The sequence below is a fragment of the Coptis chinensis genome, chromosome 3 (genome assembly GCF_015680905.1).
Source record: "Coptis chinensis isolate HL-2020 chromosome 3, ASM1568090v1, whole genome shotgun sequence".
Taxonomy (NCBI): domain Eukaryota; kingdom Viridiplantae; phylum Streptophyta; class Magnoliopsida; order Ranunculales; family Ranunculaceae; genus Coptis; species Coptis chinensis.
Genome location: NC_141458.1, coordinates 95,581,892 through 95,653,980, shown reverse-complemented (window position 1 = coordinate 95,653,980; position 72,089 = coordinate 95,581,892). Strand labels below are relative to the sequence as shown.

Genomic DNA, 72,089 nt, shown 5'->3' with positions numbered 1-72,089 from the left:
ATGCTACATCCAAGAGGGAGAGGTTGAGCTACGCAAGAGCATATATTGTTGTGAACACTGATTTCTCCTTTCCTAGTTCAACAACTATGGAGTTGGGCAAGGGTGTTAATGTTGATATAGTATTAGAGTACAACTGGATACCAGCACAATGCAAAAAATGCAATATTTTTAGCCATGATGATGCTAAATGTCCCTTTCAGCAAGGAGTCTCAACTGAAAAAGAGAAGGGAAAAGTGTAACAAAATCCACAACACAGAAAGAAGCAACCTTTAAAGCAAAGATGGACACCAAAGAAAAATACCAATGCACAAGGTGTTACCACTATAGATTTGGATCCATCCTCTTCTGTCATCCCGGTTACAGATGGACAGACCCATGTGAGTGAGGAAACCCACGTCATGGCAGTGCCGAGAGGTAGTACTGAGGTCCAAGAGAATGTAATTTAGCCAGAAGAAAATGCAGAACACGAGGAAGGTGAGATTGCTGACACTCAACTACTCCCCGAAGACAAAACTCTAATTTGTACTCGGGAAATTAATCGTGGAGATGGGGATTGTGAGGTGACTCCAATTGTGGTAGCTGATAGCCAACAACATGTTGAGGTACAAGTTGAGCAGCATGAGGATGAGCCACCTCATCAAGATGTTGCTCTTGTACACATGAATTTTGAAATTTATAGTGTAGACTTGGATGTTGTGGTTCAAGTGGATACTACTACAGTACATGTGGATGCTGCTGTAGGTACAAATGATTCTCAAAACCTCTTGATTAGTAAGCAGTCTTATGCTCCCATGGAACAGCAGACGAGATATAAAGCACAACCTATCTCTCCACCTTGTACAAGGTCGAGAGTACAGAAGGAAACTCGAGCTGATGAGGAATGGACTATGGTAAAGTCAAAGAGAACTACCAAGAAACCCTCTCCTTGTGTGGTCAGGGGGCGCTTAGCTGGTGAAATTAGTCCTATCTTAGCTATGATTAAGCAAGCTTCCAAGGTAAGATATAAAGGTAAAAATCTTGATGGATATATCAAGAAAATTTTGGATGATACTCTTGGTCTAACATACGCTTGTAGTGAATGTGGGACCTTTTTCTATGACTTCGAGCACGTACAGAAACACCTAAGGAATGATCACCCGGTCTTAAGGGATAAACTTTTGTTTGGTGACAGACATTAGATGTTGTTTTTTATGTTGTTAAGTCTTTGTGTATGTACCCGAGTGGGTTATGTTCATGAGTTTCTCATGATTGTAAGGCTTCAAGCTAGCCTATTATCATTGTAGTAAGGATTCTCCCTCTAATGATCATACTCTTAGGGAGGTATATGTAACTCTTTGAAATTTAATCAACAGGTAGGGGTCTGCCTCAACCCCGTAACCAATTCAAAACAAAAAAAAAAGCATACCACAACACAAAGATGTACCGTGGTTCGGCCAATGATGCCTACTTCCACAAGAGATAATCTTTTTATAAGTATGGGAATAAAGATTACAATCACTCCTCTCAAGTCTCTCCACCTTACTAGAATACTCATCTCTCCTTATAAGTTTTTCTCTTTGCAAGGGTTTTCTCTCAATTTTGATTGCTCTCAAAATTGGGTTTATATTCAAGACCTTTCTCCACACAAAAACCTAACTTGGTTTTATAGTGTTCTGAAATTTCAGTGCATCTGTGAAATTTCAATTCCAAACTATGCGGTGGCATCAAAATATCAGCTCCCAAACTATGTGGTAACATCGGGCTGATACCTTGCCATTCTATATGGCCACATCGTTCAAAGGCTGAAATTCCAAGAGAAAAATTTCAATCGATGTGCACAGATCGTTTGAACCCCCAAATTCCAGGAGCAAATCTTCAACTGATGTCATCAGACCGATCAAGCTTCTTCCACCCGATCTTATGAGGTCGTTCCATCACATGGTGAGGGACCCCAACAATCTCCCCCTCCTGAAACCATGAGGGGGGATACCTCCACGCATTCCCAAATCAACAGGAAGAGTGTGCTACCATTCCAGCGGTAGCACAACAAATAGCAAACTTACCTTTCGGTAAAACTTTGGTCATCATATCCGACCCGTTCTTGTCGGTATGGATCTTCTCAATGCACAATTGCTTGTCTTCAAGAACTTCTCTAATCCAATAATAACGTACATGTATGTGCTTGGATCTAGAATGAAAACTCAGATTCGTGCTCAAATGGATGGCGCTCTGACTGTCACATAGAACTACAAATTGTTTCTGATTTAGCCCTAGTTCATCGAAGAACCTCTTCATCCATAGCATCTCTTTGCAACACTCAGTGGCTGCAATATACTCGACTTCTATAGTAGAGAGGGCAACACACTTTTGCAACTTAGATTGCCAAGAAACTGCTCCCCCGGCAAAAGTAAATAGATAACTGGAGGTGGACTTCATAGAGTTAACATCACTTGCCATGTCTGTATAAGTGTAGCCTTTAAGCAAGGTCTTACTTCCACCAAAACACAAACATGCTTTGGAAGTGCCCTTGAGATATCTCAATATCCACTTAACACCTTCCCAATGCTCTTTACTCGGATTTGACAGAAAATGGCTTACAACACCAACGGCGAAAGCAATATCCAGTCTTGTACACACCATTATTGCATACATCAAGCTTTCTTCAGCTTGGATATCTTGTTGATATTCTGGCCAACTATCAACATATCATCCACATACAACAAAAGCATTATGAAATCCCCATATAGAAATTTATGAACAAACACACAATGATCGGAAGCGGACTTCATATAGCCATGCTTCACCATAAAGGAATCAAACTTTATGTACTATTGTCTCGGTGCCTGCTTCAACCCATACAAACTCTTTATCAGCTTGCATACTGGGTGTTCCTTGCCTTTGACCTCAAACCCCTCTGGCTGGTCCATGTAGACATCTTCTTCAAGGTCTCTATGAAGAAAAGTTGTCTTGACATCTAGTTGCTCAACCTCTAGGTTCATACTTGCAGTCAAACCCAATACCACCCTGATAGAAGTCATCTTAACTACAAGAGAGAAAATTTCATCAAAGTCAATACCTTTTCTTTGACCGAATCCCTTCACAACAAGGCGAGCTTTGTGCCTTGGATGTGGATTATTCTCCTTATGCTTGACTTTGTAAATCCACTTATTCTTGAGAACTTTTCTTCCTTTTGATTTCTCAACTAAGTCATAAGTGTGATTCTTATGCAAAGAATACATCTCATCATGCATGGCCTTCAACCACTTCTCTTTATCTATACCTTCAAGAGCATCTTAATAGTACATAGGTTCTTCACCATCAGATAGTAAAACATGCGTATGTGGTGGATAGCTGGTTGAAGCTTGTCTTTCTCTCTCTCAGACCTCTTTGCCCCATTTTTTTGTGCCTCAGGAGGATGCACTTCTGCTTGTTCAGGTGGTGGTTTATGCACTTCATCTGCATCTTCTATATCAATAGGTTCTATCCCATCATGAGTAATAAGTACATCATCATGGGCTTCAAACTCATGGTTCTCTGTATTCTCAATGCCTTCTGCATGTTCCACAGTAGGAAATTCTGGTTATGAATCAACAAGATCATTAGTGAAAGCTTCTAGCTTCTCACCATCTTCAAAGTCTGCTATGGTTTGCTCTTCCAAGAACACAACATCTCGACTTCGGATTACCTTCTTGTTAATCGGATCATAAAGTTTGTAGCCAAACTTCTCATCCCCATAACCTAGAAAAATGCACTGCTTAGCTTTGTCATTAAGCTTGGATCTCTCATCCTTGGGAATATGAATAAATTCCCTACACCCAAATACCCTCAAGTATCCATAATCAACATCTCTACCTAACCATACTCTCTCTAGATAATCACTATTAAGAGGCTTCGAAGGCGATAGGTTAATCACATGTACGGCTGTGCGCATTATTTCTACCCAGTAACTTCTAGGTAACTTAAAGTGAGACAACATGCATCTCATCCTCTCTACAATGGTCCGGTTCATCCTCTCGGCTATCCCATTGTGTTGCGGAGTCTTGAAAATGGTCTGCTCATGACAAATCTCATGACTCTTGCAATACTCTTCAAACGGCCCAATGTACTCACCCCCATTATCTGAGCGAATACACTTGCAAAGATAAAAGCTTGTAAGGAGAGAGGAGTGATCTAGTAAAGTGGAGAGACTTAAGAGGAGTGATTATAATCTTCTTTCCCATACTTATAAAAGGATTAGCTCTTGTGGGAGTAGGCATCATTGGCCGAACCACAGTATATCTTTGTGTTGTGGTATGTTTTACTTGCTTTATATTTCTATTGCTTGTCTGTGATAGTTATATCCATAGATTAGGATTGTGGTTGTTGGTTATAGTGAAAGATTAGATTTTTTATTGGAGTAGTAGATTGTCCAAGTACAAGCTATCTTAGTGGGGATCGATTGGTATTGTTTTCCCCAATAAGTGGTATCAGAGCCAGGTTAGATTAAGCCCAACAAAATTGTTATCCAAATCTTACCCAGAAAGTGTTTGATGAAATTTCTGAGAGGAGGTTTGAGTTTAAATAGCTTGTAGAGATGGACCATTCTGTAAACACTCGCATGACTAGTCTGAATAGAGCTACACTATTTGAAAAGCCAAGATGGAAGACTTGCTCTATTGCAAGGACTTGGCACAACCTATCGAGAATGAGTGGAGCAAGCTTGACAGAAAAGCAATTGGGTACATTTGAAAGTGGATTAATGACAGTGTCTTCCACCATGTATCCTAAGAGACTACCGCTTTTGGCTTGTGGGAAAAACTCGAAGACCTCTATGAGAGGAAGTCGGCTAGAAACAAGGTATTGCTCATTAAGAAGTTTGCTAATACGAAGTACAAAGAAGGTTCTTCAATGTCTAAGCATCTTAATGAAGTGCAGAATACCATCAATCAGTTGCACTTGACGAAGATTAATATAGGTGACGAAGTTGAGGCTTTGTTCCTATTAAACTCTCTACCTGACAATTGGGAGACGTTAGCAGTTTCTCTTAACGAAGCCGCTAATGATGGAATCATTTCCATAGAGATGGCTACCGGGGCATTGTTGGACAAGAAGAGGTTCATAAAGCAGCTCCTCTCACTCAAAGATCCTTGTCACAGAGAAACGGGGGGGGGGAGCTAAGAGCAGAAAACCATCTCATTCTAAAGGTGATGACAGAAGAACTTCTAAGGTAGAGAGACAATGTTACTATTGTGTCACCAAGGGTCACTTTAGGTATGAGTGTAAAACACTGAAGAGCGATGAGAAGAATAACTATGTACATGAAGACAGGGTAAAGAGGAACAGAAACACAAGTCGAGATATTGCCGCACTAGTAGACGATGATCTAGTGGGAATTATGTTAGGTTGTTGTCACAGCCCAAATTTCTAAACAATTAAAAAAAATGAATATTTGAAATATAAATATATCAAACATCACTCGATTCAATTGTCTAAAAACCCAGGCTATGACGGGGTGGATACAACACATGTCAAAACCTAAAACCCACATCATAAAGAATCTTAATAACAAAAATAATCTCCAAAAATTCTCTTTATTACTTTATAAAAAGTTTATCTTCCGTCCCAATAAAACATCAAACCACTCTAAGAATAACAGGTCTTCAACATCGTATTTTCATGTCATATGAAAAGAAAACTACGTTATTAAATACTTCCAAAAGATCAGACCTAATAAAATAACCTCCGGTTGCTCCGGGCAAGAATCCAAATCACGCCTTTGGTTCCATCGCCTTCCACTTATATTCCCAAGAACACACCCACGTTACCAAAACAAAGCAAACATGGGTCAGCAAAATGGAATTTGCTGGTATGAGTAGACTAACCACATAAAACCATTATCATACTTTAATTATCCAAACAATCACGTTATATTTTCCTATAACTTAATCATTCTCAGCTTGGAAGACAGGTAGTTCCGTCATTTCAACCGGCATAGTGTCTTCCCAAGCAAGACTTCCATTCTATTAACTCATTATCATAACTCGTTATTATAACTAGGTAACTGAATTAAAACTTACTGATATCCACTTTTGGATAAGGGTAGGACCGCGTCCCTGCACAAAATGTTATTAAGTCTTACCCTCCTGCAAAAGAAAGTTAGAACTTCTATATAACCTACGTAGATATTATATTAGGTATTCAAAAGTAAACCCAAATACTCGCATAATCAAATAATACAACTAACCCGCAAGGCGAATACCTTAGTTCCTCTCTAGGGCAGTCCAAAGAATCTGGTCATTCATGGCACATTCAATGAATACCCGGGTCATTCATGGCACATTCAATGAATACCCCTATATAACGCTAACAGGCCATTTATGGCACATTCAATAAATGCCCACCTAACATATGACATCAACAGTCATAAAACTAAATTCCAAAACTTTAGGCGTGGAGAGTTCAAAAAGAGTGCGGTAAATTTGTTTACGCATTATTGAACTTTATTACATATATTATTTCAGAGAACGAAGGAATATCTTGATTTATGTATTTTTGGTTACGCGTTATTAATATACCAATGTCTAAGTGTCATAACGTTGCATATCATAAAAACTGAAATATCACCTAGTAGTTAATACACATACACACGTATATATAACGGTCTTAGCCTCAAGTCAAGCATGTTAATAGCCCTAGACCTATCCTAATAACCCAAATCATAATCCGAGTTAAAAGGTCAAAATTGGGTTAACTGGTCAAAGTCAACCCTAGTCAACGGTCAAAGTCAACTCTGGTCAACAATCAAAGTCAACTCTGGTCAACGATCAAAGTCGACCTGCCAAGGGTCAACAGCAGTCACCCAGTCCCAAACCGATTTATCTAAGCTGACCAGGTTCAATAACTGAAGCCTTAACCCGGCCCATAAACTGGTTTGGCCCAACTTGAAGATCCACTTAAAATACTATGGACCAGCCCCAAAAACCAAACAAGTTAAGGCCCAAACAAAACCAACAAGTTTCGCCTAAGGCCCAATCGACCCAACAGTCGCCCCTCTTCCTCCAACATCTCTCCAGCAGCTCCTCTCCACCGTCAGCCACCACTAATCCACCACTCGACCACCTCCATCATCCTATCGGTTTTGACCCCCATGAAAACCCCCATCAACCGATACCATCATAACCCGATTCCCCTCACCTTCCAACTCAACCCCCGATCGCCATTAACAAACACTCAAGCTTCAATAGCACCTCCCCCCAACGTCAAAACACCTATCCGACACTTCCCAACAACAACCAATCCTAAACCAATCTTAACCACGGCTATACGAGTTCAACCCCCATCAATTCGGGCAGGAGACGAAAAACTGTTTGGCTGTTTCATAGCTTCGACAGCCCCCACCAGGTTTCAATCCCGACAACCCCCCGACAGTTCAACCACCAATTTCAATCAACCAATAACACCATACCCCAGTTCAAATAACAAAAACCCACACCACCTCATTATCCCAGATTGACAGTATAAACGAGAGGATGATGGTTTGGGGCTCGCACCTCATGAACCATCACTTAAGAGTTTCAACAGTTCAATAGTTCGACGATATACACTACAAATGCTAGATTGGGGCTCGCACCGCCATTGACGCTCTTTCGAGCTTCAACAGCCCAATAAGCCGAAACAGTTCAAATAAAAACTAAGAGATATTGACAGAAATAAATAATTATAAAAACTGGTCGGAAACACTCGACAGTAAATTTGTAAATACTAAACAGACGAAAATCATAGTTTATGAAATTTGTAAATTCTAAACAGACAAAACTTTTAGTTTTAGTAGTGGTGAGAGATAAACTCTACTCACCTGTAGCGCTCTCCGATTATCAGCCAACTACCAGAAAAACCTTCTTTTCTTCTTTCAGTAAAACTCTCCCTTTTTTTCTAAAACTCTCACTGGGTTTTTTTTTTTTTTTTTGACCAACCCTATTCTGTTTTCTTTCTGTTAAAAACAAAACCCCCGAAATAGGGAAGAAGGTTTATCCCATAAACCCACGTCTCCTATTTCCACTAACACTTATCATATTCTATTTTATCAATTGTCTATTATCTATTATTATTATTAATATTATGGATATTTAGACTTTAGTCATACTATTAATAGCGAAATTAGGCTTTGGTCCTACTTTTCAAATTTATTAGGCTTTGGTCCTACTTATGTTTGTTGACTGTGAGTCAATATAGTTGACCATGGTCAATCTGTTTCAATTTGTTTGTATTTTCAAAATGGCAAGAATACCCCTCCATGTGCATGTCACGAGAATAAGTAGATAACCGTTGGAATCCAACTAAAACTCACTTGATAAAATTTGCCACATGTCAAAATCCTCTCTACAATCCAATGGCCCAAAAAATATAGTCGTTAGAACTGAAATACTATAAGAGTTCAACCCTTACAGTCATCTTCTTCCTGTAAGCCACCCTTTCTTTCTTTTCTTTGGGTACCCCTCTTCTTTCTCCAATCTAATCCAATGGGTGGAGCTCCCGTAAGATATTTTGTGTCAGATGAGGTAGTTTTCAGCCTAACCAACTTTTAAACTGTAATGGCATATAAGTAGGACTAAACTCTAATTTTATGAAGTTCAGTAGGCTTAATTTCTAAAAGATGACTTTGTTTTCTGTACCAAAATCTAAGTTTATCCAACTTGTGTTTTTGTCCACAGATATGTCAGTTGTGTGACCAAGAAGGCCACACTGCTCCAAATTGTGAGTACCTTTATAAGAGATGCAACATGGACAGGGGGGTAGACATGGTCAAGTGCAGAGGCTTTATGAAATTGTATAGATGTCGTGATCAGTCGGGCAAAGTAATTGAAATGTGGCTTTCATGTGACATGATTGGGTGTCACAACCACCAGATGCTTTATGGTGCTTCCAATCAGCCTATGGTGCCTACTGAGAAGAAGACTACTCTTGTACTAGACTGTGATGTGTGTGGTAGTGAGTATTACTATCTTCTTGACTACCCTAAGTGAGGCTATAATGTTTGTATCAATGTAAGGGTGATCTAATTGTTCCATTCTAATAAAATGTAAGTTGTAACAGCATAAAATATCAAAACCATATCAACCTATCTACAGAACATAAAAAAGATGATCATAATAAAAAGGGAATCATAAACTGGTAGTACAAACAAGGGGTTCTTTCTTACATTAAATTTCAAAATTAAATGAAATCCCAGCAGACCTGAACCATAAGAAACAGACACAACACTTTGACCTAAACCATGAGAAATAGAAAACAGACACAACACTTCAGCAGACTAACACCATTAGCTTAAGTACAAACAAACACTTCCTGACTTGACATATGATATACAAAAGTAGCAAAAGATGCAATCCTCTTTCAATTGGTCCTTCTAGTGATCCTCTTCCTCTTCCTCTCCCTACTCTACCTCCTTCTGGTGATCCTCTTTCAGTTGGTCCTTGATGTCGCTTTGACTGGGGGCTTCTTGATGCCGGCTGGCTTTGCGCGACTAGTGGCTTCATTGGTCCTTAGTCCGCCGCTGCATTGGGGCTTCTTGATGCTGCTACTACTGCACTGGGGCTTCAGTTGGTTCTTCTTGTCCAGGGACACCTTTCCTTTTCTTTTTGCCATATATCCCCTTCTGTCTTTGATCACATGTACAAAAAATCAAAGCTTTATACTTACAATGCACAACAAAAGGGTTCACGGTCTGCAACAGTTAAGAAAGGGGAGAAATCTCAAGAGCAAACTCGTCTATCAGTAGAAATAGCTAGTGTAGATCACATCAACACCACCCGAACTAACCACAAAAACTTCCCTCATGTTTTGGAATTAATGAGTTGGTTTTAACAAAAACCCACGATGAGATGTTAGTTTTGAGAGTAAAAAGTTTCTGTTTTGACAAAAATTAGGAGAGCTTAGCTTGAGAGAGAAAGAGAGAGTGAGAGAGAAAAATGGTTTCAGACAACGCGATCAGGTGGAGTGAGAGAGAAAAATGGTGGGAATTTTCCCTCCTTATTCACCAACTCCTCGAGATGTGCGCAACAACAAATTAACGGTCCGATTTTTTAGTTCTCTGTTACCACACCCTGTATCGACACGTGGCGAAACGAATACGACATCATAAAAATACGTGACATGCACATGGAGGGGTATTCTTGTCATTTTCAAATAACAAGCAGCTTGACCATGGTCAACTATATTGACTCACAGTCAAGGAAAAAAGTAGGACCAAAGCCTAATAAATTTGAAAAGTAGGACCAAAGCCTAATTTCTCTATTAATAGTAGGACTAAAGTCTAAATAACCCTTAATATTATTATTATTATAGGAAAAGCAAAATAAAAGACGGGGTGTTATAGTTGTGGTTGTTGGTTGTAGTTAAAATTTAGATTTTTTATTGGAGTAGAAGATTGTCCAAGAGCAAGCTATCTTAGTGGGGATCAATTGGTATTGTTTTCCCCAACAGATTTGACTCCCACAAACGTAGGAGAAAAGTCTACAACCATATAGAGTTTGATAAACCACAAAAGATCAATTAAGATTCAATCTTTAATTGGTTTCCTTAACAAAAACGAAATAATTAGAAAATTTCTAAAGTCATAACCTAATAACACAAACAATAACTCAAAGTAAAAGACTTATCATTTGATTGCCGTATTAAAACACTCTCCTTTGTTCTACTACAGAAATCTTTCCTTAAGATTGTTAGAATAGTTGTATGTAAACAGCAACTAGAGTAGAATAGATGGAACAGTGGACGAACAGTGAATAACCAATTCAAGGCGTCGATAAGACTGTCCTTAAGGAAAGATTTCGCCCCTTCCACTAGTGCAGAAAGGCCACAATGGCGTCTTCTCCTCACAAGATTCCATAGTTATAGAAGGCTGGTTTTACACTAATCAGACTCCTCTCTAGAACGGCATAATAACTCTCTCTGGCGACTTACAATAAGAAGAGAAGGAGAAGCTTGGGTTTTGCTTGTGTGAGATCTGTTTCTTTAAGTATATATGATCTGGACGCACAGTCCAGGTTATATAGAGAGTCACAGTCGGTTTCTAAAAACAGAATAGGAAACCTCCTGGAAACAGAAATCCGAAACTTGCTCCAAAAGCAAAACAAGTTTAGGCAATAGCCAAGTCACTACCCACTAACAAGGTTAGTGGTGGCTAGGCAATGTGGGACTATCTTCCAAGCACAAAAGTGGAGAGAGCACTCAAAGTTCTCCACCTCCACTTTGCTCACTCTTAAGTAGATTGAAATTCAACAAAGAGATTCTAACCAGATCATATCATCTAATCATTTAATGACACTAGTGTCATATGCTTAAATATATAGATGATCGAAGATGATATATATCAATATTTCCTAGGCTATAATAGATATGTTGGACACTAGGATCTTCAATTTGCAAAGAGGGGTTTGGTCTCACAAATTAATATACGTATTTCTACAAGCTTTCCATGTTTCTGTTAAATGTTTGTACTGGCGTATGCTGAGGCCAGTATAGGATAGGAAATGAAGGGTGGTTAACAGAACAAGTTGATAGGAGAAGAACAGAGACAAGATAAGCAGAGTAATTTTATAAATAGCACGGGGACGTGGGGAAATGTACAATGTGGCTGTGAACCTGCAGAAATGCTTTATAAAAAGCACTTGAAGAACACCCAAAGCACAAACAAAATTAGCTAACTATCCAATGTGAAGTGGCTTAAGTTAGTGATCCCATACAACGCACAGTCGGAAAAAAAATCCATCTTCAGGCATACCATCATAGAAATCCCATCTCACAGGTCTCTGAGTAGCAATATCCTCGTAGTACCAGATGAAATCTACCTTCTCCCACACATTACACGAACCCATCAGTTTCTTGAGCCACCCCAAGGTACTCTGCACCATCAAGAAAATCCATCCTAGGGATACCGACTTCAAAGTGCATAATCTGACACTCACCATTATCATCCAAAGTATAATAGAACGAAGTGCCATTATTCCACTCCACGTTGTACAAAAGCTCCGCTAGTTGCTTCTTTATTATGTTCACATTCCTTCCCTTGGGCCAATCATACCATAGGTTGTTGAACTGTAGATGACCAGTTGGCGTACTTAAAAAGAATAATGAATGGAAGTATGGAACTGCTCAGGCCATGGTGTTGGAACTGGAGATGATGCTGAAATGTTCAGTTGAATATTGGGAAATAGTAACAAAAATGTGATAGCTAGTTCACTCCTATTCATTTCTCAATTTCCTCGTTGCCAATGCGTTGCCAAAAGAAAAACAAGATACCAGGCCTGTCCACCATATGCACACGATGTCTGCCTTATGTTCAATACAAATGTTTCTTAAAGCAGATTGTATGGAGTCGATAGCATTACTCAAACAGTCCAGTAAAGGATCTAGCTTCATCACGGAGAAGTGGTAACAGCAACTGTTAAGAACATTGTTCAATATATTTCTTCTTCCTCACTTTCTTTTTCTGACAGTAACATCTCCTAAGGATCACTTACCAATATCGAAATTTCTATATTCATAAACTTGGTTTGGCCTGAAAAATTACTTCTAAGTTCTTAAAAGATTGAAATGTTCAAAGCACTCCAGTTTTGAAAACACAGGCATCTGGAAGGCACGGCTATTCTGTGCAAATTTTTAGTGTAACACCAAAATAGAATGTTCTAGGATACGGTTAATTTCAGGTATCCTGATATCGTCGAATGAGATATGACACTTAAGTTTCCTAATTCGAATCAGATTTATATTTGTCACGCGTTTTCCATTCTCTATAAAGTTAGAGTTTCTAAATTCGTAGACCAGATACTGGTGAACTGCGGGAAAACCCTTGAAAGTTCATTTGAAAGGTTAAGTAAGAAAAACCTAACTATCAAAATTTTGCTACAGCCTACAGAGAAGAAGATGGCGATAGTGTTTGAGGAACATGAATATTGGAAGAGGGGAAAGATGCTGGGCAAGGGTAGTTATGGAACGGTGCACTTGGCATACACAAATCCAACCAAAAAAGCAAGCCGTTTCCCACCTATTATGGCCGTGAAGTCAACTGCATATTCTGAGGCAAGTTCACTTATGAAGGAGAGCGACAAACTCATTGAGCTTCAAGGTTGCCCTTACATCATTGGCCACTATGGCGACGATGATGACGTTGAGAATGGGCGCGCCTACTTCAATTGTTTCTTGAATACGCGTCCTTAGGCAGCTTAGGAGATCAAATTAAACAACGTTACTCTGATTGTGGCGTAGGGTTAAGTGAAGCGGAGGTCAGATATTTTACTCCTCTGATTCTTAAAGGTCTTAAATATATTCATCAACATGAATATGTCCACCGCGATATAAAACCCGACAACATCCTCCTGGTTTCATCTTCTTCAGACTCTTCATTGACTAATGTCATTCCCAAGATAGCCGATTTTGGGCTTGCGAAGAGATTGAAAAAAGAGGTGAAGAAGAATAAACCAGTTTGTATAACGGGTACTCCGTTCTACATGGCACCTGAATCTATTTGTTGTAATGAATACAAGCCTCACTCTGACGTATGGGCATTAGGGATTGTTGTTCTAGAGATGCTAACAGGACAAGAAGCATGGAGTTTTGATGTCGACGATGATTCTGTGGATTGTCTCTTGAGCCGAATTGGTTTCAGTGACGAACTGCCATCAATACCTAGCAAACTTTCAACTGAAGCAAAAGATTTTGTGAAGAGATGTTTGGTAAAGAACACAGCAATTAGGTGGAGTATCGATGAGCTACTTAATCATCCATTCCTTGCTGTCGACAACAAGAAAGAGCGGATTGAAGAAAAAAACGGAGGGACAGCTGAACGAGGGGTTGTTCTGTCTCCAAGGACCCCTTTGCAGCCTAAGTGGTGGATATCCGTTAGTAGTACTGACACCACATACAGTGTAGCTGCATCGATGGAGGACATACAAGATGGAAAGAAGAGGAAGATAACAGATGATATTAAGCAGGTTGATCACAAGATAGAGGTGGTTAACGAAGTAAGAAAAGTGGAAGCAGCAGTATATGTAGGGACTGTTCTGCCTCCAAGGACCACTTTAGTGCCTAATGACTGGTGGCTTTCCTTTGGTAGTAATGGTAGTATTCATGCCATAGACAGGCCTAAAGCTGCAACTAACGACATGCATTGTGAGGTTGGAAAGCGAAGGAAAATAGCAAATGACGCCAAAGAGGTTAACTTTGCCACTCCGTCATTCATCCCATGCTATTGACAATGATGAGGAGGCAAGAAGCTGAGAAAGCATACAAGACCAGAGTGTTATCTCTATTGCTAGATTGGCAATAAATAACTACTGGGAGGCTTGACTGAGGGCAGGTGAAGTATGCAGAAACTGTTGTACGTTCCACGACATAAATCACCATAAGAAGGACTTGTATCGGCTTCCATACAGAAAGCTACCTAATTAACATTGCGGCAGCAGATTGATCAGTAAGGCATGAAGGAAGACCCGGAAAATAGAGAGAGGATGCTGGTGGAAGGAAGAGCCATATGGATGCATTGGTGGGAGAATCCTTATACAGACTGTTATAGATTTACTGACATGTAAAGGAAATTCATAGCAATAATTATTTTGAATATGTATAAAGGAAGAGCTATTTTATAAAGCACTCACCTAAATTTGTTTATTTTGATTTTGTGCGTTGGGCTGTAACTCAATGCCATATACTTTCTTTTTACCTATTAATCCATCTTACTGTTTACCTAGAGAAAATGAAAAAGTTTCATAAACTCCAAGGGATGTGGAACCTTCCCAATAATTATTGCATTTTCAGGGACATTTACCTCCTGCTTTGTGTAGTTCTAATGTCGAGATTGAGTTGAGAAACAGTCTCCAAGCAATGTACATCAGGAAGTAGATGATGCAGAAGGCACTTGTACCAAATAAGTGATTAGCAGGTACTGGCAGCCACACTATTTTTCTTTGTTTTTTGTTGATGTTTTTTTTTTTTTTTTTTGGTCTTTTTGATAATTGAATTTTATTGATAGAAGAGAAGTGCTTACACAAGCCATTACTATAAGTAATGGTATGTTGTGGTGAGAGAGAGGGTCACCAGCAGCCTCCTGAAACTCCAAACCACTTTGGTCACACACTCACACTATGCTATTGTTTTTTGTTGATGTATGTAAACATCTTAGTTGGATTTCCTCGTTAAGCTTCAGGGGATGACAAAATTTTCTAACAGATAGACGACGTTAGGTAGGATGAGCTAGGATGGTGATCAAACTTGATTTTACTTGTACATGCATAGATTTTTAAACTTTCTGTTTTAGTAACCTTTGCCGACTTCTCTAGATTTAGATACATTTATCTGTGCAAACTTAGCTAATTAGTGCTCCTCACCTGCTCTTCGCTTTGATACTTTAAGTAAAGAGGAACTTGATTAGCCAGCTGAGCTAGCTATGCGGAAATCGATAACCATAGAACAGATAGAATAGTTAAAACTGCCTAGTATATATAAGTGGCTTCAAGAACTGGTTCTATAGATGTACAGAGAGTTCACACTGATGCTTTGTGCTTCTAGATGTAGATACTTAAGATTCAAACTCACTGAATGAACTTGACAAGTTCGAACTTTTTCAATATGATACAAGGCAACAGATTGATTAATGTATGCCATAAACAACTCAAGGTAATCAAACAAAATTTCCTGTCAGATATGTAAACATGCATGCACTATCCTTAGATATATATTATAAATATACCCTCTTGGCTCTATTTTTCAAAGCTTCATAGAGTCTCCAACTTTTTGTAAACACTAATACTAATTACGAAAAAATAGAAATTTTAAATCCTTAGATATATATCCCATCTAGAGTTTTCCAGAGTCTCCAATTTTTCCTAAACAATATAGCTAATTACGGGAAAAAAAATAACTAAATTGCAAAAAATAATATTTTCAACCAAAAACAATTTTCTTAAAACCCTTACGCCACAAAGAATAGCTTCCACACTAATCTTAGATGAAGTTTAATATAACAAAGTTTCTTTCTAGAAAATGATAATGAAACTATGAAAGAACAAAGGAAAAAATGAATTGAATTGCTTGAACATTTACTTTATGCATTTGTTAACCACACATATGACTGGGGAAAAAGGAAAAAAAGTAAACTAATCATAAAATAAAATAGTGTACACCAAAAACAAATAAAATTGTATTGTATACACTATATATAAAGGCCTAACAAATAAAGTTGGATCAATTTGAGGTGTCATCCACTGTGAGATTTATACATTTAGTCATAGTTAATTAAGGATTTCAAAAACCACATGTCACAATAATTACGACATATTCTAATTAAATTTATGAATTTTATAATTCCCAATTTTAGCGGAGTAACGAGATTCAGTTAAAACGGACGTTGGCTTAAATAGATTATATAACTATTGATTTAGTTAAAGTGGATGTTGGGCTTAAATAAATTATATATCAAACCAAAACAAAATTATATGTGGAAAATTAAATTATACAAAAAATAACATCACAAAATATATAATAGCAAATTAAAAAAAAACAATAATAACAAATATTTTCAAATATATATAATACTGCATGAAACTAACATCAAAGAACAATTAACGAGAAACATAAACCTAGATACAAATGCATCGAACTAATCTCATATAATATTTAACGGGAAATCAGAAATTGGATGCACATGCAAACATTAAACTAATCTTAAAAATTAATTAATAGACAATCAGAATATTGATACAACTGCATTAAACTAACCTTAAAGAATAATTAACGAGAAATCAAAACATGGATGCAAATACATTGAACTAACACCAAAAAATAATTATCGAAAAATCGGGAACTGGATGCAAATACATTGAACTAACTCTCAGAGATTAAATTAACGGGAAATTGAAAATTTGATGCAACTGTATTGAACTAACCTAAAAAAAATAAATATAAATTGGAAACAGGATGCAAATGCTTGAAACTAATATTTAAAAATAATTAACGGGAAATCGGAAACCAGATTCAACTACACTAAACTAATTTCAAAAAATAAATTGGATGCAAATGCATTGAACTAACCTCAAGGAATAATTAACGGAAAATCGGAAACTGGATACAAATTTATTGACTAACCTCAAACAATAATTAAAGGGAAATCAGAAATTAGATGCAAATGCAACCTCATCGAATAATAAACGAGAAATCGAAAACTAGATGCAAATGCATTGAACTGAGCTTGAAGAATAATTAGTAGGAAATTGGAAATTAGATGCAAATACATTAAACTAACTGCAAAGAATAATTAACAAGAAATCGGAAACTGGATGCAACTGTATTGAACTAACCTCAAAAAATAAATAACATAAAATCAGAAATTGGATGCAAATGCATTGAACTAACCTCAAAATATAGTTATGTTATATGTTGTGGGAATGTCTCGATAAGTATAGTTTTGCATTTAAAACGGCGTTTATCTTATCTTTTTTCGTATAATTGGGAATACCTTGCTATTCAAGTAACTTCAATATGAACTTCGTCTTATTAGACAATCTCACAAAACTTCAATCAAACTTCTATTATTAAACAACAAATGAAGTTGAATGGTTTTTATTAATGGCGAGTTATTTTTTTTTAATAGAGAGTACGTGGGGTTTTCATGTTATAAGAAATTTGGATGAGTGAGCATTATATAATATTTGTATATAATAGTTATGCATATATTTTTTAGAATAATTAATATGACAGGACCCGTTTGTAGATAATTTTTTAAGATCCCACATAGTGAGTCAGGTATATAATTTAAAGAATAATTAACGAGAAATCAGGAATTGAATAATCTTTGATGATCCCATATAGTAAATCAAACATAATTTATTTTTATGTCATGTTTGCAAGGACACTACAGATGGATAAGTAGAAAATTGGTATTACACACCACATTGGATAATTAAAAGAAAATCGAAAAGTGGATTCAAATACATTGAGCTGAGCTCAAAGAGTAATAAATCGGAAATCGGAAACTTTATGCAAATGCAATAAACTAAACTCAAAAAGTAATTAACTAGAAATCGGAAACTGGATGCAACTGCATTAAACTAACGCCAGAAAATAACTAAAGGGAAATTATAAATTGGATGCAAATCCTTGAAAAATATTTAACGAGAAATCGAAAACGGTATGCAAAAATGCTACAAATAAACCTCAAATAATAATTAACGATGAATCAGAAACTGGATGCAAATAATGCATTGAACTAACCTCAAAATATAATTAACAGGAAATCAAAAACCAAATGCAACTGCATTAAACTAACCTCATAGAATAATTGACGGGAAATCAGAAACTGGATGCAAATGCATTGAAATATAAATAACCTCAAAGAATAGTTAATGGGAAATCAGAAACCGGATGAAATTGCATCAAACTAACCTCAAAACATAAATAATCAAAAATCATAAATCATAAACTAGATGCAGATGTATTGAACTAACATCAAAGAGTTATTAATGAGAAATCATAAACTGGATGCAAATGCAATAAACTAATATAAAGACTAATTAACGAATATAGAAACATCAAAAAATGGATGCAAATGAACTGAACTAACCTCAATGAATAATTAACGGGAAATCATAAATTTGATACAATTGCATTAAACAAACCTCAAAAAATAATTAACGGGAAATCAAAATCTTACTGCAAATGCATTAAACTCACCTCAAAAAACAATTAACGTGAAATCGGAAATTGGATGCAACTGTATTGAACTAACCTCAAAGAATAATTAACGGAAAATCGAAAACTGGATGCAACTGCATTAAACTAAAATCATATATTAACTAACAGGCTAGGAAATCAGAAATTAGATGTAATATCCTTGATGAATATTTAACGGAAAATCATAAACTAGATGCAAATGCATTGAAATAACCTCAAAGAATAGTTAACTGGAAATCAGAAACCAGATGTAACTACATCGAACTATCCTCAAAGCATAAATAACCGGAAATTGGAAACTAGATGCGAACTAACTTCGAAAAATAATTAATGGGAAATCAGAAACTGGATGCAGATGTATTAAACTAACCTCATAGAGCAATTAACGAGAAATTGGAATATTGATGCAAATGCAATTAACTAATCTCAAAGAGTAATTAATGAAACATTGAAAACTATATGGAACTGCACTGAATTAACCTTAATGAATAACTAACGGGAAATCGTAAACTTGGTGCAACTGCATTGAACTAACCTCAAAGAATAATTAACGGAAAATCATAAACTTGATACAACTACATTGAATTAACCTCAAAGAATAATTAATGAGAAATCGGAAACTAAATCCAACTACATTGAACTAGCCTCAAAGAATAATTAACTTAAAATCGAAAACTTGATGCAAATGCATTGAACTAACCTCGAAACATAGTTATATTATATATAGGGAGAATATAATATCTGAACAAGTATAGTTTTGCATTTTAAGTAATGTTTACTATAATTATTTTATTATGATTGTGAATGACTTGCTATTTAAGTAGCTTCAATATTATCTTCGCCACATTGGACATTCTCACAAAATTTCAATCAAACTTCTATTATTAAACACAACAACAAAAATAAATCAATGGGTTTTACCAAAGTTTGGTGCTTTCTTTTGATAGAGAGTGGTGTAAGAAATTTGTACAAGTGATTAATATAATTTACATATCTTATAGCTATGAATAGTTCCTAATATTTTTTAGAATAATTTAATATAACGATACCCGTTCGTAGGACGGATTCGAAAGCTAGTATAAATATATAATGCATTATCAGAGCCTTCATAGTTCATACTTAATTAAGCCCTTATTGACTGGTTCCCCTCTCATTTTCATTCCTTGCATTTTCCTCTCTCCACTAGCTAAGACAAGAGAGATTATTAGTGCCGCTTTATAACGAAGGAAATGTAGTTCTACCAACTTACAAGATTGAGAATGGTCTTACAAACAAGCGAGAGTCACAGTTGGAGTTGGTCTTTGAAACATGAGAGCATGAGATAGTGTTACACATTTAGAAATTTGTAATTTCTTCCTTGAGTTTGTGTATTGATGGAAGGCTATGCAAGCAAGTGTGTTCCTAGCGTTTCTTTGCTGGAATATTGATCATCAGTCGAATTTCATAACCGAATGTTCAGCTATTCTAGAGGCGGTGGAGTATGTGTTGGTATACGACTCAGATTTGGATAAACCACACAGTTAAGGTTTTGGTTTCCTATTCTAAATAGGATTCTAATTTGATACCCACCTCTATAAATACGAGACTAGTTGGTGGGATTTGTAAGGTTCAATTTGTGAGAGAGAGTTTGTGAATTCTTCGGGATTCGTTTGTGAGTGATTGTACTCTATTTGTTTATCTCTTGATTAGTAAAATTCTCCTCTTTTGCTTAGTGGATTAGGCTAACGCCAAACCACGTAAATCTCGTCTCCACTTCTATTGGTTATTCGCTTTGCATTGGTAAGTGTTTTAATTGATTTGTTTTTTGTCGATTTCTATCACCACATTCAATCTTCTTTGTCCAATTGTCACGCTTCCGCTACGTAACAGTATGTTATTCAGAGAAATTGGAGGAGAGTCTGGAGGGAGTTAGACTCCACATCTGTGGTTAATGCTTTTGGAACTTCAAGTATACCTTGGTGCATGAAGCAGAGATACATAGAACACTTAGAGTACTGCAATTGACTCCAGTTTGGTGACAGATAGACGACGTTAGGTAGGATGAACTTTTGAATAACAGATGCAATTCAATCAAACCTGAAAAGAATGAGAGCAATATAAGTTTTAAGTTCACTTAAGATTAGTAGTCTCGGCTATATAAGCTACCACGGGGATACAAGGAACGTATCTTCAACGATAAAGGTCCCTTGTTTATCATCGAAATGCATTTCAGAATTTGAATTACAAAAAACCAAGTTATATATATTAGAAATTGTATAGTGTTCCTATAATCTGAGGTAAATCACACTTACTGATATCATTTACATTGTGTAAACTTGGGCTTCTGGGCTTTTGAAGAAAGTAATTTTTCCCACATACTGCCCATGGAGAATTCACTCTACCGATTTTCTAGGTCTGTAGCTTGGCCGCAAAGAAATTAAGTTGTGAGTCCGAATTGCAGAATTACGTGAAATGGATGTTTTTTTTTGAAACATTAAGCTTGGCCGTGAAATGGATGTTGCTTAGATCGAAAGCAGAATTAAGAGTTTTTGTTTTTAAAAACACTTGTAGTATGATTTTGATGGAGTTCGAACAATACTAATGTTGAGAGACTTAATCAAATGGATGCAGAGTACAGCAATATAATGATGAGAAACTAATCTGATGCATCAAAAGGACAACGATACATTTTAGAATCACAAGAAATGTGTAGTCACCAATTGGCATGGAGATCAAACGGCCATTGTTAATTGCTTGGAGAAGTGGATATTAGTGTGGATCTCAGCTGAAAATAAGAAGTTAATAAAGTTGGATTCCAAGTACAAACTCTTCTCCGATACCTGTTCTAACTAGAAACTGTAGCCTTATGCAACAACATTGCCTTGGAAAGAACGCATCTCAACTCTCAAGAGACTCCTCGGCCCACTGTTACGTCTAATAACTATGATCCATTATTAGACAGAGATTCCATAAGTTTGACTCGCATGATTCGCATCTAATTACCATCACAACTTCTACTCTGCGCTGCCAATGTCTGTTCACAACATAGTTAGAATCTAAACAGATATTCCACCTACGGAACATCTTGGTTACATGAAAAATTCGCCTGGAAGCTGTTAATATCTAGAATGATCATTCCTTCTATGGAAGATATGTTCAAACCTTTTCTCTGCCGTCTTTTGTTTGTTAGTATATAAGGCAGTTACTTCAAATTGATACATAATTCATGACATGGCCCTGCCTTGTAGCTTTGTAGGCTTGGAAATTAATAAATAACTCACTACTGCACTACATAAAGATCCAACCACTGAGGTGTATAAAGTTTACAAGTCTGCCACGGTAGACGCGATTTGGAAGGAAAGACACTCAATACTCTAGATCGCCAGATTACTAATCATTAAGCAAAGGAAGTTTTACTTGCACTAACAACTGGTTGAAGTTGCAGAATCTGTTAGCTCTAGAAGACTATGGAAAAGTTCGCACTCATAAACTTTTGAGACTATAAGAGCCTACTTACTGCATATGGTCCCCCCGAGCAGGACACGGAGGTATACTTATTTTTATGTTTTATTGGCTTCTGCTGGAAGAGGAGGAATGTGCTCACTGAAAGCAATAGAAGTTGGATTTAGACAATGCCAGGAGCTACAACTTTTGAGCCTAAAGACTTAAAGAGGTGGCTTCTGACACTTTTGTGGGCTGTGCAAATACTAAACAACAGGGCTGAAACCCCGTTCAAGTTATTAGACAACTCAGAACTCAATTCTCCTTTATAACTTTTGATAGTGTCTTCAGAGAATCCAATTTGTTTAACTCTGTTGCACTGTATATGTTTACTACCCTTTGTACCACCTCTTGTGCAAAGCCTGCAGGATACTGGTGTGGAGGAGAAGGCAGGACTCTTCACTATTGTATATTAGATTCTAGTGAATGAACAGGTAGGGGACTCCCCAGCTTTATAAACAAAAATATCTGATTACTTTACCAAGCAATACATCTAGCGAATGTTTAAATTTTTTTCATAAGCAACAGGAATCAGGAAATGTACAAGAGATGGTAAATGAAATTGAATAACTCAAAATTGTTCAGATCAATGGGGGAAGAAAAAAAAACACTCAAATGTGTTACTGGAGCATGTCGCTATAAAAATGTGATAATTTTTTCCGATGCAAAAAATGTGATAATTTGGACCACCTAAATACAGTACAGGAGCTCTGGAGTCTGGACGTCAACGGGCCTAGTTGAGAGCACCTTTTCTTTTTCAGCACTCTACAGGTGCGTACAATCCGATTGGAAATAGAACAATTAGTGAATACAAAACAGCAGAATGCAAAACCATATTAAGCAATATGTTTTTGATTTCACACAATGACATTAAAACTGCAAATAATACCACATACTTCATATCTCAGTTCTCATGCACAGCAATTTTGCGTTCGACTTTACACTAAAATGTGAATCACAATAGTTACACCAAACTTTTCCAAAATTTTCAGTACTGGGAAAAGACGCCCACATGAGAGACAAAGAAACTCAGATTTTGGAAACAAAGATACTCACTTAAGTCTCATTTGAAACACGCATGGCAAACATTGATATATGACACCGTTCATAGAATAAGAATCAGATAAGAGAATGAAGAATGTATAGTTAATGCCGAAGCTTGAAATACAGAATTAAGATGATCACAGCGACAAGGACTGTAACTATAGCGCCAATGATCCATTTGTTCCTGTCCATCCTCCTTGACATTGCAGTCAAAAATTTTCTACTCCTTCCAATGTTATCATCCACGCCATGAAGCTGCCAATGAAGAAAACACTAACATAAGCAAAGTTGGAGAGCTGGAATACAAGGAAAACGACATCCTGCTACTGCATGGTGCATGTGAAATGCACCCCGTAGCCTGCCACCAGGTAAGAGCTAAAGCCTAGGCAAGCCTTGGACTGCATATGGCCAAACATCAGTATAGAACAATTTAGACTCAACCATGCAATTTTTCTGCTAGACTGCTTACAACTGAGTTTTGATTGAAGAACAATTCATGGTCAATTAAATGAGGTCTTAAGTGATGTCAAATCTCACTAACTCGGTAAGGTAGATAGTTCTGACGTATTAAACATCGACGCACCATATTTTCTGAATAATTCGAGACAGATACATGCAAACCTACTCGTGTCGGATACAATACATGGATATCTTGAAGGCTATACACCTCATACTTCGGTATTTCGCCGTGTCAGATACTTTCTACCAGTATCAGATACTGATACACATAGATAAAAAAATTCAAATGTGTGTTACATTGTTTAATATATTTGGTTAATAGATGAATAAGGTTGTGAGACTCCAAAACTAATTCACAATAAGGAATCAACTACATAACATAGTTTTGATGCCCTATTTGCAAAGTTCAAAAATCAAAAAGTTGAGGGTACTCCTTGGGTCAGTCCCTGTCTGGTCCTTACGACAAGTTGATCATGTAAGCGATGTACAAGGCAACTGCAACTGTTGTTAGGTGAGAGGGAGAGACTTGCATGGTTAGTTTCAACTAATTTCAATATATTAGTTACCTAATCTAGGCCTGAGCTTAAAAGATGAAATAACAATCTCTATGCTCTGAAAGACTATACAGTATAGGCCAATTGGCCACCTGCACATAAACAACATTTCCCTGGACAATTCAGATTAAACGGATGGACAGTGTGCCTAGCTTATCAGCCAGAACCCCATCAAGCACCACTGATCTCACTCTAATTGCGCTGACAATTACACATGACACATAACCACAGGCATGGGTTCAGTATAGTTCCAATAGATAAACAACCTTATTTGTTGTTGCCTCTTCCTACCTTGCTTGTTCCGTCCTAGATCATGGGGATTTCCTTGTTTAGTGTCCAACACTTAGTTTCTAAGATCGCCCTATATGAAAACTGGCTTTCAGTGGTACCAAGCCCTACTCACAACATGAAAAAACCAAAAGCTCTGCCCTCCCCATGAACAAATGAAAGAGGATATGATATGTAACACTAAAAGAAACCATGACAAACCAATAGCCTAAGTACACTGTCAGGAGTAACTTAGGTTATTCTAACCCTGCGATCTGGTGTACCTGTTTTCCTAAAATAGACGTTATTAGTTTTAGGTTATTAGATCCTATCCTCTTCTCTTTCCTTTTTTTTCCTTTTTGGGTAGCTTCAGACCACCTGAGTAGAGATTCGATCTTTATCCTGATAACCATTTCGTCATGGCTTCAACCTCCTCATCCCACCCCTCTCTCTCCCCACCTCCTCCTTTTCTTTGGAGTTCTCTGTTTCATAACCGTAGCTCAGTCTCTTCAACAACCACTGAGTTAAATAGTTGCGCACCCATCTTTGAAGATGGGGCTGCTGTAGTTCCACAAGATATCATCGATGAAGGTATAAGTGAATGGAAGGACACGGTGGTAGGGTATTTCTTGGATAAGAGGTTGGGTTTCCCTTTTGTGAAGAGTACATTGGAAAGAACTTGGAAACTCAAAGGTACTATGGAGATAACTACGGACAGGGAACTGTTTTTTATCAGGTTTGCTATGATTGAGGACAAACAAATGGTGTTGGAAGGTGGCCCTCTCTTCATTGCAGGCAAGATATTTGTAATTCGGCCTTGGTCACCTGAGGTTGAAGGACAAAAAAGCAATATTAACACTGTTCCTATCTGGGCAAAAATCTTCAAAGTTCCAAAAGAACTCTGGACAAAGAATGGCCTCTCATATTTGGCCAGCTTGATTGGTGAGCCACTCTGTATGGATGGAGCTACATCGGAGAAAAAAAGGCTGGACTTTGCAAAGGTATGCGTTACTATTCCCCTGGACTTCGACTTCCCCGCATCAGTAAAGCTTAAGCTTGGGGGTAAACATGTTTTTGGATGTGGAGTATCCTTGGAAGCCTCCATCTTGTACCATCTGCTGTCGGTTTGGGCATGCTACAAACAAATGTCCAGCTTCACCACCTCAGGTCTGGGTTCCTAGGGGAAGAAATGCTAGAGCACAAGAAAGGACATTATCAGCTACAGCCGCGACTCCAGCTGCTGCTGCTGTCTCTGCCTCGAACTTGGAAATTTCTCCAGCTGCGGCTACAGATTCGAATTGTCCAGTCGCAGCACCCAGCACAGCAAATGTCAATGTAGCTTCTGCAAATGTCAATGAAGCTTCTGCAATCAGACCCGCTTCTCAGTTGGCATCCTCAGAGTTCACTGAGGCTGGACATGGTGACACAAATGGTCAAGCAGAGCGGCACCAACAAAGAGTTACTCCTCTTAACCAACTCCCAAATAGTAGAGAAATAAACATGTATGAAGGGTTAGTTGATGGAAATGAGGATGTAGATGACGATCTCTCAGAGAGTGAATCTGAGTTGTTTGGGGATACGTATATAGAGGCTCCAACAATTGCATTGCCTAAGAGCACATCAAAGTATGCAGCGCTTTCTGAGAATCAATGGACTACTGTGAAGCCAAAAAGAAGCAAAAGGATCCAAGAGCGTTCTTTAGGAGAAATAGAGCCTACACTTGCAATGACGAAGAAGGTTAAGTCGTTAACTAAGAACAAAAAGATGAGATATCTTGAGGAATACACAAAAGAGTTTTGGGATGACACTTTGGGACTCACTTATGTGTGTTGTGCTTGCGAAGGTTTCTTTTGTAACTATGAGAAAGCGCAGACTCATCTTAGGAAAGATCATCCTAAGATTGTAAAGGAAATCATGACTAGGAAGTAGGATTCTTAGCTCTACTTTCTTAGGGTTCGATTGTAGCATGTCTAGTGATCTCAGGTGTGTTAGGCTTATAGTCTGTTGATTTGCGTCTATGTGTACCTCCTTTTAATGATCAAACTCTTAGGGAGATTTGTAAGGTTTACCCTTTTGCAATATAAACCGGTGGGGGTCTGCCTTAACCCCATAACTTTTCCAAAAAAAAAAAAAGTACACTGTCAGAAGCACCAGTTGCGCCAAGGCGCTCAAGGGGCCAAAGGTGCCAACTTTAATGAAAATAGTTGCATCTTGTTGGCGCTGCCATGGCATGGCAAAGGCACCAGTTGGGAAGCCTAGCACCTCACTCCGCCCACAACAATGCAGACGTAATTACATAAATGAACCAGAAACCGCATGGAAAGCCATACCGTGTCATGGGCATGTAGAAGAGACTGGCGCTGCCCGTGCAGATCTTGAAGGATTGAAACACCAAGCTCTTCAGTCTCCAACATGGTTCGCCTACCCTCCTTGATTCTTTCGCTGGAATGGTTTAATCTTTCTGTGGACATTAACAATCTTCCTTTTTGGTCAGCAGCCACCTGTGCAGAAGAACTAATCAATTTTACCAATAGATAACAGGAAACCAAATATCAAAAAGCAAAAAGGGGAAATCAAATAAATTTCTACTTTGTTCCACATCTTCAAGTCATGTCTGATGATCATTTTCCTTTTTGGATGGGGCAGGGATGCTCATCAAAAAGGGTTTTTATTTTAATATGAGCTTCCCATTCATGTACACATACATTGAATCTATCAGAAACCAAATCATAATACAATTGAATAGTAGCAGACGACATCTAACCATTTCCTATGAAGCACGGATACTTCTCCAGAGGCTAAGTATGTGTGCCTGTGTCCAACACGTATTGGATACCGATATCACTATGAGCTTTTCAAAATCTAGGATTCGGGTACGCGAATAGAAATAAAAATCTTAGAAAATATAGCATTTTAATATGATTTCGAACATAAGGTGGTCTTGTGATCATTGATTAGCAACAATGTAGGAACGAGTTTGTTACACCCCCAAATACTGTTAAGACTAAAGTTCACTATTTCGCAAACACTATTACCACTCCTAACACTATTCTTCTCTCTCCCTTTGGGTCGCCTCCTCTTTTTTTTATCTCCCCCTCTTTTCTCCCCTCCTCTCTCTCCACCTCTTTTCCTTTATATCTTTCCCTTCCTCAATCCTAGCCTTCCACCTGTCCATCCATCTCGCGGTTTTCTTCTTTCCACGTGTAGGGTTTCCGTACCGCAATAGATGTCCCATCTCGATCCTGTGCACCGCGGCTATGTATTTTATGTATCTTATGGTGACCTGGGTGCCGCCAACCGCTAATTTCCAGGGTCCCCTTATCCTACCACCACAGATGCCCCCTCTCGAGTCTGCGATTATTACACGATCGGGGGGTCGAGAGTCCGGCGGGTTCCATTATCTAGTCGCGGCCTTCCACCACCTTTGTACCGCTGGATTCACGCGCCCCCCACATGCTTGTGGCCTACGTCCCTTCGATTCTCGTGAATTCACGCGTCATCCTCTGGCTGGTTCTTTTTGGTGTTTCCTCGATTTCAGCTCCTCCCAGATTACGCTTCTACCCTTCCCTCTTATAAAAGCCCGCTCGATTCTCTTTCTTTCTCATTTAGCTTCTCACTCTCCTCTAGATTCACTCTCACCACCACTCAACCCTCTCTTCCCTTTGTCTACTCCGATCAAGCGTGCGGTTGTGCTTTGTGAGTTTCTTCTGCCCAAGCTCTTGTACCAACTGCTCTTCCCCCTTCCTCAGGTTGGTCTTCTTCTCCCATTATTTCTCTTTACTTGCTGTTTTGTGCATTTCTCCTTTGAACTAAAGATTTCCTCATCTCCAACCAGTCATGACGGTGTGTATTCTTCTTTAACTCCTTTCTTCAATGTCGGATTCCAGATCCGACGCCTTTTCCTCCTTCCCTTCCCGCGGTGTTGCCCCTCCCCCTCCCCTAGATCCGACCGAGGCTCCATCCACTTCCGGGCAAGCCTTTGCCCTTCCGCTGCCTCCCCACGCAGCCGTAGACCTAACCTAGAAAATGTTAAGGCGGCTTACGGTATACCAGCTGATGTCATTTTAGAGCATGTGCCTGACTTAACTTACTTTCCTCACTTAGTTCCTTACAAACCGGGGTGTCTCGTGGCCACCCGTCTTGACGTCGAGGTGTGTAACCATTTTAACATCCTCCCTTGCCAAGGCATTAGCAATTTCTGGAGGGTTATGTATGCCGCGAATCATTACAACAAATCTGGAATCCCCAAGATAACGGTTCGCGACATGACTGCCCACTTTTACATCAAAAAGAGCACAAAGGATGTCAGCGTGGGCTACCATTTTTTTTGTGTCCGCCCTAGGAAGCAACATTTTGTCCTCCGTGTCACCTCATCAGACAAGGTGTGGCACCACTATCCGCTGTACATCTCCGAAAACTTTCTATCCGCAGATCTTCCTTCAGAACTGAACCTTACTCATCTGGCTTTCCTTCCCAGCAGTGAGTACCCCTTTTATTTATCCTTCCATGCGTATGTTCCTTGGTTCCTCATATAATCTTGCACTTCTTTTCTACAGGTTGGCAACTGGATTCGAAGTCGCGACCCTACGACCACATCTCCACAATTTTCCAGAAGCTCCGCGATCTTGGACCCTCTCAGTCTGCAGTTCTTGGAATTGATCCTACCACCGCCATTCCACTACTGTCAGATCCCCAATTAAAGGTTATTGGAGGGTATAGTGTCCCTTTTTTCATCCCCCTCCCCCAAGGAGAGAAAGCCGCAGAACTCCCCACCTCCCCGGAAAAGACACCACCCCAAGAAATTTCCACACCGCCCAGTACCTATCCGCCGTCCCCCACCTTCCTCTAACAACTCCCTTTCTCATTCTGCAGCCCGCCCCTCTTACCAATCCCTGACCACTTGGGAAGATCAATACCCATCCCCTCATTCTCCCTCTGCAACTTCCCCCCACTCCGATATGGGTGCTAACAAGTGCAAACTCTTTGACCGTGATTCGGATGAGAATGCTATCACCGAAGTGGCCCCCTCCACGGTCGCCCGCTCATCTCTTAGCCGGCCTCTAAGCGACCGCGGACTTTTGTGTCTGATGAGACTCCAGCCAATCTGTCTACTTCCCTACCTGTTGCCCCCCCTCGCCAAGAACAGCGGCCTGGGAAGGAGGTGGCTCCCCGATCGGGCAAAAGGGCTCTTCCGACCCGCCCCTGCGCCGCCCGCTTTCAAGGTCCGAAATCGCACCATCAACATCAACGATTCGGCCTTGGACAACCCTGCAGTGGCTTCCTCCCTGTTCTATGGGTCTCACATCCCCCAAAGATATGGCGTATGCTGAAAGGGGCTCCTTTGATAGTCACCGAACTTCGTTCTACACTAGCTGGGAGAAAATACCCTTTCCCTTGCACTATATATCTCCCCTCTTCTTTCTCAAGTAACCTGACTCTTGTTCCCTTTCTCAGATGAGCCTGGACATCTCTTACATGATCCGCGGCCTCTTTGGCGCAAGGTCCAGAATTGAGCAGCTGGACAAAGAAGCCGTCCGTCTTGAACAGCAGAATAGTGCTACGGAACTAGATAAACTCAGAGCCCAGAACGAGCTCAAGACTGTTGAAGCCTCCCACCTTGCTTACATGGATAAGGTTAATGACCGCTTGAGTCATCAGCGCGAAACTCTCTTATCGCAGCACAATGCAGCCGTCGCATCTCTCTCCCAGAAGCACAAGGATGATACAGCGGCCCTCCTCAAACAACATGAATCCGACATGGATGAGCTTCAAGATCACTTCCGAGCCCAAGCTGACAAGAGGGTGGCCAAGAAGGTCAAAGAGGAGTATGACAGGCTTATCAAAGAAGGCCGTCTCCTTTCTGAAGAACCTGTAGCTGCCCCCGTGGTTAATGCGAGGTGGTGGCCCATGGAACCTCGCCTTCGAGGTAGCCGAGGTAACCGACTTGGGTTTGGGGCCATTGACGGCCTTTGTGGATCGCGATGATTGAGGGAGGCCACGATGCGATGATTCGTGAGAATGTTTAAGTGTCTCTTGCATTGGGAGTAGTTTTGTTATGCCCTTTCTTGATTTCAATTGTTGTTGTTTTTGCCACACTGATTATGCTACATTTTGTTTTAATTCCCCTCCTGATGTTGAGGAGGACTAAATGCGATGGTGGTGTTATCTAGGCTTTATCTGTTTATGGGCTCAATTAGCAGTGAAACTCATATTTATATTTTTGCCTCTCCTACTGGGAGCAACTCGATTTGCATTCCCTCTCGACTCGGTGATTTGGTTGCCCCTATCTATGTCGGGGCAACACTCCTCCTTACTCAGGTCAGACCCATTGTCCGCGGCAAGTGGAAACCCCTTCGCCTCCACTTGCCTATGACCTCATATCCGCCATGGGGCAACTCATTTTGCCCCGGCTCATATGGGACTTCATACCCAGCATGGGGCAACTCATTTTGCCCCAGTTAAGCTCGGACCTCTCGTCCGTGAAGGGCTCCTCCCCTCCATTTCCTTCACTCTAAAGGACAAGCAAAGTTCATGTAACCTTATCCATTCCAAAAGTGCTATGGTTTTATATATATACAAATAGCTCATGCAGTTGACAGCTTCTCCCATTACATTCATTCATGAAACTTTTTCAACAGCCTTACGTTCCACAGTCTCTCCATCATTTTCCCTTCCAAGGTCTGTAACTTGTAGGTGCCCGTCCCTCCCACGTCAACCACAGTATAGGGTCCCTCCCAAGTTGGACCCAATTTCCCCTCGCTTATTTTCTTTGTGTTGGGGTCACTCGGTGAGCACCGATCTCCTACCTTGAATCTCCTCGCCTCACCCCTCTTGTTTGATCGCTTTGAAGGCGGCGATGATACTCTTCGGTCCTAATGCGCGACGGCCACTCTTCTCTCACCAAATTAAATTCATGTCCCCGACAGATTCTCGCTTTGATCCATCCTCGGCATTTCGAAGTTCGAAAGTGGTCGCCGCCACCATTTCATTTCGGCGGTATCCGCGGCCTCTACGCCATATGCCAACGAAAAGAGAGTCTCCTTGGTAGTGGTCCGCGGTATAGTCCGATAGGCCCACAACACATGGTTTAATTCGTCGGCCCACGACCCCTTTTTGTCTTCCAGTTTCCTTTTGAGATTGTTAAGTATGGTTTTGTTGGAAAACTCAATCTGTCCATTGCCCTCGGGGTTGTATGGAGCCGAAAACCCCTGCTTAACATAATAGGCTTGCAAAAACTTCTTCACTTTCGATCCCGTGAACTGGATTTCATTGTCCGCGATAATAACATAGGGCAACCCAAACCTACATATAATGTTCTCCCACAAGAATTTGACCACCTGTACCTCCTCCTTCACCTGCTGCAGCGGCACGACCTCAATCCACTTTGTAAAGTAGTCGGTTGCGGCCAACATGAATCTCCTCTTACCTCTGGCCATGGGCAGCGGTCCCACTATATCGAGGGCCCACATTGCGAACGGTCATAGACTAGACACATTATGCAGCGGCTCTGCTGGGGCAAATATCAGTTGAGAAAATCTCTGACATTTCTCACATTTTTTAGCAAACTCCACAGCGTCTCTCTTCATGTGGGGCCAGAAGTATCCTTGCGTTAACAACCGGTGTACCGTTGTCCTACCCGCTGAATGGCTCCCTCACAATCTCCCCCGTGTAACTCCCCGAACACCTCTTACGCTAGCCTCGGTCCCAAACATTTCAATAAAGGCCCGTTGAAATTCCTTCTGTACAATTCCCCTCCTATCAACGTGTACCTCCGAGATGCCTGTTCCAGTCTTCGTTTCTCTCTAGAGTCCATCACCTCACACCCTGACAAGAACTGCTTGAAGGGCTCCATCCAACCTTCGTCCTCCCCCGCGGTATTCAGTATCTCCAAAGACTCCGGCGATTTTGGCCTCGTCCGATTTCCTCAGCCGATGATCCTCTCCTCAAATCCTAGCATGGATGCGGCCACATAAGCCAGTGCATCTGCGTGGCAATTTTCCCCACGATTCAAATGAACAAATCGGATCTATGTGAATTTCGCCGCCCAACTGCGTAAGATTCCCAAATACTTTGCCATTCTGGGGCATCTTGCCGTGAACCCTCCATTTGCTTGGCAGACCACTAAATTTGAGTCGGAGTAAACGGTAAGTTCCTTCACGCCTAAGCTCTCAGCAATCCTCATGCCCGCAATCACTACCTCATATTCCGCCTCATTATTTGACACTGCAAATCTCAACTTCATTATTCATTTCCAGTCCTATTGTTATTCGGGCGTAACCCAAAGACCACGCTTATTCCATTTCCGCATTTGATTCTTTGGCCGTCTGCCTCGAATACTCTCCAACCATTCTTCTCATCCCATGGGTTCAGGCAGTCCAGTTCCTCTTCTTGCTCAGGCTCCAAAACCATCTCCTCCCCCCATGTAGGATCCTCTGCCGGGAACTCCACCAAAAACTCTGCCACGGCCTGCCGTTCTAATATGATATTGGATCTCATATGAACTCAACATCATGACCCATTTCAGCATTCTTCCTGACTTCTCCACCCTCAGAGCTTGTTTAAGGGACAAATTCGTCACCACAATCACTGCGTGGGCTTCGAAATATGGCTTCAGCTTCAGGGCTGAGAATATCAAGGCAAAAGCATACTTCTCCACTCGGCTGTATCTAGTCTCCGCATCCAACAAAGTCTTACTTTGGAAATACACTGGTTTTTCCACTTTATACACAACGTGAACGAAGACTGAGCTGATTGCATAATCCGTGACCCCCAGATACAAATATAACTTCTCTCCTAATTCGGGCTGCGACAACAGAGGTGCTTCCCCCAGATACATTTTTAACTCTTGAAATGCTCCTTCACATTCCGCTGTCCATGCGAAATCTGTGGAGCTCCTTAGTAGCCTATACAGCGGCCTACATTTGTCGGATGATTTTGAAATGAATCTGTTAAGGGCCGCGACTCTTCCTGCTAACCACTGCACCTCTTTCACCGTCTGCGGCGACGGCATCTCCACCAATGACCTTATCTGTTCGGGGTTTGCCTCTATTCCCCGCTATGTTACTATATACCCCAGAAATTTTCCCGTGGTGACTCCGAAAGTGCACTTCTCTGGGTTGAGTTTCAAATTGTGGGCTCGCAGTATCCTAAATGTTTTCCTCAACCCCTCCAGATGCTCTGCCTCTGACATATTTTTCTCCACCATGTTGTCTATGTATATCTCAATGCTCTTTCGAATTTTATTTTCGAACATTTTCTCCCCCAACCGTTGGAAAATGGCTCCTGCGTTCTTTAACCCGAATGACATCCTTGTATAGCAATAAGTACCCCTTTCCACTACAAAAGATGTCTTTTCCTGATCAGGTCCATACATCGCAACCTGGTTGTATCCCATGGATGCATCTATAAATGAGAACATTCTGAACCCCGCCGTCCTGTCCACCAACTCATCTACTCGCGGCATAGGATAACTATATTTGGGACACTCCAAATTTACGTCCGTGAAGTCAACACACATTTGCACCTTGCCGTTTTTCTTCGGGATCGCGACTATATTGGACAGCCAATCCATGAACTCCACCTCCCTTATGATCCCAGCTCCCTTCAGCCTAGCAACCTCCTCCCGGATTCCTTCAGCATACTTAGGTCTCATTCCTTTCATCTTTTGTCTCACTGGTTTCGCATCCTCCCTCATATGTAGTCGGTGACATGCGAACTCAGGGTCCAACCCGGTAATCTCCTCTATCCCCCCATGCAAACACATCTCTATTCTCCGACAAGCACTGCACCAACTTACTTTTCCACTCCTCCGTCAGATTAGACCCAACCGATGTAAACTTCTCTTCTTCGCCCTCTCCCAAATTTACTACTTCCAGTTCATCCAAAGTCTTTGGGCCCACCGTGGCTTCCTCCGCCCCTTCCACTGCCCCGCACTGTCATTGTTATGCTTGCCTCTTTCTGGGGTTCGCTGGTTCACCTCCAGGGCCGCGGACTATCCTTTTATCTCGGTTCCGACGATCGTTTTTCGATGCTACCCGATCTCCGGACCTCGTACATTCTGTTGGGGTGGGGAATCGAATAACTTGATAATAGGTCGAAGGCACCGCCTTCATTTCGTGTATTCATCTCCTCTCCAGGATTGCGTTGTATTGAGAGTTGGAATCGACCACCATAAATCTTGAGAACACCGATCCGCCCCCGCTGCCACCGGTAATAGAAGTTCTCCCATAGCTTCGTGGACGCTCCCATTAAACCCATACAAAGCCGGAATTTGCGGCGCCTTTAATTGCCCCGAATCAATCCTCATCTCCTCCAACGCCTCCCCTAAACAAAGAAATCCATCATACGCCACAATCAATCATTACCACTTTTGACCATGTAATTACCCATCGCCATCAGAATGACCAACGATCTTCGTGTGGGGTATCGACTCGGAGATCTGCCCTAGAAAATGTAATCTTGTCTTCCCCGCCATTGACTCGCCTTCAGATCGCCGGTCTTCTTTTAGGCGACTTCGTTGACTTCTTGAATACTTTTGTTCTCCTTATCTTATCTCGTAGGCATTGTGATTTCGGAACTTCTCCACCGAAAATAACATTTATGGTTCCCAATATTCTCCCCGAGTCGCCCGGCTCCCCGTTTCGGGGTTTCGCTATAAATTCCCTCATCATTTCCTTCTCTATCAACCTCTGAACCAACCATTTCAATGCATAACAATCATTAGTTTCATGATTGCGTACCTGGTGATACTCACAGTATGGCTTATTTGGCATTTCGGCAGGGACGGTTCGCGGACCCTCGTACCCTTGCATATTTTTTATCAGAGGCAGTATCTCACTCAACGGCCTTTTTAAAGGTGCGTGTTCCAGCTCAGCGGTATGGCTTTCTCTCTCTTTGTTCTCTTCGTGTTACTTCTCTACTCCTTTCCGGACGCGATGAATGTCCGCGGTACCGCTCGCTACTTTTATCCCCTGCCTCTATTTTTCTGCGGTCCCCGCCTTTCTCTACCGATAACACTGCCTTGGCTCCCCTCTTAGAATCCTTCTGCATGGTGTCTTTATATCTAATATACTTCTCTACCTGCGGATATAACTCGTGCAAGGTCGCAATCTCATTCTTTGCAACAGACTGATGGACCCCCATTCTGGGTCGCAGACCTCTTTCAAACGCTATCACTGCCGTCTTTTCATCCAAATTCTCCATCTTTAACGTCTCTGCCTTGAATCGGCACAGATACTCCCTGACAGACTCCGCAGACCTTTGTCTAACATTGAACAAAGCTGCGATGTCCACCACCCGCCTCCTCTAATGTATAAAGTGATCTACAAACGCCTGTTCCAACTCTTGGAAATTAGTTATGCTCTTCAAAGGCAACCGATAATACCAGTCTGAAGCTCCCCCCTTCAGGCTGGCTAGGAACATCATACACCGCAGCCCATCGTACCTCGCCTCTTGCCAAAGAGACATTTGCTGCCTGAAGTGATGAATGTGATCTGCTGGGTCTCCTGTTCCATCGTATCTCTCGAACCTTGGCTGATTGAAACGTTTTGGTACCTCCGAAGTCCATATTGCATCCGCCCGGTAGTTCGCGATTGACCCCGCCACCACCGACCGGTCGCCCATTTGAGTCTTTGTCGCTGAAAATTTGCCTCCCGGTCGTTGTTTATCATTTCTGGACTTGCTCCATTGTTAATCCGGCCACCGGGTTCTCCTTTGAGTTGGTCCCGGCCCCCTCCTCGCCCTCCGCTTTCGCCTCTCCGACTCCTCACTTATCTCTTCCCGATCTCTTTCTCCACCTTTTCTCTTTCTCTTCAACTCCTCGTTCTCCTCCCTCAACCTCTCAATCTCCTCTCGTGATCAGCCGTGTTTCTTCCGTGACCAGTTCCTCCTCTCGCTTTCCCGCTTCCTCTCCATCGCGCCTCCCAAGATCCGCTCTTGAACCCTCACCTTCCTTGGTCTACCCACTGCCTTCTTTGGTGCCATTCCTATACTCTCTTCCCCACAGACGGCGCCAAATGTTATACCCCCAAATACTGTTAAGACTAAAGTTCACTATTTCGCAAACACTATTACCACTCCTAACACTATTCTTCTCTCTCACTTTGGGTCACCTCCTCTTTCTTTGATCTCCCCCTCTTTTCTCCCCTCCTCTCTCTCCACCTCTTTTCCTTTATATCTTTCCCTCCCTCAATCCTAGCCTTCCACCTGTCCATCCATCTCGCGGTCTTCTTCTTTCCGTGCAGGGTTTCCGTACAGCGACAGATGTCCCATCTCAATCATGTGCACCGCGGCTACGTATCTTATGCTGACCTGAGTGCCGCCAACCGCTAATTTCCAGGGTCCCCTTATCCTACCACCACAGAGTTCCTCTTCATCTTTCTCTATTTCTTCTATTCCATATTTCCATCTATGTTTATGCCCCTCCCCCCCCCCCCTTTTGTGTTATTCATAACCATGTGAGGATATGCGGCGATGTTTCAAAAGTATCCGAACCGTATCCTGTACCAATACCGTACCCGGTGGACACTGGTGCAAAAGGTAAACTGCAGTATCCATGCAGCATAGGATACGCATGTGTTTGATACTCCGTTTGGTATATCCACTTTATTAGATATATTTTACAATTTCAGCCACAGACAAACTAGGGATAGGATGGGGACACACCCATGACATGCAGAGGGAACTACTTGTGTGTTTTTAGTTTTTATAGTGATATAAAAATAAAAACAAAACAGGACTGGGTATGGAGGTTTTATTCACTGGTTTTTTAAAAAAAACAGTAGGCAGAACAATGCTGCTTATTGATTAATCTCTATGTTACACGGCCACGCCATATTTTAAAAATAATCAGTGTCGGATACGTGTCCGTGACAGACACGACACGCACATATTATATGTGATATACCTAATTTTTGGTATTTTGCCGTGTCAGACACTTCGTATCTGTGTCAATTAACTTAGCTTAATCTGTTAGGATTGGACATGTTTTGAATGAGATGATTAGATTGAATTTGGTGGAGAACGCTAATGTTCAATTGTATAAATATATTTACAATTTTTTAACGTGTCCATGACGTATACATATCTTACTTTATTGAAAAATATTCTGCCTGTCCGTGTCAGATCATATCAGTGTCATGTGTCAATGTCCGTGCTTCATAGATCATAATAACTACAAGTCTACAAATCAAAAAAATTTAAAGTCAGAGAATTACAATTGGATTAAGACTAAAAGCAGCCCTTGTTCTCATAAAAGCATATTTCGGTAAGATAAAATCCAAACAAATTACTCATACCTACCAACCTCAAAAACTGTCCTAGACATGACGGTTTACACAAACAAAGACGCAATGAGCAAATATCACACAAGGGCGGATCACAGACATACCATCTTTGTATCGGCCAGTCCTGCTTCCAACAATTCATCTCTTGCAGCTTGGTTGACACTAGCTGATGTCAGCCTTTTAACTTCACTTTTCAAATTGTTTAGATCAGATTTATACTCCCTTAATTTAGCAAGTAGCATAGCCTTTATGTTTGGCTGCAAACTCCTAGCTTCAAGGTCCATTTTACGAATCTGGTAACAATGTCACAAAGCTCAAAATCTACAAAGGTCGGGAGAAAACAAAAAAATTAACATTATAAAAACAGGAAAAATTATCAAAAACACACCAAAGTCTCGGCATCTTCTAATCCAGCTTTTACATCAGAGACCTTTTGTTTCTTCTGTTCTGCATGTTCAGATACACAGAGTGATCATCCTCACAAAAGTAAAGTAGGTACTGCGAGAATATGTGATGCAACTATTGGAACTGATAACAACACCATATACAAAATGATCACTCCACTTAATCAGACATGAAAGATACCTTGTAATACAGGCCTATTTCACAAACGTGCATTGTCATACCAACATTTATACTGGAAGGTACTACCATAAAAACAGCTGCTTTTTTCGGAAGTGCTTAGATTAAATTAGGATTCAAGCAAATTAAGGGTACTCTAAGATAAAACTTAGATGAGAGCTAGATCACTAAGCAAACATTCCATACTTACTAAAGACAAGTGTTGCATGTATTTCTTACGCAAGATATATTTTGTTTCTACTTGTTCTTATAGCATTTCATTTCTGACGGTGGTTGGTGAGCGTGTGCATGTGTATGTGGGCGCCTGAGCTTGGAGTAATCTATTGGTGGGAGAAGCTATTGAGTCTAACTTTTTTCAAACGTAAAAAATCAGAGGAAAAAAAAAGATAGATCAGCAGTTGGAAACCTGGAGCATTAGCCAATCCCTAAGAAACAAAAGGCAGTCATCAGATTCATCAAAAATTCTTGGTTCTTAGCTAGTCCCGGTTAAATTATCAATCACGTGCCATTATATCACTATCTCAGATTATGAGAATATATAGCACTACTGCAAAGAGAATTGAAGTACAGTTCAATAGGTATGAGGGATGGAGAAGTAATGAAAGTGTGGACTCAGATTCTTAGCTCTTCGTGAGTGCCAATTGAATTATAAAAAACATGTCAGTTTATAATATATTCATTAAGCTAATTTTTCAACCTGATTCACGTGATTGTTTCAAAATATAATATAATTAAGACGATCAAGAGGCTAGTTATTAAAATATGGCTAGATTGAAGGGCTTACCACCATCAAGACGACTAGCGGCGGTGCATTTTCTCGACAAATTTGCTGAAATCTCGCAATACTGACGCTCGTATCCTTCAAATACCTCACTCATCACAATTTCTTATTATTATTTTCTTAACCTGACAACATCCAACGAACAATTAAAATTCTTTCAATTCATCACATGAACGACATCTAGATCAAAATTATATATATAAATAAATAAATAAATGTACGAGAACGAAGGAGAGGTCACCTGTAATAAATAAAAAGATAATTTTCAGCGGAGGATCGACTCGGTAGAGAATTATGATTTTATAATTTCTCTTTCCTCAAACTTTTGTTCGGTCTAGTTTTATTTTATTTTTCTTGTTGGAGCGACACGTGGAGGAAACTAATTTACTGTGGAACGTTTTTAACCATATCGGAGTTTTTACGCGTTTTAGCTGTTGGACTGTTGGTTCACATGCACTTTACTTGGGTTCTTGTTGTTGTGTTGTGTGGAACTGTGGATGTGGTGATTCTTTGAAACAACACAGGCAATCAGTTATCACTTTATCAGCAAGTAGAGTCTATATTCTCCCATTTGTTACTTCTCAGTTGGCAGAATCTTTATTGGTTGTGAGAAAAGTGGACACTAAAAATGTTCTGTGAGATGAAACTTTCCCTTCGGAAGTCTAATCAAAAGTTGGGTCCGGTTATAGGGACTCGGGAATTTTTAACCCACGAGATTTTCTTAATCTAACAGATCTAATTAAAATTGTCTACCATATTTATTTACTCTTTTAAAATGATGTCAATAGAAATAAATATAGGACCTTAAAAAATAGAAAAATAAACTAAAAAGTTTTTCAATTTTTCCTTTTTTTGCTATTTTATAAAATCTCTTCTCGATATATTGCTCTTCATTCTCTATCTTTTCCATTAACTTAAAAAACAAGTTTTACCTAATTATCCAAAAGTGTTTTTGGATGAAAAACTATTTTTTAAATCCATTTATTTTTTCAAAAATGTTTTTTATAAACACTTTTGGCAATAAATAAATAGGATTATTTATTTTCTCCATTGCTCTTCATTCTCTATCTTTTCCATTACCCCAATCTCCATATTTTATTTATTGTTATTATTTGCAGACACCATCAAATTAAGAGCTTATTTTTTACAAAAATATTGAAATATCTTCATGGAATCTCAATACTATCATGTAGATTTGTTTTGGAGGAGTGGAATTTGAAGTGTGATAGTATAGTAAATTCAGATAATAAACTCCACAAAAGGCAAAATTTTGGTGGAAAGACATGGTAGCACAGGATTTGAGTACTTAATTGTTTGGATAAGCAGATAGTTGAATGAGGTCAGTAGGTCACATTTTTAGCTTGTTAAAGTCGAAATCAAAGTTAACGCTAAGGATTCTGTCAAGTTTCCAACAACAAACATTAGTACAGCTGAATGCTAGAGAATGAAATTCTGAATGCTAAGTGAAAATGGCGTATGCAAAAATCCTCCTATAATATATAACTTTTGGGATCTTTAATTTGTTCAAGGAATTCTTGTATGTACGTACATAGCTATTATGGAAGGCTTTAATATATGAAGCAGCAAATTAGTACTTGTTATTTTTGGCATAAACAATATTATAGCTCAATCTAGTTGGAAAATTGACATTACTTTTGAGGTGTTATTGATGGAAATGGTAGTAAGAATGAAGAAAAATTAAATTATGCTAATGGAAATCATGACATAGTCAAAATTATGCTGCTGGAAATTAACACTTCACCTCACATAAACTAGACACTCAAGAGAAGAACTTCTTGAAATGAGTAGTATCAAGGTACTCACCCATATCCATAAGGTGAGTAGAAATTTGGTGGCATGTATGGCCTCCTAAACTGTACCCCATTTATGGATCGAAATGCCGAGGATGAAACTGATTTATCCCAAGAACATTTTTTGTTTGACTAATATATAGACTGCTACTTAAAAACTTAAACGAAAGAGTCACGTTGTTTTTTTTTTTTATTTTGGAGTTGGCCTTTAGAGTTTTCAGAATTTCTCTTCTGTTCCAATGGCTTCTAAGACAAAAAAAAGTTAATGATTGTTTTACATAAGAAGCACCAACAAAGAGAGCCAGAACAACACAGGTAATGTTTCATATGTTGGATTGCTGGTACTATTTTTGGTTGGTCTTACTGTTAGCTATTGCTCCACAATTTAACTCTCACTAAATTTAGCTCAAAATTTATCCTACATACTTACGTCTAGTTATTTGTATGTTGTGGAAAAAAAATTGTATTGGCAATCCAGGTTGTTGATGACGCAACAAAGAAAAATGTTATTGAACTGGAACGACTTCAGCAATCTTTACATGATGAACTCATTACCTTAAGGAGGAGATCCACAAGAAGACACCTAATAATGAGCTTCATAGAAAACTGGAACAAATGACCAAAAAACATATATAATTTATTGAAATTGTGACAGAGAGCCAACTCTACCAGTTTTCAACATTAAAATGACTTGTCCACGAGTATAAATTCACAAATATAATTAACCATTTGATACAATACGACATACACAGTTTCAAAACCTACAAAATAAATGAAAAGGGTCCTCAAAAAACTCTTCTCCTCTGTTAGAGTTCTTCCTCTTCTTGCAAAATGCACTTCAAATTCTTCAAAATAGTTCAACCCCAAATTCTTTGAAAAATCCCAAACTGCCATATAGCTCCTGCCCAAGTTTTCAACTACCACAAATCCATATAGCTTCTTGTCCAAAGTGTTTGTTGAAATTAAAGACACATTAGTGTTCTATAAATAATATTCACCGAGAAGAAAATAAACAAATAGATGAAGCAGCTCTATAAAGAAGTTTTACATACAAAATAGATGAAACAATACCTAAGTTTTTTTCAATTCGGACATGTTCGCTTGTCATGATCCTGCGATTTACATTGACTACATTTTCTTTTCGTGGTCACTGCAATTTCAACAGGATTCTTTCATCTACCATGGGTGCTCTTACCATCATTTGGTCTCCCCACTGAGATATACAGATCGAGAATCGGAATTTGACATGAAGTAGTAGCATCTTCTTGACTTTTTTGAGCCTCCATGGAAACATCAATAGTATTAGGAGTTCTAAATAATTTGTCGTACTCTTCTAAAACACCTATGAAAAGTTTTTCAAGTCCATCCAATGCTATTTTGTACAAGCTCTCATCTTCAAAAGCAACACTCCACATTTGCGTAGATCTTCTACACAAATGGCTCATTCGGAAAGCCTTAGGACACTGGTCATTAGGTTGCACTGCTTCCCCATCCATCACTCTAAACTTGTTTGCCTCCTTTGTCCACCTTTTTAAAATAAAATACGAGGGAATTTTATCCACATCAAGATGATCAAATACTCTCAGCATATGCCTGCAAACTATACCTATAAACTTGAAATGGTTGCATTCATAATAACCTTCAAGTGCTATATCATTCCATCTCACTGTAAATTTTTCATGCACACCAGATTTTGATTCGACTATATAATTGCCATAAACACCATCTCCTACTGAGCGACATATTTTCATGTTTTTCACCGATGAGAATTCACCACGAAATTTTTCAAAAATGTTTCTCATAAACACACATGTTGCATGCTTCAATAGAAAATCATAGTCATTAACAATACGGTTCTTGTGCTCTGAAACGTAATCTTTGTCACACTCATTTCTAACAATCTTCTTCAATGCTTGCTCATATCTTGTGACAAACTATATTAGATTTGTATCCTTATTGACAAATTCATTCAAAAATGCGTTGATCCCCTCACTGCATCCAATTGTATTCATACCAGCATAGAATGTGATGTGATGGTATATAGGAACCCAAGATTCTCTAATGGCATACAAACCATTTAGCCATTCATTATCTGTCAACCCAAATTCTTGCATCAGATCATTCCACTTGTTCTCAAACTCTTCAACCTTATATGTGAACTTAAGGCATCTCTCAATTTGGTTCCTGAAGCTCGCATTCATAGTATAGACATGTAATTTTTGTGGAAATGTCTATTTTATGTGTCAAAGGCATAGACAGTGGCGTGTGCTAGGAGAAATTGTTTTCACAGCCGAGCACATGGCAGCACATTGATCAGTAATGATGGACATTGGAGCACGATCTCCCATTGCCTCAAGCCATGTATTAAACAACCATAAAAATGTAAACTCTGTCTCATCTTGAAGAAGGGCACATCCAAACTGTATGGATTGGTAGTGATGATTAACCCCTGTAAATGGATCAAATGGCATCTTATATTTGTTCGTCTTATAAGTGGTATCAAATAAAATAATATCTCCAAACTGCTCATAGGTCATACGAGATCTTGCATCAGCCCAAAAAAAGTTCACTACCCTCCCGGTTGGATCTAGTTGGATATCATGATAAAATTGAGAGTTGTCTCTTTGTTTTATCTAAAAATAAGATATGACAGAAGCAGCATCACCATTTTCTAATGTATCAAGTCTTATCGTTCTCAAACAATTGTAACAATTTCTTGATCTAAACCCTACATATTCTCCAGCACCTTGGAAATTTTCATGTTTTCCCTCTGAAAAATCTCTGTTAGATCTTTGGTAGCAGCGGGCATGTGTCGGTTGGACGACATATTCATCCTCTTTTGAGGAGTGACAAACTTATGATTATGATGATCAGAAAAAACACTTATAATCCATTTTTTTAATTTTTTCTTGTGCAAAATCCGCATTTGTGCCTGACATTCACACTTCACTGTTGATGTACTACAAATTCTTCCTTCATCACCGTCATTTTCAATCCTCTTCTAAGCCTTTCCCTCGCGTGAACAAACAAATCTAACACTTGTTGCTTCATCTGCACGAGCTTGAGTTTTATTTGATGACCTTATCCTCATAACAAAACCATTTTGTCGACCATAATCTTGATAGTAGTTATGTGCTTCTTCCACAGAGTTGAATAACATCTCTAAACGTGGTGCCCCAAGTTTCTCAACGAACTCCTTATTAGGGGTTGAATTACCACCAACCCCACTCCCACTCACACCAAAATTATCACATTCCTCTATAACCATAGAATCAACAAATGGTGCATCCATCTAAAGAAAGTGCATAAAATAACCTTTAGAAAACACAACAAGAAGTATACAAAATCGTTTGAAATAGAAAATGCAACAGTACAAAAAAAAAATACCTGTTCTGATTCTTGCACTGTTGTTGGAACCTCCGACGACCTTGTTTCATTGAGATCATATAGCTATTAGAACATGACAGAAGCTCGATAAGATTCTTTTAGAAATTGACTTCAAGCAACTCCAAAAATAAAATAGTAAAAAATAAAGAATGTTAAAGTGTTATTTATTCTAGCAAAATATCATGTAAGAGAAAAGATAACCCACGAGTGAATGGAAGTCGGGATCGTCGCCTAACAAACAAGCCATCTCAGGTTGAGCGGTAACCTGACAAAATCTCAACCAGTTAGCCATATTGTATTTGCTTTCACTTTCACTATTTATTCATAATGACAAATGAGATGAGTCTAAAAGCTTACAAAAAGGATAGGAGTGATAGCAACAACCGAAGAAGATGGACATGTCTCACAATCTACCATTACATGTGAGAGGGAGATACATTAGAATCTTCTATTGGACTAGGAATTAATTTTTTGTTGTTTCAAGAATTTTAATTGGAGATGGAGATAGTGAGAGAGTTGTGAAAATGATGTTGGTTGGAGAAGAAGAAGAGTCTCCCAACAAAACTTATAGGAGAAGTTAGAGAATGGGGCGTAGGAGGAAAAACAGGTAAGTTTGTTTCTGTCCTACATGACATAATTTTAAAAGAGTAAATAAATGTGATAGACAACTTTAATTAGATCCGTTAGATTCAGAAGATCTAGTGGCTAGCAAATTGAGTCAAAATTGAGTTAAAAATTCCTGAGTCCCGACCCTCAAAAGTTTACTATATAGAAGATATCATATAGAATATTTCCAATGGTTCGCATAGAGTATTTTCTAATGTATTTAATGGGTATACAACGCTTTCCTTGTAACCGCCTAAGGGTAATGGTAAAAACAAGTGTGGTCTCTTTAGCACTGATAATCCTACATATATGCTGGCATAGCTGCCATTTTCCTACTCCTGCTGAAGTATAAGCTGTGGTTTCTCTAGCACTGTTACTCCTACATCCATCTTCACATGACAATCAAAATCCCTGCTTATGTTAAGACTTGGGGTAGTCCTAGCAGTAAAATTACTCTTACAACAATCTGGATATCGCTGTCAAAATCTTCTTACCCCGGTCTACGTCGTCATCCACTGCATGAAGCTGCGAAGGAAGAAAGAAAAAACATAAGCAAAGTTCTGCACATGTAAATGCAAAAGCTAAAAATCTCCTACTGCTTCTGCATGGTGCATATGAATACACTAGGGAAATCCTAGAGTTGTCGTGCCTGTCGCTGTGGAAAGTAGAATCCCATGATAACTATTCATTCACTAGGTGGGAGAGCGAGAGAGACGTGCATGGTCAGCTTCAAGCATTTGACTAATATTAATACTAATCACCTGATCTATACATGAGCCTTAGATGGTGAAATATTAAGATATGCTATGAATGGCAGTACATGACAGGTCGGTGAGTTGCCAGCTCATACCAACCAACAATTGATTGTACAATCCAGATTGAGCGGTTGGATTTTTTATTTTCTCGATAAGTACCTACTGTATTAAGGAAAAAATAGGTGTTACATATGGTAAACAAAGGAAAAAGGAAAAGAAAGAATAGGCACTCTATGTGGCACTACGGAAGTTACCGATCGAGCGGTTGGATACTGTTGTCAGCTTATAAAGAAGCAAGCACCATATGAAAACCAATGGTTGGTCAGAACCTTTTTCTTCTGGTGAAGTGGTGTCCAAATTTATTTGTTCCCATTTCTTATCTTCCCCTTTCATTGATTTATGGTTTACGTATTGGAAGTATGCCTTTTGTATAAACGCAAGAGCAATTGGATCAACGATCATGGACAACAAAGTGGCAAGAAAATACATACCACTTCCTGGGTATTTAGAAGAGATTGGCGCTGTCTTCGCAGATCTTGAAGGACTGAAACAGCACGTACTTCAGTGTCCAACATGGTTCGCCTACTCTCCTTGATTCTTTCACTGGATTGCTTTAATTTTGCTGCAGGCGCCACCAAATTTCCTCTCTGGGCTGCAACCGCCTGTAGAAAACATCTACAATATCATTAGTAGTAAAAAAAAACAAGACAGTCTAGGTGTCCCACGTTGTTAACTCAATCTCTAGCAATCGATTCATTTTTTCATTTTTGGGTATGAGAGAGATGCTAAGATAAATGCTCCCCAAGAGACATACTACTTATCATTTTATCAACTACAACTGATCGGGGTAACTAAAGTTCTCTGTCCAAGCCTTCCATGAAGTGAATCACAATAAATGCATCAAAGCTAACAAAGAGCACATACTACTCCAATTATTCAATTGCTTATAACCAGCTTAATAAACCACTGATGAGAAGAGCTAAGAACCGAGAAACAGAAAACCACTAAATATGATATGAATATAAGCAAAAGATTTTGAAATTAAGACTAACTGCAGGCCAACCTTCTCATAAAACCAGGAAAATATTGGGAAAATATCAATGCTAACACTTGTATTTATAGACCTCCTGTCTAGGACGTACGTATTCCCAAATATAGAAGCAATAAGAATATAATCAGTGAGCGAGATGTTGGTCTAGACATACCATCTTCTTACCAGCCAGTCCTGCTTCCAGGAAGTCATTTCTTGCAGCTTGATTGAAATTAGCTGATGTCATCCTTTTAACTTCAATTTTCAAATTGTTTAGATCAGATTTATATTCCCTTAATTTTGCTAGTGGCATAACCTTTACATTTTGCTGCAAACTCCTAGCTTCAAGGTCCATTTTGCAAATCTGTCAACAATTTCACAAAGCTTAGAATCTATCGAGACAGGAAGAAAGAGAAAAATATTAACAACAAAACAAAAAGGGTAAGATCATCAGTATTATACCAAAGCCTCAGCATCTTTCAATCCAGCCTTTATTTCAGCAATCTTTTGTTTCCTCTGTTCTGAAATTTCAGACATGCAGAATGGCGATCCTCAGCAAGCAGAAGTTAATTTATTATGCACTTCCGTAACATGTAAAGCTTAAGACAATCATACTCAATTCGATGGAATTGTTTGAATTTAACGGAAATCTTCTATAATTTCACATGCGAGGGGTTATTTCTTGGCTTCGTCCAGTCATTAAATAAGTAATAATTAGTCATTGCTCCAATCATTCGAAGAAAACTGTCATACAGGTACACCTCATACCAATGAATCCCTTTCATACTACTTAAAATTGATATAGGGAGGCACCATCCAAAAACAGATGCCAGTTTTAAAAAAAAAGTAACTGTTTACGCGATAGTACATAGTAGAAAATTTCATGAGATATGAGCATATTGGGGAATCTTATTCATGAGACAAGAGCATACAAGGGAATGTTAAAGCACCCTCGAGTAAAACTTTGCTGGCAAAAATTACATAGGGAGGGTGTAAGTCTGTAAGAGATAAAAAGTGGGTTTAGCAAGGACAAATTCCGCTCTGCAATCAAACAAGCCATAGATCATTTAGACACACCCTAAAACACATACGTTGTTAGCAAGTTGCAAGTTGATTTTTCCAAAACTATAATCGTAACAATAGCTTGCATCAGTGTGTGGCATAATCTAAAAATACTCACATATGGTTCAAACAAAACGCTGCAAGAATTCCATTTCTTTTTGAAACTCCATATCTCAAAATAAAATTTTTTAACATAAAACAATATTATTATTATTTTTTTTCCATTAACCCAAATACAGCCTAAGTGATAATGGAACAAATAATCATTTTTTTAATGGAAGACACAAAGCCACCCCTTTTATACATTACATATTTTGTTGTATGAAGAAGAGTAGAAGACCCTCTGGATGCACAGGCTCCATAAGACAATATTTGTTTCTTTCTATTTGTTTTTTTCAGTGAACATATTTTTTTTTCTTGTCAATATAGAAATTAAATCACTATTTATGTTTTCCTTAAAGCCAGCAACAAGCCCACTATCTTCTTTGTACTTTGACCGCCATTTTCCTAAAGCTTGAGCAACAAGCACAGAAAGGAGGGAGGGGAGGAGGGCGAGCAGATCCCCTTGCCTCAACCCTTTCGAAACGGTGAACATGCCAGCTAGACAGCCCTTAATCATTATGGAGAAGTGAGCCGCAGAGAGTCACTGCCTTTTCCAGCTTCACCAAAACCAAACCGCACAAGGAGCAGCTAATGCTATCAAACTCCTTGGTTAAATATATCTTGCACACAAGACCAGGAGGACCATAGGGACTTCTTGAATATATCAGCTTATGAAAACAAGATCCTCATCTTGAATTTGACTTCCTGCCATCAAAGAACTTAATAGTTTCCCACCTATAAACTGCTATCCCTTTACAACCAAAGGGTTAGTCTTTGGGCAATTATCTTGTGTACCCCAAGTCCCAACCAATAGGGTAATAGGCCGACAACACAGAGGCTACATTAATCTCTCGACTTAAGGTGATGAACATATTGTCATGCCGCCAATTGGGAGATAATTCATTATGTAAAATATATTAAATCGTCAGGCCCTAGGGATTTTTCATTTTTCAAAGAGTCAATGACAGGCTTAAAGTCCCTCTCCATCCACGGGGACAGTTCATCATCAATGGGATTAAACACAATCCGATCACCCTAAAATAACTTTGTCTAGAATTACACGTCATGCATTTGAACTGATCCATGATTCACCATCCATCTCTAGCTTGAAGATGCAATTCACATGAAACAATAATATGAAAATATCGACGCCACGTGTTTACACCCCTACAAACAACAATGCCTAAATAATAGTACCCAGACTCTTATTCCACGTCATTAAATAATAATAATATTAAGTAAGAAACAATAATTGTTATTACCTCCATCGAGAAGCCTAGTGAAAACACATTTCTTAGACAGATTCCCGGAAATGTCCTTATACTGACCCTCGTATTCTTCAAACACGTCGCTCATTCTTGCCCTAATTTTCAACCATATAAAAAATATAAAAGGAAATGAGAAATGTAAGTTCGTTAACTAACATTTGCTTTCACAATAATCGAGGTATATCGAACGGTTGAGAACTTACGTGAGAAATATGAGCTTTTTTGCTGAGAGAAATGAAGTGAGTGAGAAAATGAAGAGGGTGTGTTTTTTCAAGTTAAGAAGTCAGTTTTCCGTGAATCTCTGAAGCACTTTGTTAACAACAGTGGGATTCCAGAATTGCCCTTATCTTGAATTCAAATAATGAGCTGCATACATGCTACTTAGTATGCTCTGTTTGGTTCGATGTATTTACATGCAATTGCACCTAATTCCATGTAACCACCCACAAAACAGTGTTTGGTAGCAAAATGCAAATAGGCGGTTGATGCAACAAGTTGCAATTATATGCACTATATAAGTAGTTTCCATGACATCCACTTGCAGCCAAAAAAGTTGTGTAAATAGATGCAAACACAATAAAGGTGCTTTCTCTTATTTAAGATGTGAAAAAAAGTAGTGGGATAATATAACTAACTTTATAAGATGTGAAAAAAAGTAGTGGGATAATATAACCAATTTTACATCCTTTTGTCTTGGGTTTACCAAACACAAGTAAATTGGATGCAATACAATCACATGCCATTTGCAACTATTTGTCATTTGCAAGTCGGTACACCGAACCAAACTGAACATTAAGTGAATTCTCTGCTACCATATCTCTCGCCACATTTTCGTTAACATTTGAAATGAGGTTTCAATGGGCTTAAGCTTGGTTTTGTGAAGAAATCCAAGTAAAATAGAGTGATCAGTTTCACATCTTTTACTATTTTTAAAATACCATACCTACAGTCCCGCAACAGTCTTTTATAATATTTATATATAACTTTTTTGTCTATTTATTTAGACGGTTTTATCTCTATTTAAATTATTAAATTTGGGTAGTTGTTTTGTCAAAATATGATAATATTTGTTGTATTGTAAAGGCATAAAAAGAAATAAAACAAAAGACAACTGTTGTACATGTTTCCTGTAAAAAAATTGTGGGCTCTATATCAAAAGATTTTGGCACCACCACATGTTACTCTCACACGTGTGTCTGCACGTGCATAATATACTAATATAATTAAAATGCTTGTTTGGCATTTAGTCCTGGGTAATTTCCCAATTAGTAACCCATAATGTCAATGTGTTCCCAAGTAGTAACCCACTTCCAATTTTGACTTTTCAACGCGGCTTTTGACAATTTTGCCCTTCAAATAAAAACAAAACACTTTTCTCTCTCATTTTACAATCTCTCACCTCTTACACTTTTCTCTCTCCTTGTCCCCATGATGTTCACGTATTTGAGTTTGTTTTTAACAAAACAGTACTATCTCTCCTCTTACACTCAATCATTGATTTTTGAGTGTTTTTTTTTAATTTCTTAACTAATTAAAATGACTAAAAATATAATAGATAAAAATAATTAATAAATAATAAAACAATAAATTTAACACAATCCATCTTCATTCATATAACAAAATTCATATTCCTTGCAAAATAATAAAAGATACCTCATAATAAAATTAACAAAATATATATTCCATTAAAATGATAAATTTTATATTATTTTCAAATTTATTACATCAATCCAACAAAATCGAAATTCTAAGTCATGAAGTAGTTTCATCAGTAGATGGGATAATTTTTAGTCAATGTACAACACACATCAGTAAAGTTGCTGATATATAATGCACATGAGTTTGTCAGTCCCTCACTTATAAGATGAAAATAGACAAATGAATTTGGCGGGAAAACTATTAAGCGGGAATAATTGAGCGGAAAAACTGTTAGCGAGAAAACAAATAACAGTAGTAAAATTGCTGATATACAGTGCATGTGAGTTTGTCAGTCTCTCACTTGTAGGACAATGATGTCATCATAAACCCAAACCCACTGTTCTTTTCCTCTTAATGGCGTCCACTTCTTCCTATATGTATCCATCATCGTTTCCTTTGTGTACCAATGCATGCAAAAGTCATATGCACATATCTTACCATCATCGATTGCCTTCATAGCATGGCTACAAGGAAGACCAACCTGCTGAAAGAAACCGTAAGTGCAAGTCTTCTCCAAAAGGTCTACGGTGCCAGTACAATCCACTGATTGCATAGAGTAATCACTTGCCCTTACCACTGTGAAAGGTCTACTCGTATATCTCGATGAGATGAGCACATCCTCGGCTGATTTGGTCAGTTTTGTCTTCAGCTTTGACGCCATCACCCGGTAGTCATAGAAATGTTTCATTATGCTCAACCTGATACCATTGACAAAATGAGATGTCACTTGCATAGCTCTCTCTGGAAGTATCATATTATTCTAGCTCTATGTGATTTGTGTAACAAATGTCATACCTTCTCCTTTTAGCAAAAGCACAACACCACGACTCTTTTGGAATCTTAATAATCTTTGCATAACATTTGTTGTCATAACAATACATTTGGCTCATTAGTCTTATAAATTCTGCCTGTTCGTCAGCTGCTCTCTTCACCTTCCCTTTTGTCTATTGCTTAGTCACACAGTTTGAAATGTGTTGTGCACAAAAGCAATGAACCACATTAGGAAGTATTTTAGGCACGACCTGAAGAATGCTTGCATGCCTATCAGAGAGAAGAACAAAGTTTAGCTTAGTCCCAACAACAAGGTCTCTCAACTTTTCCAGAAACCAATCCCATTGGTCATAGTTTTCCTTCGGGACTATAACAAATGCAATTGGAAACACGTGGCTATCACCATCCGCCGCGATAGTAGTTAGTATAACTGACTTGTACCTACCTGTCATGAAAGTGCCATCAATCATAATCCATGGACGAAGATATCTTTTGTAAGCTCGGACAGTGACGCCGTAGCTAGCTAACAAACAAACGTTCAAACTTGTGGTCATGGGTGGGACGGCGTTAATAGCTTCGGTGAAACAATCTGAATGCACTATTTTAAGTTATTTACAATAATTTGGCAACATTTGGTACGACTCACTGAAGCATTCCCTTATCTGCAAGCAAAAAAGCCAAACGAACATAGGTTAGTAGTTGTTATTGTTGCGTTCATCACTTGATGATATAGCTAAGGTTGTTACCTTATGTATTGCAATTTCTTTCGCTTTCCAAGCAACTTTATACGACACATTTGTCTGGTGTGCACTCTTCACCTCCAACTGCAAATGTTTCAGAGCCATATCAATATTGTCCCTAAGTTTCGATTTCACAACTTCTGAAACCCATTTTGCAATTGGTTGATGTTGTGAACATATTCCTTAGTATGTAGCTCGCTCACAGTTTAACAAATTACAACGTAGAGAAACTTAAAAATAAAATAAAATAAGAATAATAAGAATAATAAAATTAACTGAGTTCAGTTCCAAAAACCATAAAAGTTACTGACATATGTTTTAAAAGTAACTACTAGATACATACAATAGATCCAAGAGATACTTGACCCAAATTGTACTTAAGAACCACGAGTTCAACATTCAACCAATATCACTGATTACAGGTAAATAAATTACAACTTAGAGAAACTTAATAAAAAAGAATAATAACAAAATAATCATCGATATCACTATTTTAGTACCTAAAATATTAAAAGTTACTGACAGATGCTTTGAAAGTAACTACCTAAATATGTACATTAGATCTAAAAGATACTTAGCACAAAATGTACTAAAAGAAAACGAGTTCGCCTTTAACCAATATCATCGATCTGAGGTCAATAAATTACAACTTAGAGAAACTTACTTGAAAAATATAAAATAAATAAAAATAAATAACCTACATCATTTGAGTACCCAAAATCATAAAAATTGCTGATAGATGTTTCAAAAGTAACTACTAAATATGTGCATTATATCAAAGAGATACTTAGCTCAAAATGTACTAAAAAAACACAAGTTCAGCATTCAACCAATATCATCAATCACAAATCAATAAATTAAAATTTGTAGAAACTTAATTGAAAAAAAATATAAAATAAAATAATCACCACCATTTCAGTATCCAAAATAATAAAAGTTGTTGAAAGATATTTCAAAAGTAACTACTAAATATGTGCACTAAATCCAAAAGATACATACCCAACCCTAGCCTAAAATGTACTAAAAAAACACGAGTTCAACATTCAACCAGTATCATTTAGAGAAACTTAATAAAGAAAAAAATAATATAAAATAAAATAATAATCACCATTTCAATTACCCAAAATCATAAAAGTTGCTGAGATATGTTTCAAAAGTAACTATCATATATATACATAAGGTCCAAAATATACTTAGCCCAAAATGTACTTAAATAACACGAGTTCAACATTCAACTAGTATTTTCTATATGTGACAAATATATTTATCAATTTATAACTCGATCACAAATCAATAAATTAAAACTCAAAGATATTTATGCTAGAAAAACAAGCATTTTAAAAAAATATATATATTTGGTATGTAAGAAATAATATTTATAAGTGACAAACAGATTCGTCATTATGTAGCTGATATATTGTTTGAAAGTAACTACCAAATTCGTACATTATAGGCAAGAAATTTTTTACACAAAATGTATTGAAAAAAAACACAAGTTCGTTTTTCAGGTTCTTCTAAAACACCTGCTCCACAATCAAATATCCAACACTCATTGTCAATTCAACTTATCACATTGGAATTTTTTCTCCATTAGATAATTTATCTTTCAATTTTGAACGTCTTCAAACTACTAAATGAAAAAAGAGAGATTGGGAATACCTTTTGACAAAGTTGTTACTTGACAACTTACCTTTCTTACGTCTTAGAACTATGATAAGGTTTTAGCGTATCCAAACACACAAAGGTAAAACCTTTTTCATTTGTTGTACAACTTTTAAGTGTAGCTAAACTAAATGATGAGTTTTACATCTTGTTGAACTGATTTTTTCATATCTCTAACAAAAATGGATTTTTGTAGATTAATGATGAAGATACAAGCAACCAAACTAAAATATGAAGTTGATATTTGTTTATTCCATGTGAATTATATATGAACAAAAACTTTAAAATGGATAATATAATTGGTTGTGAGAGATAAATGTAGGATAATGAAAATGGTAAATGGGGAAAAGTGAATAACAAGAGAATTGAAGGATTAAGAAAAAAAAAAGTTGAAAAAAAAAAAAAAATTATGTGGAAATGAGCTGAGTAATAAGAAATGTAAGAAGAAAATGAGATATCTTGCTGTTTTCCCGCCTAACTATTTTCCCGCCCAATTTATTATGTCTTTTGTCACCTTACAAGTGAGAGATTGACAAACTCACATGCACTATATATCAACAACTTTACTAGTGTTAATTGTTTTATCGCTAACATTTTTCCCGCTCAATTATTTCCCGCCTAACAGATTTCCCGCCAAATTCAGTTGTCTATTTTCATCTTATAAGTGAGGGACTGACAAACTCATGTGCATTGTATATCAGCAACTTTACTGTTATACATTGACTAATTATTATTTCATCTACTGATGAAACTACTTCATGATTTAGAATTTCGGTTTTGTTGGATTTTGATGTAATAAATTTGAAAAGAATATGAATTTTATCATTTTAATGGAACATATCTTTTGTTCATTTTATTATGAGGTATCTTTTATTATTTTGCAAAAATATGAATTTTGTTATTTGAATGAAAATGGATTGTGTTAAATTTATTGTTTTATTATTTATTAATTATTTTTATATATTATATTTTTAGTCATTTTAATTACTTAAGAAATAAAAAAAAAATACTCAAAAATCAATGATTGAGTGTAAGAGGAGAGAGAGTACTGTTTTGTTTAAAAACAAAACTCAAATACGTCAACATCATGGGACAAGGAGAGAGAAAAGTGTAAGAGGTGAGAGAAAAGTGTTTTGTTTTTATTTGAAGGGCAAAATTGTCAAAAGCCGCGTTGAAAAGTCAAAATTGGAAGTGGGTTACTACTTGGGAACACATTGACATTATGGGTTACTAATTGGGAAATTACCCTTTAGTCCTTACGTAAGTGCTCCCGGTGTAATCAGGGTGCTTTCGAAAGCCACGCTGCTTGATGTAGTACTAGTGTCTTGCAACTTCCAAATGCTCTGACATCCAATCTGTTGCCTACCAAAACACATATAACAAACACGAAAATTTATTGCATAGTATATACAATTAATGATTTAATAATCTCTTGGCCTAACTAATATAATCTCTTGGCCTAACAATAATAATATAAAAGTCGGAATAGATATTTAAAAAAAAAACATTCAGAAAGATCTAGCTATAAATGATTTACAAACAATTTTCTTAAGACTAATTTGTATTGATAGTTTCGTTCGAGTAAGAAGCTTCATTCAATAATATAAAATATATTATTTGTTTTTTTCATTGGACATATAAAATAGAGGTCTCAATGGGATTACTAACAATGGAATTCACATATGAAGATTCACTAGTTTTCGAACCCATCCTACGAGCAGGTGTCATTACATGATTTTTTTTTGTAACTTAATAATTAGAAGTCCTATGTTAAAAAAAAATATAAATCCTAATTCATGAATTTGCATTACGAATTGAACTGCTACTAATACAAAACAATATTATGTGTTTTGGTGCCTTTACAATATTTGCATACTTCATGTGGGCAATAGGTTATGGCATAGGAATCTTGATTCTCGACACAATCATGTATCTTTAGTTTGAGATCGACTTATGAGTATGAGAGAGTGAGTTAGTTTGTTTTTTGTTTTTTTGTTTTTTTTTGTTTTTTTTGTTTTTTTTCCTATAAAGATTATTATTTGTTTTAAGTTAAGATTATTGAGTTTATTACTTGATATGAGTAATTGAGTACTACATTCGTTAAAACTTTGAAACCCAAAGTGCTAATTTTCCAAACTGAAATGGTGTTAAGTTTTCAATTATTTATCGGTGAGTTTAAACTATTGATCCCAAATTTAATAAAATATAATGGGCCTCATTTTTTTTATCACAAATCCCAAGATCTTAAAAGAAAAGCCCATTTTGTGTGTGATAGGGCCTCATAGTTTATTAATAAAAAACCCAAATATAATACTTGAAAAGCATGTGTCATCAACTAATACGGATTTTGTTGATGTTTAATACATATGTGAGGTGTTGAAATGAGTAAAGTAAATGATCGTCCTCTCTCTTCTCATTTTCGGATAATTTACTTGTTACCAAATTTCGAAAAATATTGTACTTTTATCATTCACTATCACCATGAAATTGGTCAAGATATCGAAGTTTGTTTCTCTGAAGAACTCAATCACAATAGCTACAGGTATCCTTTTGGTACAACCTTACTAATACTTAGTTGTTTACCTCTACCTATATTGAACTAATGAAATGATAAATAAATGAAAGTGATAGAATGGTTCCTTTGAGATAACCATAATCTCCTGATTTTATGCCAAGGTGTTTTAATAACTCTTCTCTACATTTTCTCATCCATTCAACTGTTTAAATAGACCAAAGTATATTTAGTACCATCAAAATAGGTACCACAACTACAACTACTTGAGTGACCGCTACACATATCCCTAAAGAATACGAGAACACTAACAACTCTAATCCTAACTACTATTGACCTCATTCAACTCATTATAAACTAAGTAACAATTATTCAAATTTAATCACATTCTCCTGATCATACAATAACATGTTATGCACATGTACAACTAAGACCCATTCTCCTGATCATACAACTAAGACCCATTCTCCTGATCATACAATAACATGTTATGCACATGTACATGCATGTAACACCTTTCATGTGATACCCCTGGGTGTGGCTCGAGGAGGGGTATGATGGAAATGCACCTAGTCTAGGTATGGGTGACGGTTGTGCCATGGTGTGATCTTATTTCGCTTAGCCGGTTGTCCAAAGATCTTGGTTATAAGTAATTGATCCTCCAAATCCTAACGTTGAGGCATTTTCCATAATGTTTGGTTGTGGATTCCGTTGAAACTCCGCAGTTAAGTGTGCTCGGGTAGGAGTAGTCTAAGGATGGGTGATCTCCTGGGAAACTGCTTTTCAGAGTCTAAAAACCTCACACTGTCGAAGGTCCGCAGTGACTAAGTGAAGATAATATCGACGTGGTAGGATGGGGCGGGTCGTTACAAAATGGTATCAGAGCCAAGGACGGCTTGATCTTAAGGTGGGATTGTGATATCCCAGGGCATGGCCCAATTGATCTTTCAAATCCTAACGTCGAGGCCTTTTCCGGAATGTTTGGATGTGAATTCTGTAAGAACTCCACAGTTAAGCGTGCTCGGATAGGAGTAGTCTAATGATAGGTGACCTCCTGGAAAGTTGTTGTCTGGAGTTTGAAAACCCCACATTGTTGGAGGTCCACAGTGGCTAAGTGGGAACAGTATCGATGTGGTAGGATAGAGTGGGTCGTTACATTATTTGAAAACGTTATAAACATACTTGATTATTTGTCTGGTTTTCAATTGTTTAAAAAGTAGACAGGCAAAATCAAAATATTGTAAGTAAACATAATGTAATGTTATTGAGATAACATTATAATTATAATTATATACCTTATTCACCAAATCAATATCTGCATTGTTTGAGACTGCAGTTTTTTGTTGATCTCTCTCAGTTGTTATAAAACCACTTCTTCACATTTGCTTCTGTAACCTCACCATGTTCTTTCAACTGATATGTAATATATTGGATTTGTAATTTAGTATGCAACTGATTGCTATGATTGAAGGTTTGCTCCAATATCTAAACTTGCATTGTTGTAGGACTCCACCGCTTTTTGGCCGTCATCTAGCTATTAAACAGAGGCAATGTAAAAACAAAAATAATTTCAAAACTTGTTGGTTGTATATGAATACTTTGGTTAGAAGTTGTATTAAATAATACTTATCTAAACTAGAAACAGGTACATATTTAAGAGTTATGTTATTATTATTCAAAAGGTGTAGATAATCAACGACAAAGATCGATGCCCTTCTTGTTCCAATGGTTTCTAAACCTCCAGTGAACATTGCCTGATTGAAATGCATGAACTGCGGCTTGAGAGTCAGAATCCACCCAGATGTTCTTTCAGTTAATTTGGAAACTTCTAACTTAGATAAAAATTGTTGTCATATTTAAAAGGAAATCTAATAGTCAAGAAAATAGTGTTTTTGCAAATCATATTTTTTTTAGGTTAGAGATTCCAAATGAGTTGAATTTTTGTAGATATGATATTTATGGTAAGTAGATGATATCCACAAAAAGAAATTAGGTTTTAATTTATTTTATAGGTGAAGTTTTACTTACGTACTTAAAATAAGTAAAATAAGTATTTACTTAAATATATATATACGAGGAGATTCCGTTTACCACATTTTTTATACCATGGTTTATACCACACTCTCCTACAAGATGAGTTAAGTGCTAATAATTTGTAGATATAATCTACTAACCATTGATAACATCTCCACAAAAATTCAACTTATTTGGAAATTTCTAACCTAGTTAAAAATCGTTGTCAAAATTTTTTTTTTTAACAGTTCATCAAAATTTTCGATTTTGCAATCATTTTTTGACATAGTTAAACATTATCAAATTAGTTGAAATTTTATATAAGTGATCTTCATGGTTAGTTGAGCACATCTACAAAAACTAAGTTATAAACTATGATATAAAAAGTGTGGTAAGCAGAACCTGCTCGATATATATACTAATCTCGTATCTAGTAAAAAAGTACTTGAAAACCACTACAAGATATCGTGTTTGACTGGGGCAAATAATCGTTGTTTTTAACTAGATTTGCAAATGTACGTATCATTGTATTGGCTACTTTCAATTTGGTAGCCTCCACAATCTACATGCCCTAATCCTGCATTTATTTTCAAAAGAAATAAAATATAATTTCATTTTCTCTGCCTTATTTTTAGTGACATTAATTGTTCCTTCTAATCTTCAATTACCCCATGTGTGCCTTTTTTATCCAATTAGACTGCACAATATTAAACCAATCAAGAATGAGCCTACATGCATCCAGTTGAAAATCTGCATAGATTGGCAGCCATTTTAAATCTAGCATGGCTCTGGCTTTTATTATAAATTGAATGGGTAGGGAAAACGATTCTTTACCCAACGGCCTAACATTTGAAAAAAAGATTTGTCAACATTAATGTTGATGTTTAGCCTACAAAGGTCTTATATGCCTAACTAACTTAAATGAAACGAAGACAAATTATTATTATTTTCCAATGAAAACACGAAATGTCATTGTTTATCAATTAATTAATGAAAACATTCATTCTATTGGTCGAAAATTAGAAGGTTCTCACGTCCAGATATTACCTTTCGTTAGCACATAAAATCATAGACAGTTGAAGTTTCAATGGCAACAGTTATGGAACCAATTAAAAATTAGAGAGAGACCCAGGACAACAGAATGTGATTGGCCCAGCTAAGCAAATTAGTCCATGTCAAATTAGTGTGGCCCTATTTTGATTGAAAACCGAAATTAAAAAATAAATACAAGGAAAATAAAAAACAAAATCTGAAAAGAGTCAAAAGACCAAAAGACCTTACTCTTCGCCAACACCCAACCCATCTTCTTCTTCATCTTGGACTCACAACACGAATTCAGGTATGAAATTGATCAGGTAGAACAGGCAAAAAAAGATAACCTTTGTCCTTGCTCATCTTTGTTTTGATCCCCATCATTATTTAATTTAAGTGAACAAATCTGATTATGTGATTTCACCATTAAAATCATAAGTTGTTGAAAATTTTGTTGGGTTTACCGCAAATCGAAATCCTTAATGAAAATTTGGAAAACTGAAAACCGAAAATTGTGTTATATCACTGAAGCGGGATGAAGAAGTCAAAGTTTGTGGATTTTTGGTCACTAACGTACAATTTTAGCCTTTTAGTAAAGCAAAAGTTACCATAGAATTTAAAGCTGATTTTTGTTGTATAAGGTGTAGAACGCCGGAGATCGTGCTTCACACTAGAAAAGATGGAGAAGAAGGTCATTTGGTCATTTGGTCATTTGGTCATTTCCTATTTCTTTTTTCATTAATTCCTTTTTCTTTTTTCTTTTTGGGTTTTCAATAAAAATGGGGCCACTAATCTAACGCTGGGCCAATCACATTCTGTTGTCCTAGGGCACATGCTTTATGTATGTCCACAAATTCCTTCTCATTAGACATTATATACAGTAGGTAAGACCTTTGAAATGGCTTCATTTTCTAGTGGGAAATAGAAACATGCAAAATATTTGTCACCAAAATTCATCAACAAATTAAATGCACAAAAGATATCCTTAAGGCTAAGTCGAATGGTTTGGTGTACCAAAACACCAAACCACAATAGCACAGCGAATACAGTTAGTGAGATAGCGAAATCAAATCCAATGGTTTATTTTTCTAGCCGCCAGTGACAATGGCATGCAGCACAAAATATTAAATATCGGTTATTTGTTTCCAACAATAATATTGACTTTTGTTATCCGCCATCAACAGTGGCAGACAAGAAATAAAAAAAAAAAAAAAACAATTTTTTTATACGCCACTCCCACAGGCGTGTAGTTATTTACAATATTACCCTTTCAAACAAAAAACACCCATAACACCAAAAAAAAAAAATCACTCTCATTGTTCAACACCACCACGCGAGAAAAATAGAATCAAGAAATTGGCGCCAAATTTTGGATTTTTCATTGCCACTTCCCACAAAAATGGCTAGAAAGAAAGAGGGAAGCAAAAAAACTGCAACAGGTAATTCTACAAGCTTGCTTATAGTACTCTTGTACTTTTTAATTGTTAAATGTGAATCAAGAAATCCCTTTGTTTTGATTTATAGTTGTTTTTGTGATTGCACACCAATTATTTGTTCAATTTCCTTCAAAGCATGTTTTTATGGTACATATAAATGCGTGAAACTTTTTTTTTTTTTGAAAGATGGTACAAATACAACCAAGAGTAGTGCGACATTCACACTATATTTGTTACATGGCTGTGGAAATGTATAAATCACTTTCCATCAAATGGAAATTGCGTCAAACAGAACTGGTGTGAAGTAGTGTGCATTTTTCACATATAGGGTGGTTACCTTAACCTGTTCCATAGGTCAAACAATTCCAAAATTTGTTCTGTAAAACTTAGTACAGGGTAAATGAATTATATCTCAAAGACACAGACAGAAAAGAGGTAATAACACTTTATCTAGATATGGACCTGTTCAGATTGCCAAGGGCATTGCGACAGATCATCTCCTTTGTAGCATTTTACTGCTCTCAACAAGGGTGTTTAAACTCTATTCGTACAGCATTTTTGCAGATTTAGTTCTCGACACTTTTTTTTCACTCTTTGTAATTTTCTCTTCTGACTTCTCATTTTTGGATATAGCCTTCTTGATGGCTTTCATCTTTCTAACATTCTTTGATCTCTTCATGGGCACTCCCTTCTTGATATTTTTGTTGAGAACACCGTGAATAGAATCTTTAGCTGTAACTTCTATTGTGTCCATTGCTTGGCGAGTATCTAATACTGTGGGCATCGAGATATCCATCGAAGCTGCACCATTTTTCTTATCTTTCTTTTTGTTTATGCTCTTCACCATTTCTTATTCTAATAAGTTTCTGGCAGGTTTCAATTAATAAGTATCTGATACTGTGGGCATCGAGATTTTCGTTAATTTATAATGATGTGTTATAAAACCATTGTAGGTTTCAATTGATGTGCTACAAGTTTTTGTGGGACAATTTAGTCACTAATAACTTCCCTGCAAGCAAGTTCTTCAAGCACTTTGACTTGGATTCTCAATACATCAATTGAAACCATTGTCTAAGTCCCAGCAATACGTCCACTTGATTTGGTAAATGATGTGTACGTTAGTATCCTTTTGAAGGATAACTGGAGTTTTTATAGGTTAAGGAGACTACGATTGTGTGTTGATATACGTAGAATACTATAGTGTGGTCTAGTTTTGTGTCATACCATCAGTAGAAAGAAAATGCCACACTTAATTTTATTTGTCGTAATGCCATATCATCTAGTTTTGTGTTATATCATAACTTGCACTTAATTTTATTTGTCGTAATGCAAGACCAATTTATTTAGTTTCATATTATAAATTATGTTTGATTTTGGTGTTAATTTATTTCTCACAAGTTACAATGTCTGGCATTTTACACAAATTCAGAGGTAAGGGTACAAAGTCGAAAAAGTCAGGGACACCAAATGCCCCAAATCCAGAAGATGTACGTGTAGGGACTTCTTATTCTGAGTTTGATTCTAGTTCTTATCACCGTGTTGTTGTAGAGGAAAGTACACACATATCCTTTACTCTTCGTGAAGGTGGTGGAACGAAGGGAAAAGTCGGTAAGAAAGGGACTTTGGCCCCTGTTATGGAATGGTTGAGCCAAGTGAACTTTGGAGAATTTCAATTGATGCTTCAGAATGTTGGTTTTGACGTCTTTGCTCAAATTGATATTGAAAAGTCCGATAGACAGTTAGTTGAAGCAATTGTAGAGAGATGGTGGGACTCTACCCACACATTTCATTTTCCATGTGGCGAGATAGGCTTTACGCCCTTTGATTTCTCAATGCTTCCGGGGTTGCGTGTTGGAGAAGGAAAGATTGTAGCTTTTGATTCAAAATATGAGTTATTTGATGAGGCTGTCAAATATTTATCTTTTTTAACGGAGGATGAGATTCATAGTGGCAGCATCAAACTGAGTCATTTAGAGATGTATACAACTTATGTAGTGCAAGATGGTGTTAATGAAAGAGAAATAGGGTTTCGTGCTTTCATGTTGTATGTTATTGGAAATGTATTGTTAGCAAATTCTCACAGGAAGGTTCGTTTGGGATACCTAGCTAGTCTTATTCAGATAGATGAGATCGGTAGTTATGCTGGGGAGGAGCTGCATATACACATCTAATTATGTCTTTGGACTTGGTATGTCGTTTTGGCATTGACAATGGTAGTAAAAGCCGCGGGATTGGTGGGGATGTGGCAAGTCATTGAGGTAGTTAAAAGTTATTTTATTTTTAAATGGATTTGATTAGTTAGTTATGTGCTAATATATTTGTTTTGTTCACTAAAATTATTGGTATTATTCATATTTTCATTTTAAAAATGGCATGCACATTTGGATACTTGAAGATCCCGACCAATTTCACGCTATAAATAATTGGGGTCCAACTTACCGATTCAAGGTATCATAAGGTAAGGTGAAGCCCATTGTAATATAAGTCTAGCGACAGCAAGTAGAGTAGAAGTACTACTTCGGAGTTCTATTGTATGGCTACCATGGGCAGATTCCACATGCATACGCATAAATCATCCATATGTTAGGAAAGCATTAGAGTTGACTAGTCGGCGATGCATCTTGTTTGGACCGTTAGTAAATGTTTGGTATTTAGGAGAGCGTTGTCGTCGCCAAGTCACTAGCGTTCCTTTAGTTCCTTGTGATCCCCCTTCGCATATGAATCTTAACGGATGCCAGACTGATATATTGCTCCAATGGTACAACAATGGCGACATTTTTGTTGATGCCTTGATTAGACAGGTTAGTGAGTAGCAATACACTGAGTATTGGGCTCGTGTCTCAGTGAGGATGCTTCTACCCCCAACTTATAGAGGTGTGAATGTGGACTTTGTTGGTGCATCTGGTCTTAATGAGGATGTAGGTATCTCACAGCCGATGGGGGCAACCCTTAATCACTCATCATATCCCCCATTATCACAAGTTGAGGCAGTTGTTACTCCTGAAGCCAATTGGGTTATCCCTATTATTTGTCGTAATGGTGAAATCTTTAATTTACGTGTTCCATCAATTGACAAAGATTTGGTGCCACATCTCCCTATTGATGCCAACTTGACACCAGTAAGTAAATTAAATAGTTTATTTTATTTTATTTTTTGTATCAATTTTTAATTTATTTAATTATGGTATCAATTTAGGCACAGTTGAAGACGATGTTAGAGGACTATATGCATGCCACGACTTCTATGGCTAGTTTTATTTGCAAAATGAATAGTGGGTTGCATGCTAATAAGGATGATATATTGGAATACGCTCGTCAAGAATTGAATAGTCATGACATTTCATATTCTGAATATCCTGAAGTAGTTGCGCCTCAGATGACCCCCCCCCACAAGTTCAAACTCGGCCATCTATCTCAAGGGAGGATGTATATGTCCCTCATTTTGCGGGTGAATTAACTGATCCATCCATGCGTTACTCGAGCTCACATGGAGAAGGAAGTAGCAGCTATGGTTTCTATTAGTATTCCAGTCAAGCTTGTAAGCCATCCTATCTACTTGGTATTTATTGTCTTTGATTCCGATACAACAACTAAAGAAAAATTTTCCCATCCTTTTATATAAGTTGGTTTGCTAAGAAACATTACTGTTAGTTCTATAATGGTGTCAGAAAAATTTGATCACTGAGAGTCTGAGATAGAACCTTTGATCACTTTGATATAATAGAATGAATTTGATCACTGAAAAATTTGATCACTGAGAGTCAAAGATATTTGCTTATGGGATAAGTATCTAAGTGGGGATCCCTGGGGGTTTAGGTCCCACATGTGAAGACCCTTTGCACAAACACCACTATCACCATCATTGCCATACTTCGTCTTGTTACTCATGAAATGGCCCAACTCATTTGGCTATCTGAAGTGTTTCGGTAGAATTCATAAAAGTTTTAAATTTGCATAGCCTTTGATTTTTGTAGTTTAAACACCAGTATATTGTTGTAGTTTAAACACCAGTATATTGTTCGTATTGTGAAGATGGTTAGTTTAATGACTTTGGTATGCTTGCAGACGACAAAGACACTTTCAGCATGGATGACAAAATGGGGGATGTAGAGTTCGACATTAAGCCTTTTCTCGAGGCCGTCAAAATGCATCTGGTAGACCTTCTAAGCGGTACAATTGTCAGCTTATGTGGGTTGATGTAGAATGTGGTGAAGTAGAGCTTCAGCTTATGTGGGTTGATGTTCTAGGTTCCAGGGGCATTTAGAGTTCATCTATGTATGTATATATGTGCTTGCTGTTCGGCATGTTGTTTTGACTACTTTCATGCTTTAATTATCTCACGACAAATGGATGAGATTCAGATTGTTAGTTCTGTTTTGAGACGTGTAACAACATAAACGTAGCAATATTATTTGCTTCCATGTATAAACTTTCATTAATATATTTACATATTTAGGTACATAAAGGATTGGATGCCATCAAATATATTTTGGCCAGATTTCACATTTTATTACAGATCTGAAGAACTTCCCCCTTGACTATGACTTTAAATGATACATTTTTGTTATCTTTGATAGAAAATGAGTGACAAAGTAATCGAATATGCAAAAGAAGTTGCTCAGAAGAAAAGTCAAGTTCCACATCTGAATGAGAGAATACTGTCATCTTTGTCAAGGAGATCTGTAGCTGCACATCCTTGGCAACTGAGGCTTGATCATTATCCACCACAAAGCTGGCCTATTTAGAGGGAAATTTGGACACAATTTTGCCTACTGTTATGTGTTACGAGATTCTAATGGTCTCTACTTGGCTGCACGAACATAAAGCAATGAAGCATGTAGTGCAGAAGAAGCCGAATTCAAGTGCCTACTCCAAGCAATTGAATGGAGCAGGCACTTGAAATGCACGACATAAAAAGACTACCATTCCCATAAATGCACGAGTAAACGTACACTGGAAACATATAAGAAATGCACGACATAAAAACATCTTAATTCTGATCACGCCATTCCCATAAATGGTTAATCAGACGCTGCTCTAATTCCACATGCTCGTGCCTATTATGCACATATGCCACGCGTTGCAAGACTCTGCGGAATTCAGCTGAATTGGGGTTTCAGTCGGGAACAATTTCTACTATATTAGGATTTTCAAAGTAATCATGGTTAATAATAGGTTCAGAGTCTCCATAAACGTAAGCGTTCAAATAGTTATGTCGTTCTTCCTCAACAATCATGTTATGCAAAATAATGCATGCCGACATAATATCATGGAGCACATCTTTGTCCCACAAGCGAACTTTGCCTCTAACAATTGCAAAACGAGATTGAAGAACCCCAAATGCTCGTTCAACGTCTTTTCTATAAGATTCTTGCATCAGCGTAAACAATTTATCTCTTCTTGATTTAGGATTCCTTTTCGCCTTCACTAGTGTAGACAACTGAGGATGTATACCGTCGGTAAGTAATAACCGACAAGATAGTCCTTACCCATGAGAGAATAGTTTTCCGGAGGGTTAAACCTAATGCTAGTCTCGTGAAAAAGATTAGAGCGCCACAAAACATTAACATCATTATTAGTACCTGGTAAACCGAAGTAAGCATGCCATATCCACATGTCGAAAGAAGCAACTGCCTCGAGTACAAGAGTTGCTGATCCATGTCGTCTAGTATACTGTCCTGCCCATTCCATTGGACATGCTTGCCACGTCCAATGCATACAGTCTAGACTGCCAAGCATGCCAGGAAAACCTCTTAACTCAGCAATACGGAGTAATCTGACAATGTCTTCTTCATTTGGGGATCTTAGATATTGTGCACCAAATCTCTCCACCACATGTTTGCAAAACATTTTAACAAAAGAGAGTGTTGTTGACTGCGCAATACGAAAATACTGATCCATTGAATCAGCTGGGCTTCCGTTTGCTAGCATTTGGAACGCACACATTATTTTGCCGCGTGACGACAAACCGGGTTTATTGGCTGCATCATATTTCTTCATCCAAAAATCACTATGTTCCTTAAGACCAATCCTAATCCTCGAGAATAGGTGACTGCTCATTCTGTTGCGCTTCCGAAATAAAACTTCATCATATGTGGGATTGACACCGAAATAATTGGCCTTTAAGAGAGCATTTCCCGTTGCCCTATTACGGTTCCTATAAGCGCGTCCTGGGACAGACCCAATATGGAGAGTTGGTTGATTAGAGTTTTCAATGATATGAGCTGTTGTAACAAGATTCATTTGAATGCGAGAGTGAATTTTTTGTCAACACTTCTTGTTCATGCATGAAGTGTCTTTCAATACGTCGTCTTCTCTGGGAATCAGAATCATAATCATTATCACTATCAGAATTCATTTTTCTAGTAAATAAATTATGGAATAAAAATTGCAAATATTAAAAGTTGTGTGTGATAGCAAATTGGTTTAATTTCTTACGGAGAGTTATGTTATATATGCTGGTGGAGGGCCAGGAGAGTACACATGCAACATGCGTACTCTAGATAGATTCTATGCATTTCTTAACACAATTCTTTATCTTGCACACACCCCAATAAATAGATTCCATGCATGCATGATTCATTTCAATCTTGCACACACCCCAATAATTTCTTACATAATTCATTACAATCTTGCCCACAACCCAATGACCCTAATCAATAGTGTACACACCACAAGAAAATAAAATTCAATAATTCAATCTGACCCTATAAAAAGACTGTCTTTTCCTCTCTAAAATGCACATTCCCGCAAACATCAGTAATATTTTATTTTTGTCTTATCAATAATACTGTCTTCATCTCTCTCTCTCTTTCAGTAACAATGTCAAGCAGGGGATCATCATTTAGCGTTGATGAAGACACAATATTATGCCAAACATGGTTGGATAATTCAATTGATCCAATTACCGAAACAAATCAATCAGGCAACATATTGTGGGATAAAATTAAAGAACAATTTGAGAATCAGAGGATGATACGGGGTTTTACAGAGGCACGAACTATGAGAAGTGTTACAAGTAGCTGGCAACTTATAAATAAAGCAGTTACTTTATTTCGTGGATGTTTGAATCGTCGAAGATATGAACAGATCGGGAACTAACGAAATGGACATTGTAATATATATATATATATATATATATATATATATATATATATATATATATATATATATATATATATATATATATATATAGCTAGAATATAATTGATTAAACTCAAACTAATATTTTTTTTTTCTTTTACAGATGGAGCAAGCAAGGAAGTTATATGTCACCAGGTCTTCAGATAATAAACCCTTCAAATTTGATCATCGTGGTTTATTTTGAAAGACTACAAAAATGGGCGCCATTCAATTCCAACTACACTTGGTTTCTCTCAAACTAATTTTCATAATGGGTCTCGGCTCCATTAAACAAACAAGATGGCATGGGGAACACCGATTCGAAATGCAAAGACACGGTTCATCAAAAGACCGGATTGTGGAAGAGACAAATCAAAAAAAAAAAAGAGTTTGCGGTGAAAACGAAACTTTTCTCAAAGAATTAACGCGACAATCTCAACGGGCAATGGAGGCCATTGAAGCAGCAACTGACCGTGGGAAAAAATTCTATGAAAGTGAAGCGTCTAATCCTTCAAGGATTAAACTTGCAGAAAAAAAAGAATTCCGTGAGACATTGGCATGGGAAAAGGAGATCATGAGCACAAATACATCGATTATGATACCTCAAGGAAAAAATGGTACAAAAACGCAAAGAAACAAATTTTGAAAGATCAAATTCTTCAATGAATGCACGGACTCCTTCAAGAAATTTGCACTTTGAAAAATACGAAGAAAGCGATTGATTAATTTGATTAAGAATTTTAAATGTTTCGTACATTCATTTTTAATGCATTTCCTTTTAATTTGTTGTTTTTTTATTTTCAATAAATATTTTATTTAAATAATTAATTAAGTTGCTGCAAATCGGAATAAATTTAATCTTAAAATTGAAATTATAACAAAGAAATAGAACTAAATCAAAAAAATTTAAAAGGGTAGGATAGAATGGTAATTGCATAAATTAAGTTATTAAAAAAACAAAAAAATAGAGAATTCAATGCTAACCGCCAGTGGGAGTGGCGGGTGGAAATATTGATTGAATTCTAACCGCCAGTGGGAGTGGCATGTAGAGTTATTTCAAAATGAAAATAAATTTCTAACCGCCAGTGGCTATGCCGTGTAGAGTTATTTGGTTTTTTTTTGGCTGGCCGCCACTGGCGGCTATGGCGATGAGAGCATACGCTATCGCGTTAAAAGTGACTGCATAAATAGAGAAATTTATAAAGATAGCGTTGGGGGTATAACGTTTAACGTACTATTAGATCACATTTTACGTGAAATTTGGTGTTTTGCCGCACCATTAGACTTACCCTAAGATATATGAATTGATATTTCTTGTCACTATGACTTACGAATGAAATTTGACAAGTTGATTGTTTTTTCAGATGGATAAGGACTAAGTTTTGGACGTTGAGCCATCGCATTGGTCGCATTAAAATATCTTTAATCCGATGTTGACTTGTAACTAGCTTTGGTTTCTAGCAAAGATATAAGGGAAATAAGTGACATTTTAAGTAGTTAGTTAGCTTCTTACAAGGGCGATAATATGCTATGGAAGCCTTTCACATCTTGACTTTGAAATTAGTTAATTAAACTTAAGTATATATTCTACTATAAATCAGTAAACTAAGTAGTAAACATGTGTTGTTAATTAGCTGGATGCTTATTCAGTTGTGGCTATATCTTGGCGTTTATGTAAGGATGTTCTTTAACTTAATCTTTGATGTGTTCATATACGACTTAAGTGGGACGTGGTCGTCCATCGATCATCTGGTGGAAAACTTAGCTTGTAAAATATGGATTTTTGCATGGCACACCGCACACGTACCGTATTACTATTTACTAGACTAATCGAAACAGTCAAGTCTAATGAGAATATTTAACTCGATGTCGTTGGCTTAATTAGTTAGAGTGTTAGACTAATTTGCCCAAACAATTAGTTGACTACTACAACAACACTGTTATTTTCTTCATTGAATCATAGTCTTATGTACAGTGTTTATTTCTAGCTAGGCTTCAATTCATTAGAGTATACATGTGCAGTTCTACAGTAAATGATTTATTTAAATCAACGTGACCAAGCCAAGTCGCCAAGTGAGTATATTCCACGTATTCTCAAGAGAAGAGCATGGAGCCAAGCTCCTAGTAGTCTGTCTGCTGCCTTGTTGTAAACAATCTTTTTATGCTGCAATTTATATATATGGAGTGGTGTTTATCGAAAAAAATATATATCCCACATATTCAATACTTGGGCTTTATAGATTGTCATTCATACAGATATCTATATCTAATCAAGCTAACTATTAAACTGCTAAACCATATGCAAAGTTCTTAGTTCAACACGCTATATTCTTCTTCATACACACATGACAAAGGAATATTCATTTGCAAGTAAAGCCACCAATAACCAATATGTAGACATTAAAGCGAACATAAGTAGGCCGGCTTTGAAGGGTCCCTTAATTAGGAGCTTCTTCATTTAGAGCAAGTCTAATCCTAACCCGGCCGAAATCATAATGGTAGGCAACACATATAACCAAAACAAGATGGCCGGAAGAATACAAAATTAACTACACCATGTTAATGCTTGATAATTATAGGCCAGGTTACCAAACTTGACGAGAGTTCATGCCACAGAAATATTTAAATGCGTGAAATGAAGGTCTCACTAACTATAAAGAAGTCTACAACACTACTGTACATTGTTACATCTCATTTATATAATTCTTATTATTCTATGTAGAATTTTATATGTTGAAAGTTAAAACATTGCATAATTATGTCTTTTAGAGAAAAATGCGCACTAGACTTGAACGACATAGTATGTAGTTGATTTAACACAGAACTGGTTTTGCTATTACTAAGAATGCTTCTATTAGTTACTACTAATGTTCTTCTCCCAATTAACTTCAATAATCTTAGTCAGAGATGGTAACCGTACCTTTGAAAGAGTCCCTATAATTTAAAATAGACAATATATTTATCACAAATCAATTACATAGGCACACTATGTTCAGAGGGGGTTTAACACCTGGTTAGGCAATAAATTGAATCTTGTAGCCAGGATATTAGAAAACATTAGCGCAGCATAGTAAATTTAATTCGAAGAGAAGGACGTTGATCATCATTAAAATATCAGCCAACAGAGTTTATTTGAATTCATTAATATGAAAAAAGAGATTTTTATCCAAAAAGAAAGAAGGAAAACGATTACTACCAGTAGTTATTCTTTAATCTTTCTTCTAGCGGTACTAATTATTATCCGAAAAACAACAGAATAATTACCAGTAAATTTTGGAGTATGTATCAAATAGGGTCTAGAAATGCAATTTCAGTTTCAATCATAATCTATGTACTTAGAGCATCATCAACGCGTTGAGATATCCATTTATAATGTGACAGATGGAAATGATTTTGGCAATTTTTACCCCCAACGTGCGCTGTCAAAACACGATTTATATTCTAACAATTGTCAAATTCCAAACCAAATTTGTGAGAAAAATATAAATGAGCCGCATGGACAAGTTGCCCGTCCCAAAATTTTGCGGTCCATAACTTTTTATGAACGGATATATTTAGGTCCGTTGACCTTGTGGCATGGGATAAGTTTTGTTGTTCAGAAAAACGAAATCAAATTTAACAATTTTGCAATGTACTTAACTTTGATTTGGCAATTTGTATCACTGAAAAATGCTGACGTGTCACAAGCAATTATAACAACGCATTGATGATGCTCTTACAAAGTTACAATTATACCTATTATCGTTTATATAAATATATATATATTACTACTGTACGTAATACTGTATGCATCATTCCTGCAGCAAAAAATGTTTATACTTATATCTTATTGCAAACATGTTACCTAAATCAGGGGATCAATTAAAATAATTGTGGATTTGGCATCCAAATTATTTGGAATATCTCGAGTTACATGTGGGCAACAAGGTGCACTCCAGGTAATTTACATAA

The 72,089-nt window shown here is 37.5% G+C and overlaps 6 protein-coding genes and 1 pseudogene across 8 annotated transcripts; 1 reads left to right on the top strand and 6 right to left on the bottom strand.

Annotated features, from left to right (window-relative positions):
* LOC147511854 (uncharacterized protein At4g14100 pseudogene) overlaps positions 1-12,351 on the bottom strand; it is a 17,922-nt pseudogene extending 5,571 nt beyond the window's left edge.
* Positions 12,352-22,997: 10,646 nt separating this feature from the next.
* On the bottom strand, positions 22,998-39,595 carry LOC147511853 (vesicle transport v-SNARE 11-like). 2 transcript variants are annotated; one of them, XM_086603478.1, is made up of 6 exons: positions 39,373-39,595; positions 39,135-39,256; positions 38,157-38,215; positions 37,873-38,061; positions 26,816-26,986; positions 22,998-23,460 (listed from the first exon to the last, which is right to left on the bottom strand). In XM_086603478.1, exons 2-6 carry the CDS (start codon positions 39,226-39,228, stop codon positions 23,308-23,310), a joined length of 666 nt encoding a protein of 221 aa, XP_086459604.1. In that variant the 5' UTR covers positions 39,229-39,256; positions 39,373-39,595; the 3' UTR covers positions 22,998-23,307. The 2 variants fall into 2 exon arrangements, with proteins under 2 accessions (XP_086459604.1, XP_086459605.1); XM_086603479.1 differs by having other exon boundaries at positions 22,998-23,603; positions 39,373-39,511.
* A 2,519-nt stretch (positions 39,596-42,114) lies between these two features.
* LOC147511852 (protein FAR1-RELATED SEQUENCE 5-like) lies at positions 42,115-43,413 on the bottom strand. Its single transcript, XM_086598585.1, has 3 exons — positions 43,241-43,413; positions 42,991-43,126; positions 42,115-42,876 (listed from the first exon to the last, which is right to left on the bottom strand). Exons 1-3 carry the CDS (start codon positions 43,411-43,413, stop codon positions 42,115-42,117), a joined length of 1,071 nt encoding a protein of 356 aa, XP_086454711.1.
* A 407-nt stretch (positions 43,414-43,820) lies between these two features.
* On the bottom strand, positions 43,821-49,487 carry LOC147511851 (vesicle transport v-SNARE 11-like). 2 transcript variants are annotated; one of them, XM_086603476.1, is made up of 10 exons: positions 49,356-49,487; positions 49,147-49,247; positions 47,183-47,241; positions 46,896-47,084; positions 46,182-46,352; positions 45,430-45,460; positions 44,687-44,739; positions 44,535-44,594; positions 44,330-44,392; positions 43,821-44,234 (listed from the first exon to the last, which is right to left on the bottom strand). In XM_086603476.1, exons 2-10 carry the CDS (start codon positions 49,238-49,240, stop codon positions 43,944-43,946), a joined length of 1,011 nt encoding a protein of 336 aa, XP_086459602.1. In that variant the 5' UTR covers positions 49,241-49,247; positions 49,356-49,487; the 3' UTR covers positions 43,821-43,943. The 2 variants fall into 2 exon arrangements, with proteins under 2 accessions (XP_086459602.1, XP_086459603.1); XM_086603477.1 differs by lacking the exons at positions 49,147-49,247; positions 49,356-49,487 and adding an exon at positions 47,336-47,426.
* A 1,652-nt stretch (positions 49,488-51,139) lies between these two features.
* Positions 51,140-52,466, bottom strand: LOC147511850 (uncharacterized). The gene is made up of 5 exons (XM_086598584.1): positions 52,368-52,466; positions 52,268-52,283; positions 51,873-52,066; positions 51,646-51,794; positions 51,140-51,548 (listed from the first exon to the last, which is right to left on the bottom strand). The coding sequence occupies exons 1-5, from the start codon at positions 52,464-52,466 to the stop codon at positions 51,140-51,142; spliced, it is 867 nt and encodes a 288-aa protein (XP_086454710.1).
* Positions 52,467-62,419: 9,953 nt separating this feature from the next.
* On the top strand, positions 62,420-63,187 carry LOC147511849 (protein MAINTENANCE OF MERISTEMS-like). The gene has a single exon (XM_086598583.1). It carries the CDS (start codon positions 62,420-62,422, stop codon positions 63,185-63,187), a length of 768 nt encoding a protein of 255 aa, XP_086454709.1.
* A 3,256-nt stretch (positions 63,188-66,443) lies between these two features.
* On the bottom strand, positions 66,444-67,259 carry LOC147511848 (uncharacterized). The gene has a single exon (XM_086598582.1). It carries the CDS (start codon positions 67,257-67,259, stop codon positions 66,444-66,446), a length of 816 nt encoding a protein of 271 aa, XP_086454708.1.
* Between the last annotated feature and the right edge of the window lie 4,830 nt (positions 67,260-72,089).

Coding starts and splice junctions, on each gene's coding strand:
- LOC147511851 (XM_086603476.1), bottom strand. CDS start 49,240: ATGAGCGACGTGTTTGAAGAATACGAGGGTCAGTATAAGGACATTTCC. Junction 44,595..44,686: donor CTATCACTCCTATCCTTTTT/GTAAGCTTTTAG, acceptor AGATTTTGTCAG/GTTACCGCTCAACCTGAGAT. Junction 44,393..44,534: donor ATCCCGACTTCCATTCACTC/GTGGGTTATCTT, acceptor ATGTTCTAATAG/CTATATGATCTCAATGAAAC.
- LOC147511848 (XM_086598582.1), bottom strand. CDS start 67,259: ATGAATCTTGTTACAACAGCTCATATCATTGAAAACTCTAATCAACCA.
- LOC147511853 (XM_086603478.1), bottom strand. CDS start 39,228: ATGAGTGAGGTATTTGAAGGATACGAGCGTCAGTATTGCGAGATTTCA. Junction 38,062..38,156: donor TAGAAGATGCCGAGACTTTG/GTGTGTTTTTGA, acceptor CATTGTTACCAG/ATTCGTAAAATGGACCTTGA. Junction 23,461..26,815: donor TTCTACATGCCCATGACACG/GTATGGCTTTCC, acceptor CTTCATTGGCAG/CTTCATGGCGTGGATGATAA.
- LOC147511849 (XM_086598583.1), top strand. CDS start 62,420: ATGTCTGGCATTTTACACAAATTCAGAGGTAAGGGTACAAAGTCGAAA.
- LOC147511850 (XM_086598584.1), bottom strand. CDS start 52,466: ATGGCTCTGAAACATTTGCAGTTGGAGGTGAAGAGTGCACACCAGACA. Junction 51,795..51,872: donor GGCATGCAAGCATTCTTCAG/GTCGTGCCTAAA, acceptor ACTAAGCAATAG/ACAAAAGGGAAGGTGAAGAG. Junction 51,549..51,645: donor GCTTTTGCTAAAAGGAGAAG/GTATGACATTTG, acceptor CAATGGTATCAG/GTTGAGCATAATGAAACATT.
- LOC147511852 (XM_086598585.1), bottom strand. CDS start 43,413: ATGCCATTTGATCCATTTACAGGGGTTAATCATCACTACCAATCCATA. Junction 43,127..43,240: donor ACTGATCAATGTGCTGCCAT/GTGCTCGGCTGT, acceptor TGCGAGCTTCAG/GAACCAAATTGAGAGATGCC. Junction 42,877..42,990: donor ATGCCATTAGAGAATCTTGG/GTTCCTATATAC, acceptor AATCTAATATAG/TTTGTCACAAGATATGAGCA.